Below are 60,371 nucleotides of genomic sequence, written 5' to 3'. Positions count from 1 at the left end.
GAACCATGAGATGGAAAAAGAAATATTCAGATTAAAAGGAACAATAGATGAATCAATAGTGATATTTTTGGAAAAAGATGGCGATGTATGTTGGGAAAATTATATTGGAAGAGAAACGAAGAAAATGGAGAAATCGTCATACCCAACATTAAAGAAAAATGAATATTTGGACATGGTTAAAATGTTTAAAGAAAACCAGGATGTATACAAAGATACCAAAAGATACAGTCAAATTGAAGTTAGGAATGACGATAGTAGTTGGAGAAAAGTATATAAGGAGATAGAAAAACACCAAAGAGCTTAAAATTATATTTCCAAAATGGTATTAGGAGATTGTTATATGAATTGGTTTCTTACCTATCGAGTAAAGGTCGATAAGATATAGAAAGTGACCATAAAAGAAGAAGAGAATGAAACAATTATCCATTTAAGGATTGAAGAAGAAGAAGACTTCATACTAGTAGATGTACACATTATAATAAGACTAAAAGAGAAAAAGGTGAAATTAATTATGGAAGATGGAAACAATATGATAATAGAAGAAAGACCAATAGAAAAAGGATTAGGATGGGTACGATCTAAATTGATTATAGGGAATGAAAAATATATAAGAAGGATAGAAATACCAAGGATCAAAAATAAATCAAGAGATAAAAATTAAAAATATATGGAACAGTTATCACGACGCTTTATTTTTACAACACCTTAATTTTTACAACACTTCAACCCTTTATAACATTTCAACCTTTTACAACACTTTAGCTTTTAGAATTACAACATAGACATGAAAGAGGAAGAATATAATAGGATAGCGAGGAATATCAACGACGAACGGGAATATGAAATTATAGGAGGATTAATTTACAAAATAAAAGATGAGAAAAGACTAAGAGTGATAAGAAAATACGAATTTGAAGGATTAATGTACATAGCTCATGATCATGAATTATCAGGACACTTTGGAATAGATGCAACGTACGTATAATAGGATCAAGGATGGGTATTATTGGAAAGGGATGAAAAAAGATGTGGAAGCTTATGTCAAATCATGTAATAATTGTCAGAGAAGAGGAAAACCAATAGGAAAACATGAACTGAATGTAATCAAAGTTATAGAACCATTTTATCAAATTGGGATTGATGTAGTGGGACCATTACCAGTAACAAAGAGAAATAATAGATATATGGTTACAGCGATGGATTATTTTACAAAATGGCCTGAAGCAAAGGCATTGGAAACAGCAGATGCTAAGGAAATTGCAAGATTTATTTATGAAGATATAATATGTAGGCATGGATGTCCAAAGAAGATATTGAGTGATAGAGGGAGTCATTTCAATAATAAATTAGTGAAATCATTAATGGAGGAATTTCAGATAAAACATAACTTTTCGACGCCTTATCATCCAAAAACTAATGGGTTAATTGAAAGATTTAATAAGACATTATGTGAATCATTAGCAAAGCTAAGTAATATCGAAGATTGGGATTTGAAAGTACCAGGAGTATTGTTCGCGTATCGAACTAAAAGGAATGATTCAACGAAAATGGAACTAGGATATTTAATATATGGGAGACAAATGAAGACATTATTAGATTTAGAAGATAAGGAAATTACCATGGCAGAGAGAGTTAATGGGTTGATCGAAGGATTACCAAACATTAGGAATCAAGCTAAAGAAAATGTCAGGAAATCTCAGGAAAAACAAAAATCGTACCATGATAAAAAGAATAGAATAAAGCAGAAATTACAAATCGGAGATAAAGTACTATATTATGACGCAGCAAAAGAAAAACAATGGTCTGGAAAGTTAGAAGAAAAATGGAAAGGACCTTATTATGTACATGAGATAATTTCTAAAGGATCATACAGAATTAAAACTATGGAAGGGAAGATATTGAAAACACCAGTAAATGGTGAATTACTGAAAGAATATATTGATAGGACAAATTTTGAAGTAATAGTTCGAATTTGATGGGACTCAAATTTTAGGTGGGGGGCAAACTGTAGCCATAGATACTAAAGTAATCGCATAATATGGAGGAATAATATGGAATAAAAGATCAAACGATAGAAAGTCACATGATTGGATAAAATTAACCGGAAAGGATAAACTTTTAGGAGAAGGAATGATCTACATGATGTAATGTTTATTAAATAATTAACGGAGAACCAATAGATCAAGTGGGGAGTTGATCGATGTGGCTTAGCAACCAGTTTATCAAGTTCAACAATAGGAACAATTAGGAGGAGTAATCATAAGCCACAAATGATAAATCATATAAAAAGGAAGGATAGCGAATTAAAGGAACAAAAAAAAATAGGAACATGTAAAATATTGATGAACTGCAGCCACAGTAGAAGAATAGCTGACGAGATGCAGTAGAAAAGATAGCACAGCCACAAAAGATGGATCTTTATGATATAATATTTGAAAGATTATTTTATTTTAAAGAAAAGATAGCACAGCCACAAAAGATGGATCTTTACGATATAATATTTGAAAGATTATTTTATTTTAAAGAAAAGATAGCACAGCCACAAAAGATGGATCTTTACGATATAATATTTGAAAGATTATTTTATTTTAAAGAAAAGATAGCACAGCCACAAAAGATGGATCTTTACGATATAATATTTGAAAGATTATTTTATTTTAAAGAAAAGATAGCACAGCCACAAAAGATGGATCTTTACGATATAATATTTGAAAGATTATTTTATTTTAAAGAAAGATAGCACAGCCACAAAAGATGGATTATATCTTTACGACATAATATGCGAAAGATTATTTTAAAGAAAAGATAGCATATTAAAATAGTATAACATATTAGAAAAGATAACATATAAAATAGCATATAAGATAGCGCATAAAAGATAACATATAAAATATTAGAAAGAAATAAGAAGTAGGAAAAGAAAGAATAAGAAAGTTGGTTTAAATAGGAGCGGAATGGGAAGTGAATTCCACAGTCGTCAGATACGATGTAAAACTTTAAGTAAATTAGTTAATTGTGAATTTTATGAAGAATAAATAAAATACCCTTTATATGAAAATTAATTGTTTCGATTGTTTTTGTTACTATTTTCTTATGATGAAAAAGTAATTTTGTTTAATTAATTGTTAGTAAAGCGTAATGTTATTTTAAAGGTAATAGGTTCGCCCTAAACTTTACTGTAATGTTCGCTTAATTAATTTTAATTGGACAAATTCATGGTGAATTTAATGTCATAACGAGAATTATGAAATGAATAAAATATAAACTTTTGTAAAGAGAACTATCGTATTTTGAAAGAAGATAATGGATGAAATATCGTGGCGAGAGCTATCGCAATTTGAAAGTTAAGTAGTAATAAAACTAAACCAAGCAAGAATATTAATGTTTCGTGGAGAACGAATTTACATTAAAGCAGGGAAGCTTGTTTACCGCCGGGTGGCAGATGGGGGTGACAACGTGCTAGATGCTATTGACACCCTTATGCCTTGTTTTTTTACCAGTACTATCAACGGATGCCAGAATTTCGAAATCTGGCTCGAAATTGTAGTAAGTAATGAAACAATCTCATATAATGAGGCGGATAACAGATACAAGCAATTTAAAATGTCTTCAGCATACGATTGGGTTCAAAGTATCAAACAAGCATGTGAGAACAATGGCGTTAAAATTCAACAGCCAAATGAGATAGATTTTAGTTTTGATTATTAGACTGTTTCATAAATCCGTATCCCCCCTCACAACTTCATTATTAAGACATCAAACGTTGTATTTCTTTTAAAAAAACATATTTTGGGTTGAATATGGCATATTTTTATATTACAGTGATAATAAGTGAATATTATTATTCAGATTTTTGAATATTTTGTTATATATCAATTCTATTAACTCTATATTATGTTATTTTATTGCTGATTCTTCCCATAATACACTAGAAAGTATTTTTGGTTTATTTTTAATACAGTAAATAGGAAATAATGTTTTTATATTTAATGTAAAATTTAATGTAAATAATAATGTAATATATTTTAGAGTAGAATAGTAAATAATATTTTTATTGCTAGTTGCGACATTTTATTGTAAAAATGCAAATCCAATTTTAGTTTTTCTTAAGTATTAATAAATAAATAAAAAATTTTAGTATTACAGAAAAATAAAATGAAAAACAAATGAATCGAATTTCTACTTTAATCAAATTAATTAGTTTTCGGAATCTTCAAAACGAGCCACCTTATTCTTTCACTTCCAAATGCTTTTCAATATAGAGCGCTCAATTACAGTATTAGAATCTTATTTATGTAATAAAAATTTTTTATGAAGGGAAATTTATATTTTTTACACATTCTCATAATATTAAAAAATAAAAAAAAACCCAAAAGATTCATACTCATACTTACGAAACTTTAGATTTTTCCATTCTTTAGAAGCCTTTCTGAGACACCGAACTAAGATTGCTTGTCTAAACCTTTTCAAAATTCTACAATTAGTTTCGTCAAAATTTCACTATAGATTTATTATAGTTTCAGCAAAGTTTCAGCAGTTTTGGCATTTATAATAAGTTTCGGTAGTTTCGCTTTTCTTCAAAGTTTTGCCAGTTTTTTAATATAACTTTAATATAGTTTCAGCAGAATTTCACTTTTCGGCGAAACGCCATCTTGCCTAAACCCCTAGGTTTCGGCAAGCAACCTTACACCGAACCTATAAAAAAAGAAAGGAACGGTTAGTAAACCGTTCCATAATAATAAAAAAAAATAAATAAAAACCAAGATTCTTATGAATCTTGGTTCTCCATTCGTTAGAAGTAAAGCTCCGAACGGGTCGGTTCGGTGCAGTTTTTTTCCGGTTCGGGTTGGAACCGAAACCGAATGAAAACCGAACCGGAACTGTCCAGTTCAGTTTGGTTCTATCCGATTTTAAAAAAAATGCGAAAATCGAAATAACTCAGCAACTAGTGATCGTATAAAGACGTACAATAGCTCATTAGAATCGTCTCATAGAGACGCGTCGAATGGTTGTAAGATCATCGCTATAGCGTCGATATATCACGAGATAATCAACGCTAAACATTTTTTATAAAACTAGCGATAGAATCGTATATATTGATCCTAGAGACATGATCTTGGCATAATTCGATAGGTCTTAATGAGACGAATCTAATGAGCCTTTTATCATTTTTTTATGATCACTACATAACGAGTTATCTTAATTTTCGCATTTTTTTAAATTTTCGAACGTCAAAAAATAAAAATTCCGATCTAAGATATAACCCATCATCTACTGATTGTATTAGAACGATCTTTAGCTTATTAGAACCGTCTCATCGAGATGAGTTGAATGACGGTAAGATCATGTCTCTAGCATCGATAGATACCTTTCTAATGCTGATTTTCTAAAATTGCTTAGCATGATTTATCTCATGATATACCGATGCTAGAGACATGATCTTACCGTCATTCAACTCATCTCGATGAGACGGTTCTAATGAGCTAAAGATCGTTCTAATACAATCAGTAGATGATGGGTTATATCTTAGATCGGAATTTTTATTTTTTGACGTTCGAAAATTTAAAAAAAATGCGAAAATTAAGATAACTCGTTATGTAGTGATCATAAAAAAATGAAAAAAGGCTCATTAGATTCGTCTCATTAAGACCTATCGAATTATGCCAAGATCATGTCTCTAGGATCAATAGATACGATTCTATCGCTAGTTTTATAAAAAATGTTTAGCGTTGATGATCTCGTGATATATCGACGCTAGAGAGATGAGCTTACCACCATTCGACGCGTCTCGATGAGACGATTCTAATGAGCTATTGTACGTCTTTATACGATCACTAGTTGCCGAGTTATTTTGATTTTCGTATTTTTTCTTAAAATAAAATAGAACCGAACCGAACTGAACGGTTCTAGTTCTAAAACCGAACCGAGAACCGAACTGAATTTTTGGTCAGTTTCGGATCGGTTCCCAGTTCAAACCGGAACTGTTCGGAGCTCTAGTTAGAAGTCCATAGTTCATTTCTCATTTTAATCAAATTTTTTATGCGAATAAAATATTTATCCATTGAATAACTTGAATAACTTGATTTCTCAATTTAGGATCATTCTTTGGTAATTTTTCTTCAGAATTATAATTTTCACAAAGATAAATCGCAATTGCGGTCACCACTCTATAAAAAATTTTTAGTGAAAATGATACATTTACGGAAAAAAATATGGAAATAAACAAATTCATTCATTATGTACCTTGGAATTTGAAACACAGAACAACAACATTTTTTACAGGATACTCCATAAAATAAATTTTTTTCGCACTTTGTGTATCAAAGATCGTTTGTAATAAAGAAAAGTTCATTAATATAAATTTGTAAATTTATTAATAACTTTAATGACTTTTAACTTATTAGTTCAAATCATTGACGTCCTTAATAAAGTTTTTATTCCATTTTTTTTTGTTCAAGTAATAACAGTCAGTAGTCATTTCATTTCTCTTATAATTACTAATAAATAGTAATTTTTTGTATTTATATTAACATAAATTTTCTTAAGTTATATATTATAAAAATTTTATATATTTTTGTTCTTTAGAAACTATTTTACTTATTTAAGATCCGATTCGCATATGATCTACAGAAAATTACTATATATATCCAGGGAAAACAATAGTTAAATTAATAAGGTTTGCATATCGACATATATTATAAAAATGGCAAATAATAATATTGTAGCACCAATGAACATGTGATAAGGCTTAAATGCCAAGAATAATATCAAAAAAAATATTTTATATATACCAGCTCGTAAAAAACACTAAAATCTGAAGCCAACCATGTCTCAAACGTATGTTACCCTAGTAGAAACTGGTTCGCTTGTAGAAAATCTTCACTATGGACCTTATTCACGCTACTGGTGGGAAATTCTAAGTATTCCTGACTCAAATATTCAACTCAGATTTCCAATTAGAGCAGGCCAAAAAACTGATGCTGGTTTGAATAGACGTGACTTTTATATAACAGTACAGATTTCCGGTTCTAATCAAATGTTACCCGAGTATTTTTGTCAAAGTGGTGAGTTTTGGGTCATAGAAACAAGTGCAACTAAGGCAGTTTCTGAAGTTTATCAAAATATTTTTCAAAAAAAAACTCGATATTCTGGTTCTATTGTTATGGGATGGGATAAAAAAAATATAATAGATGTTTTTTCATCTAATATTGATTTTTGTCCATTTTCATGTAAACTTGGTGATTATGAAATTTTTATTTATGGATTGGGTTTATCTACACGTTCAGATTGGAATCAAGCGGGTAATGGTTACAAGTCATCAATTATTCACACATATAAGAAACGTGCAGCTATATTTGTATCTGAAATTGAAGATGATAAATGTTACATTTATATTTATCAAGATTTTAAAATTCAAAAAACATTTGTAGGAACTACCCCAGATGACGTCTGGAAAAATTCAAATTATATTCAAAAATTTTCAGGAAAAGAATTATTTGGGTTGGAAGATCAAATTACATTACAAAAACTAAATAAGCTACGTATTCCACAATGCGCTTCTCATGAATGGAGTAATTTCAAACTAATGAAAAAATTATATGAATATCATCTTCAGCGTCAAACTTTTGCTAAAATTGAATGGTATAAATTATTTGTTAGATGGAATCAAAATGAGTGTAATGTAATAGAATTAAATTCAGAATTAAAATTATTATACCCACCAGAACATCAATTTTCTGATCGTGAACTGGGTGCATGGTTATCAATGCTTCGTGCTGCAAGATGCTCTGATATTACTCCTTGGTCTCATGGTAAATCTAAGGTATGATTGATTTGTATGTTGAAAAATTATAAACACAAATAAGAAATAACTTCTAATTCTATAGTATCAATTTTGGACTAAATCGAAAAATCCAATACAAGAAAAACAGATATTTACTACTCTTTACAAGATGGGATTTCTTTCCAGTAATCCTTCAAATTCTACAGAAACTTTTTGGTCTTGTTTTCAACAAGCATTGAACGATAATAAAAAAACCAGAGATGGAAAACGGCGTATTTTATCAATTATTGCCAATGATTTTACCTATGAAGAATTAGAACATAATTTAGGGGTAAAAATATATTTTGTAAATAGCATAATATTGTCAGTAATTTTGATGAATGCAATAAATAATTATCTAATATTACAGGTAGCATCTTATACCGTTCTTGAATCAAGAAGACATGCTGTATTGAATGGTTTTGGTGCTCCACCTATTGAAAAGCCAAAATTTCATCGTTTAAAGTTTAAAATAGAGCAAGTTGATCAGTTTGATCATTTTTTCACGAGAAAGGATATTGTCAACATGAGCTCTTACCGAACTCATTCAAAATCAGGATTACCTATAATGTATCTACAGGATCATAAGCAGGCACTTTGGGAAAAATTTTCTGAAGAATATCCAAATGGAATGCGTCGTACAGCATTTATAACACGTTTACAAGGTAGTAGATTTGTTTATCAAGATAATTTGGGCGGTCTTTGCTCAGAATGCAATGAATGTGGATATGAGAGCTTTGCATCTATTAATACCATCATTGATACCCATGTAGAAGATGAATTTTCGAAGGTATTATATTCAAGAATTTTTTGTATTCATAAATTTAATATTTGAAACTAATCATATTCTATAATACAGGAAGAGTTAACTCAAAAATTAAATTCTTTGAGAAGATATATGAGGCGTGAATATATAAAAGATTTGAAAATTACCTCTTCTGGAACTCCAGCACATAAATCTTGCATATGTCATTGTCTTAGCCATTCCTTCGGAATTTGTAATCTTCAGCGTTTTGAAATATGTAACGGTTGTGTAGAATTGTTCCATTTTTTTGATCTGATAAAAAATCATGTAGATGGAGAATTACATGAATTATTAGATGATTATTTGAAGAAACTAATTTCATGGTTAGGACATCACGCACGAAAGTTTTATCTAAATACTCACGTTCAGGTTAATCTTGATGAGTTAGATGAAGATGGGGCAGTTATTATAGTGGACTATAAAATGAGGATACTTCCACATACTGCAAGGGAAACCAAATCTCAATTCTTTGGTAAAAGAGGTTGGACTCTACATTCATCACTAGTATACACGAAAGATATTACAAATAACAAGCTTGATATACAAGTATATGACCATTGGAGTGATGATACTGGCCAAGATGCCTGGTTTACAGCATCTTCTCTTCATACCGTGTTTGAAAATCTTGATCCAAAGCCAAAATGGATAACAGTAATGTCGGATAATGGGCCTCACTATCATTGTACAGAATTGATGATGATAATAGGTCAATGGAAAGATTGGTATGATATTGTTTCTCGAAAATGGATCTTTTTGGAAGCTGGTGAGGCTAAAACGCTAATAGATTCCCATCACGCTCAAGTAGTTATTATACTGCTTGCTTCATTTTATTATAAATTCTATTATTATTTTGTTTACTTTTGATTTATTCCTATTAGATATCACAAGCAATAAAGCGTCATGTCAAACTGGGTTGTACAATTGAGTCTGGTGATGATATAGAGACAGCAATTCATGAAATTGCAGGAACAAAAGTTGCCAACTTGCTGCCAAATCGTGATCAAGGTATTTCAATAATTGAAGAAATTATAAACAATATTTTTGTTTGTCAGTATTAATATTTATACTTTGTGTAGGAAAAGAAAAAATTGGAACAATAGCTGGAATTAAAAGTCTACATGAATGGACGTGGCCAGTTCAAGGAGAGGATACAGGATTCGTATGTGCCAGGATTTTGCCTGGAATTGGAGAATGGAAGAAATGGTCTCCAGTTCAAATAAAAAAAATTCAAAAGCAGAGAAAAAATGAAAAGCCCAATCCAGAATATTCTATTCATACAGAATCATCTAAAAAATGGACGCTACCTATTGTTGCCAGTAAAGGTATGATGGTTTTTTGCATTTATTTCAAATTCCCCATGAAACTAATATTATTTCGTGATCCAGATGATTCTGTCACCAATGGTGAATTGTTAGAATTGGTATGAACAATTTAAAATTGAAAAAATTTTTTTTTTTTTCATAAAAATAAAAAACTACTCAATATATAGGATCTTTTGAATTCAAGTTTGAATAGCATGGATATTACAAATGTAGTAGGAAGTTCAAGAAAGCAAATGTAAGACATTTTATTATAATAAAAGCTCATAAATCAATTATACTAACAGTTGGTTTTGTTTGACAACAATAGTCACGATATATTTGTATCTGGGTGGGCCCTAAAATCTAACAAGAATCACAAGCGGGAACCATGGAAGCGAATATCTAAAAGTGCGAAACATTTATTAGAAAATATGTTTCATACTGGAACAGCAAATCCAAATAACAAATTTTCAGCTCAACAAATGTATGAAGAACTTGTGCGACGTGTTCAACTAGGAGAACTAGACGAAAATGACGTACCTAAAATCTCTACTATTCAGAATTGGATTACTGGTTTCTCCCGGAAATGGAAAGAAATCATGGCAATACGTGAATTAGAGGCAAGAGAAAATGAATAACTGTATAAAACAAACAGTTCTAAACGTATAAAGATGTGTAAAAATATAATTCTAATTGTTTTTATTTGTAAATAATAATAGTGCGTGTTTTGAACATCGCAAATACATATATATATATTTCTGTCAAATCTGACGCTGCCTCAAAGTAAAGTTTTTAAAAAATAAATAAAACTCTCGATTTTTTTTGATCAATATTATCCTTAGCATTTAAGGTTTCATCATGTGAATTTTGGTGCTACATCGTGATCATCTGCAGTTTTTATAATCTGTAATATTGTGCTAATTTTGCCATTTTTATAATAATCGTTCCCCGAATTTATATAGTAATTTTCTGTAGTTCATACGCGAATCGGATCTTAAATACCTTTTTTTTAAATATAATACTTTTATAAAAAATTTATGTTGAGCTAACTTTTATAGTTTTGACCTCCAGATGCAACTTATTGGTAAAAGGTAAGTATTGCTTTTAAATATATAAATACATGTATTTTTCTATGAGGAATCAGTTTACTTAATAAATAAAAAGCAAGTTTCTTAATAAAATTTATGGTAAATCTAAATTTACAATTTTAGCAAATATTAGCCAATATTAAACTTACAAAATATATATAAATAATTACTAATTTTTTTTGTATAAATACAATTTTAATTGCAAATTACATGTTATAATAAAATAATATTTTAAATATCTATAATATTTAACAAATTTTATAATTTGACTAATTTTTAAAAGTTGTTAATAGTAAAAGTATTTCAATAACTATTCAATTTTAATATAATTTGATATATAATTACTTTTAAAGGATATAAAATAGCCTGTAAAATTTTAGTATATATTATTATGTAAAATATTTCAAAATATCAATTAGTATTTTACATATCAACTAAATGATCTGCATTTTGTGTAACAGTATATTTATTCAATAATTCTATAAATAACATATTCTCAAATTTTACATACTGTTTTATAATCAATTAAAATGATTATACTTTAAATTTTATTAAAATTAAATAATTATTGAAATATTTTTACTATAAACAACTTTTAAAAATTAGTCAAATTATAAAATTTGTTAAATATTGTAAATATTTAAAATATTATTTTATTAAAACATGTAATTTGCAATTAAAATTGTATTTATACAAAAAAATTAGCAAATATTTATATAAATTTTATAAGGTTAATATTGGCTAATTTTTACTAAAATTGTAAATTTAAATTTACCATAAATTTTATTAAGAAAATTACTTTTTATTTATTAAGTAAACTGATTCCTCATAAAAAATTACATATATTTATATATTTAAAAGTAATATTTACCTTTTACCAATAAGTTGCATCTGAAGGTTGAAACTATAAAAGTTAGCTTAATATAAATTTTTTATATAGGTATTGTATTAAAAAAAAAAGTGTTTAAATAAGTAAAAAAGTTCCTAAAGAATAAAAATATATAAAGTTTTTATAATATATAACTTAATTGCCGATCTGCCTAAAATCGGCACTGCGTTACTAATAAAATTCGGGGTTAAATTTGCCGATTTTGTGCTAGAACACAAACTTCAAAAAAGGATATCTCATAGATGACATATTGACTATAAAAAAAAAATCATATGATATACTGAAAAAATACTTGAAAAAAATGAATTTGCAAAAAAAAGTTATACATTCATATGCAAAATAATGAGTTTACTATGCGCGCGCGTCAGATTTACACCTTAAAATATACGAAATTTCAATATTTCATTTTACTATATTGCATTATTTACAATAAAAACCTATAATTTTTAGCTTCTAAAGTTGTTTTTAAAAGCTTTTTTAAAATATTTTTATTATTAAAAACAAGTGAAAGTTGAAGAAAACCAGTTACAGAAATATAATTATAAAATTTTTTGGCAAATATGACTTGTCATAAAATGAAAGAAAATATTGTTTTTATGATATTTCTGTTTGTAAAATGGGTGAAACTTATTTTGCGCGCGAGATGCAAAAAATGCTTTTTTTTATTATCGCTATTATCCCCGAATTTTATTAGTAACGCAGTGCCGTTTTTAGGCAGATCGGCAATTAAGAAAATTTATGTTAATATAAATATAAAAATTACTATTTATTAGTAATTATAAGACACCCCTAAAAAACATGATATGACCGCTGACTGATAATGTTTTGCCTCCAAGATTAATTATACCGAATTTGCTACAATTTACAAAAGTTAAAAAAAAAATATGGAAGTGGTAATCGTTATTGATTTTTTTTAAAAAAAGATCACATAATTAAGGATGGGTCCGCAAATGATTTTCAAATTCCGCAATATTGCGGATTTTGAAGTTGAATTGCGGTTAGTAGCCCGTAATTCTGCAATTCAGTTTTGGTGTTTTCTTACATACAAAAAACACCAGAACTAATAGTTTTTTATACAAAAATGCTGGAACTATTGCTTCCGGCATATTTTTTAATTTTTTTTAATAAAAACGCCGGAACTATGGGTTCCAGCGTTTTCTTTTAATTATTTTATATAAAAACGCCGGAACTATAGGTTCCAGCGTTTTCTTTTAATTTATTTATATAAAATGCCGGAACTATGGGTTCCGACGTTTTCTTTTGATTTTTTTTATGTAAAAACGCCAGAACTATAGGTTCCGGCATTTTCTTTTAAATTTTTTTTATGTAAAAACGCCGGAACTATAGGTTCCGGCGTTTTCTTTTGATTTTTTTTTGTAAAAACGCCGGAACTATAGGTTCCGGCGTTTTCTTTAATTTTTTTATGTAAAAACGCCGGAACTAAGGTTCCGGCGTTTTCTTTAAATTTTTTTTTTAATAAAAACGCCAGAACTAAGGTTCCGGCGTTTTCTTTTAATTATTTTATATAAAAATGCCGGAACTATAGGTTCCGGCGTTTTCTTTTAATTTATTTATATAAAAACGCCAGAACTATGGGTTCCGGCGTTTTCTTTTAATTTTTTTATGTAAAAACGCCAGAACTATGGGTTCCGGCGTTTTCTTTTGAATTTTTTTATGTAAAAACGCCGGAACTATAGGTTCCGGCGTTTTCTTTTGAATTTTTTTACATAAAAACACCGGAACTATAGGTTCCGGCGTTTTCTTTTAATTTTTTTATGAAAAACGCCGGAACTACGGCCCTTCCGGCGTTTTCTTTTAGTTTTTTTTTAATAAAAACGCTGGAACTAAGGTTCCGGCGTTTTCTTTTAGTTTTTTTTAATAAAAACGCCAGAACTAAGGTTCCGGCGTTTTCTTTTAATTTTTTTTAATAAAAACGCCGGAACTATAGGTTCCGGCGTTTTCTTTTAATTTTTTTTAATAAAAACGCTGGGAACTAAGGTTCCGGCGTTTTCTTTAATTTTATTATGTAAAAACGCCGGAACTATGGGTTCCAGCGTTTTCTTTAAATTTTTTTTAATAAAAACGCCAGAACTATAGGTTCCGGCGTTTTCTTTAAACTTTTTTTAATTAAAACGCTGGAACTATAAGTTCCGGCAGTTTCTTTTAATTTTTTTATGTAAAAACGCCGGAACTATAGGTTCCGGCGGTTTTCTTTTAAATTTTTTTTAATTAAAACGCCGGAACTATAGGTTCCAGCGTTTTTTTTAATTTTTTTTTATGTAAAATAATTTCTTTTATTATTAATAATAAATAGAAATATTTTTTTTAGTAGTAATTATATTTTATTAAAAAAAAGAAAGTTTTTTTTGCAGACATTCCGCAAATCCGCAAATATTCTGCAAATCCTCAAAGTACCGCAATTCAATTGCGGAATATTTGAGGTACTTTGCGATATTTGCGGATTTGCGGAATATTTGCGGGATTGCGGATAATTGCGGATTTGCGGATTTGCGGATTTTTAGATTTAAAAATCCGCAATGTTCCGCAATACCGTAAATCGCAATTATTCCGCAATTACATATTTGCGGCACCATCCTTACACATAATGCTTATACGATAATTATTTTTATAATACTATTCGTGACTGATCTGTGTTCTGAGAAAAAATTGGACGGACAAAAAAAAATATCATAAAATAATATTATAAAGATATTGTAAAAAATATATATATATTTATACAAATATTTTATAAATAACGTATTTACAAAAGTATTGTATTAGTATTATATTAGTATTGTATTAGTATTGCAATTCGCATAAAATAATAATTTTTTTTCATTATTTTTTTTATCATGTTGTTTTTATGTTGTTTAAGCATTTTATTTTGACACCGTTTTTTAAATTATCTTTATTTTTATTGTTTTAATATTGTTATTATATCATACTATTATATAACTATATTGTAAAAATATTTTAAAAAAATTAGAGGTTTCAGCAAAGTAACTTTAGCTAGATATGTAACGAATAAAATCTTTTATAAAGCTTTTTGATTTCCACAGGTGCGAATTATTTTCACAAAAAGGAGAGGACGAGTTTATCAAAGCCTGGAAGAACTTTGAGAAACCAAAAAAATGGTCTCGTTTGCCAAATCCAATTAGCCCTATAAAAAGTATTATACTTAAAATATATTTAAAATATATTTAAAATATACTTAATTTAAAAATTGCAAAATACTTAAAATATATTTTTAATATATCTAAAATATACTTAAAATTATCTTAAAACATATGTCTAATATATTTAATTTTTGCCCATATACTTAAAATATATTTAAATTATATTTAAATTAAAATTTAAGTATATTATAAAACTATTATAAGTATATTTTTTATGTATTTAAAATATACTTAAAATATATTATAAAATATATTATAAGTATATTTTAAGTATGTAAAAAATATATCTATAATATACTTAAATTTTGATTTAAAGTATATTTTAAGTATTTTGGCAAAAATTAAATATATTAGAAATATATTTTAAGATAATTTTAAATACATTTTAAGTATATTATAAGTATTTCGCAATTTTTAAATTAAATATATTTTAAGTATAATTTAAATATATTTTAAAAAGTTTTTAATTATATTTTAAATATAAATACTTTTTATAGGGTAGTCACAATGCTAGTTTCATGATGTCTGACTATCTTAGGCTCGCTATGATAATGCCTTTTATACTTAATAGTTTTTTAGAATCATCAAGCTTAAAGAAAAATGAATCCAGAAGCATTCTGCGACGAATTTAAAAATCACGCATTAACATAGCGAAAAATGTAATAATTGCTTGTTGGGTATATGTAGCAAAAACAATGAGGATAGTTTTTGAAAGCAAGTTTACATTAGATTTGTATGACGAATTACAAAAATGCCTTGAAGAAGAAATGAAAATTCTTCCAAAGGTACAATTATTCATAATTCTTATATAATTTTTTATTTTTTATTTATTAATATATAAAATATTATTTAATAATGTGGCTTTAAGTTTTCCCTGAATTTGCTAACTTACCAAATCTGCATATTAATATCCACTTGCTGGTGCATGCAAGGACTTATGGTACTCTTATAAACTAAAGATGCTGCCCAAAACTTAGTAGTTTCCGAAACTGTCAAAACCGAAACTTGGTAAAACTATTTCTGAAATTTTCTTATTTTTCAAAACTGGTAAAACTGGTAAAACTAATTTGAAACTGGTAAAACTAATCTGAAACTGGTAAAACTAATCTGAAACTGGTAAAATTAATCCAAAATTTATAATGCCAAAATTATTACTGAAAGTTCAAAATTTGGCCGAAATTATTGATATAATCCTGGCCATTTTTAGAACGTAATTCTGGCCAAGAAAATGATCAACATTAAAATTTCCTTTTTTGGAATTTTGTGTAACTATTGTATAACTAATTTTCCCAATTTTACTGGGAAACATAATTTCCTTTTTAGGAAATTGGTATAATGTCACGTGATAAAATGTCATAATTTCGGCCAAATTTTAATTTTGGCCAAAATTAGTGAGTTTCGGGCTAGTTATGGGAGTTTTGGAATAGTTTCGGATTTAGTTTCGGTCTCAGTTCCAGTTTCGGAAACTGAAAAATAGTTTCGGGCAGCATCTTTATTATAAACACTCAAGTTGGTATCAAAGAAATGGTGTATCGGATCTTTAAAGCAATGGTACCACGAACAAATTGCAAGAATGTCGAGCTAGACTTGTTAAAGCGGTATACTACGCTCTTTGCAATTCGTCATTTAGTAGATGGAGGCGCAGATCAAAGATTATCACAATCTTGTAGAGGTTTCGCTACTATGTCCTCAAATTTTAAAAATTTATTGACTAATTGATATATTACTAAAGACAAGGTATCAAATGAACAAGAACTGGAAGGAAATGAAGAAGGGTTGTATTACAATTTTATAATAATAATATTTCCGCAATTATTAACGTATTTTTATTTTATATAGCGATTTCATCTCCAGTGGATTTTATTACAAATATTATCTTAAAGAGAAGCTTATCCCGTCAGGATCGCAAAAATATCATGAAAAATTTGCCAAATTTCAAATTTGAGCTGCTTCTTTCATTTATAGACATTGGATAAAAGTCAGCTCTTATATATTCTCAAATGAGCTGGTATGAATTGGCGACATACACTATAGAAGAAAGCGATGGCGTCTTTTTCAAAGTACATCTTCATATTGGTGACATCGTAACAATACACAAGGAAGACAGCGGTGAATGTTATGCGATTATAAAAGGGATCTTCAAATACAAAGGTAATGATGATAAATATTATGCCTTTATTACTATTGATTGGTTTGACAATATTAACAAAATTCACAACGTATTGAAATGTCCTCTTTTTCGCATTTAGATAAGCCAAGACATTCGCTGGAGAAGAATCTTCCCGATATCAATAATTGACCACGTACAGAAAGTTCACTTTGTCTATGATACAAAAATTGATTTGTGGATAAAAAATAATTCTTATTTTACAGCTATATAGCTTTATTATGCAGTACAATATCTCATGATTCTTTTTGGTATATTTATTTATGATAACGTGATTTATTAAATAAATAAAGATAACGATATCATTACGATATCGTTTGATATCGTATTCATGAATTTATTAGGCACGTGACTTTGCAATTTTTATCCAATCAAATCATTGTTTGTTAAACATGTTAAACATTCACACGATTATGTTTACGTCTACATCTCTCTATTCAATTTTTTTTTAATACCGAAAAACATTTTGACAGTTTTTATTATCAACAGTATATTTTATTCAAAAAAATATATTCATATTAACAATTACAGTCAGACCACTGTATATGCGTGTCTATTTTTATTCCAGCGTATGACAGGTACATATTCTGCTCTCGCTAGGTTATAAACTATCTTTGATATTTATATAACGCGTCAAAAATAATTACGCGTTCAGTTTTAATAGTTTTTACCTTTTTATAATAATTTTTTTTCATATTAATACCCAAAGAAAAAGAATAAAGGGAAAGAAAAAAAAAGAAAAAAACCATTGTGAAAAAATGAAAAAGAGAAAACAAAGGAACGAAAAGAAAGAGAGATTATCCTGAAATTTTTTCACAAAAGGTACTACTGTACTTGGGGGATCATTCGAAGGTTTTTTTTGGCCGCTGATGAAATGCACCATTTTTAAGACCTCTGTATGGTAGGCCGTATCATGGAGGCAGGGTATGCACATAGCGAAAGTGCCGTGCTCCTATGTAATACTTGGGATCTTGTGGTATCAGAAGGTAGTGGTGATGTATCATTGGTCATAGGCAGTTGGGTGCTAATAGCTGACGACCTAAGGAACACTCTAATGAGGTAGGTTCCGCCGGATGAGCTCAACCCACTTATTGCATTTTTTGATTCTTAAGGTTGAAAATCTTGGTGACCCAAGTATTCTAAGACCAATTTTTATTTAAAAAAAAACTTCATTTGATTTCTATAAATGCAGTACTTTAATTTATGCATCTTTTTTAGGATTAACAACCAGCATTTGCAATGACTTTAATAAATCTTAAGAACTATCATTAAATTAGGTTGGTTTGTATCTTCAACTCCTGTATTTTCTCATGAACAACTATATGTTGCATGTTCAAGAATAACATCAAGAAAAAATTGAAATAATTAAATTTTTACTTTATTTCAAGTTTAGGTTTTAACCATTAACTGCTAATGTAGTTAACAGGTGAATCCTAGTAGTATTTAATATTTGTGACAAAATTTGATAATGTTGTGCATAACTACTTCATTATGTTATAACGATATCATCACGTTGGTTTATGTTAACCATCCGGGAAGAGAGAGATGTGTCTAATTTACCAGGTACGATCGTATCTTTAATTTCGCAAAAACTTGCACCATAATCCGTGTACTTATTAATTTAACAATTGTCACAAAGTTTCGATACAATATTAGTGTCATAATAGTTAACCATCTGGAGAGAAAATTTACCAGGTACTTATTTTTAATTTCACAAAAACTTGCGTTGTATGTAATACAGACTCTTGTCAATTCAGTATTTGGTATAATATTAGTGTCTTATATTAACCGTCAGAGAGAGAAGTAATTTACCAGGTGCGTCGTAATCAGGAAACTTACATCAATTTAACATTTATAATATTATTGTCATACCGATATTGTCGCATTGTTTTATGTTACTAGAGAGGGATACACCTACATAATTTACCAAGTACGATTAAACTTCGCAATACTTATCAATTCAACAATTGTGAATCAATAATGACAGAACGTGACTACTTCAAGCTGTAATAGTAACAATAATATTGATACATTGTTTTTATTTTTCATTTTGACCATCATAATTGCATATTAATAATATATACGGCATTATCAATTAATAAAAATTATTGAATGTACTATGGTGGCTGTCACCTATAAACCACACTAATATTAAGTGACTTCAAATTTTTATAAATTGTAAATTGAATAGTAAAAAGAAAAAACTAAACCGATAAAATGATATAGCAACATGTACTGAACATTTCTATCGGATTATTTTATAGAATTTAATAAGAATTTTAATTAATATTATGGGTTAAAGTTGGATAATTTTAATAAGTAGCAATAATAAAAATATAAAATTTCGGACTAGTTTTCATGTAATTTTTATGGATTTTACAAAAATTCCATGGAAATCCATAAGAATTCCATGTAATATGGCAAAAAAAAAAATTTTGCTGCTCACGCGGCAATTAATATTTTGACAAAGTACTTTAAAACATAAGTTACACAATATAAATAAATAAATTTCAAAATTTCAGACTATTGTTGTTTATAGGTGACAGCCACCATAGTACCTACGGTTCACAATTTTTTCATGACCCAAAATTCTTGTCAAATATCATCTTGATACTGTGTAAATGTCGTCCTGATATCTTAATAATATTTTTAAATGAAATAATATTTTTAAATGATATCGTAACAGTACGGTTTGATAATTATATCGATACATTTTTAACATCATCGTAATATCTTCATGATAATATCACGATTTTTAAATGATATCGTAACAGTACGGTTTGATAACATCACGATTTTTAAATGATATCGTAACAGTACAGTTTGATAACATTACGATTTTTAAATGATATCGTAACAGTACAGTTTGATAACATCATGATTTTTAAATAATATCGTAACAGTACGGTTTGATAATTATATCGATACATTTTCAATATCATCGTAACATCTTCACAACGACATCACGATTTTTTTGAAGATATTGTGACGATATAGTTATGATAGTCTTAACGATACCTTTTCAACATCTTTGTGATATCAAATTACGAAATCAATATGATATCATTCTGATATCAAAATGTTACCGATTTTAATATCACGAAGATGTTGGAAAGGTATCATTAATACTATCATAACTATATTGTCATGATATCTTCAAAAAAAAATCATGATGTCATCGTAAAGATGTTGAAAATGTATTATTAAAATATTGTGGCAAATTTGAAGATTTCAGCAAAAGGGATTAGAAGCGATCCACAAACATGGCATCTTCCACAATGACATTTAGGAGGAAAACATCTTAATTAATGATGACAGTGACGTCTATCTGATTGATTTTGGTATGGCAAGTCGGGAGGACACAAAAAAGAAGAGAAAGCTTTTCAAGGAGGAACAGCTCAAATACTCTAACTTGCTAAATAGATATAATACGTAAGATTTATTATTTCGCAAATTCCTATTTCTTGCAATCTTGCGAAGCGCCTGCGAAGCGTCATAATGGCTAATAGCTAATTTCTTATAATTAATAATCATATATTTTACAGACATTTCGTAAAAAAGGAGGGGCGAATTTTCAAGTCATGTAAATGTCAAGTAGTTAGTTAGACTGTAGGATTAGCCATAGCATAGACGTCATGTATTACAGGCGGAATTCCAAACTAGTGCTCCTAACAGATCAGATCAGATCAGATTTTATTTAGATTCAATCTGATCTGAAATTAATTAAATCTGATCTGATCTGATTTGATCTGAATCAGATCAGTTTAAATTTAATCTGAATCAGATCAGATTTAATCAGATTCAAATCTGATCTGATCTGATTTGAATCTGATTTGAATCTGAATAAATGGTATAAATTCTAAAGCTATAATTTGTAAATATGTAATTCGGCCAGAATTATGCACTTAACTCCGGCAGGAATTATGGGATTTCCTAAAAAGGAAATTTGGGTTACACAAAATTCCAATTTGGTTTCTATAAAAATCGATTTTTGTGAAATGGCTATCGCAGGACCCCGGACAATTATATTTGATCTGGTATGTATGTAATGGGGTAAATTTTAAAAAATTTTTTTGAAAGGTGGTATGTAAAAAACGGGTTTTTTAAAAAAATGTGGGGGGTAAAATGGGGTAACTAAAAAAATAGTGGTATGATTTTTTATGGGTAAAATTTTGTGATTTTTTAGGTGGTATATTATAAAAAGGGGTAAATTCCGTGATACCATTATTATATATGGTAAATCATTTACTGCAATAGTCCTAAATTTACAATTTACCGTTACTACAATATGTAAAAAAATTCAATTATTGTCACATTGATAAAGTTAATAAAGTGGAGAAAAAAAAATTAAAGATTTGACCTCTTGACGTGATAACATATTTGTTTTACATAAAAAAATTATTTTGTTAATAAAAATGAAACATACAGAAGCGACACTCTCAAAACATCCAAAAGTTAGAAAAATTATTGATCCAAAAACTGTAATATGTATATGTGGTAAAAAAGTTCGCCTTGATAGAAACTATGATCCAGATCTTCTTGACCGTCATGTTAAAAAGAAAATATGTAAAAGTAATGATGGAAACGCTCAAATTACACAATTTTTTTCAACCCAAGATTCAGAAACTTCAAATACTAAAAGAAAACTTTGTGTCGGATTAAATGATGAAAAAGTTAAATTATATTTACGTCGCATCGGTTTTGTAACCACATTTGGTGGTGCTCCTCCTCCAGAAATTGTAGCACGAGAATTGTTTGGTGATAAAATCAAATCATCGTTTCACTGGAACGATTTGAATAAAAAAGAAAATGATCAACTTTTAGATACTTTACGATCACAAGCAAAGTGGATAAATGATAGCACAACTTTTTGTGTTAGAAGTACTGAATGTTCAACATATGTTGATGGAATTGGCGAAGTTTGTAAGCAATGTCTTAATTTGAAAAAATTAAAGGTTTTTCTGGTAATTAAATTTTTTATTTTTATAAATTATTCTTTATAATATATATTTATTTATAAATGGTAAATTATATTAAATAGAACGCAATTGATAAACCAATTCCTAAAGAAAAAAACCAAAAATACACTCCTTTAATTCTTTATAAAAATTCTCCATTTTATCAATATTGTAAAAATGCAAATGTCATGGAATTGTTAGGATACTTTAATGATCCAGAAGATTGTACTCCAAAATTTTGGAATCAATTAGCAAGAATGGGACGAGCTGGTGCCTTTAAAGATAAACAAATTTTTTCTGGATTATGTGAAATTTTTGTGGAAATGACAAATCGTATTAATGAAGGAAAAGGGCTCCAAAATATTAGATATCCCGAACAATTTTCTAATTTTTTAACTATTTTAGCAAGTAGCAGTCCACAAACATATGCTATTTTTCAAAAAAATCTTGCAGGAAGAACAATTAGAAATATCCGGTAAATAATTTTTATCGTATATCAATACTTTTTATACTGTATATTTTAATTTTAATTTTAATTCTATTTAATTAATTTTTAGTGTACAACGTGCTCAATCAGATTTAGCAATTGATGATCCATCGATATGCTTTGAAAATATGGCTAAATTTAGAAAGTTTTTAAATAGCATTAATTATGATGGGCCAATCGCTGCATCAACAGATAACACAAAACTTGAAGAAAAATTACGTTATTCTGCAAGTTTGGGTGCAATTCTTGGGTCTACATTTCCGTTATAAGAAACTTTAATATCTTCTTATGGTGAAATTGATACTATTGTAAAAAAGATTCAAACAAATAATGCAATAGCTAAATATGTTCGTGTATATATTTTACAAGTGCCAGTTCCTAAAGTACCACCATTTGTACTCGGAATTATTCCAAATAATAGTGAAAATGTATCTGATGTATATGAAATTCATAATCAAGTTTTAGAACTTGCTGCACATTTTAAAATTCATATATTATCAATTGGAGCCGATGGCGCATCGATAGAAATTAAAGCTCAAAAGAATATTATGCAAACTAATACCCAAACGAAACTTGAATTTAATGATGAATTATATAGTATGTATATAATTAATTTACTTCAGCATTAAATCTTTTAGTCTTTATTATTAATGACTTTTTTATTTAGATATCAAATTACATTGTCCTGTAATTCCAAACATTGGTCCTATTGTTTGTATTTCAGATCCAAAGCATGCGAAAAAAAATGGACGAAATAGTATTTTTAGTGGCGCTCGAATGCTGACTTTTGGAGATAGTTTCCTAGGTTTTGGTCATGTATTAGGATTGTCTAAATCACCGAATTCTGCTCTGTATCATGCAGATGTTTTAAATGTTGATAAACAAGATGATGGAGCCGCGTATCGGCTTTTTTCTTACGAATTTTTATATGAAGTAACTCAAACTTTAAATTCTGATTCTAAAAACAAAGGATTATTAGTTTATTTGTTTATTATTGGTAAATTAAAATTTGATTTATTGTGTTTAATTTATTATTATAAAGTTAATTTACTAATATATTATTTTATTACTTTTAAAAGGAGAATTAATTGATTCATATCTCAATCGAGATATTTCTAACCATGAAAGAATCAAAATGGTTATGATGAGCAGTTTTTTTTTAAGAATATGGAAACAATTTATTCAAAATGCATCAGATAAATATGAAGAGATTTTTGCAAATGATCGTAATTTTTTAGCTCATCAAACTTATGAAATATTGTCTTTTCTTGTTGATTCAATGGTATTATAATTTCAATTTTTTTATAATTAATTTTATCAAATTAGATAAATAGTAATAGTGCTGGTTTTATTATTACAGATTTTACTTATCATAGCACATCAGGAATACTATAATTCAATGCCATTATTACCTTGGATGCATGGAAGTGAGGCATGCGAGCATTTTTTTGGAATGGCGCGGCAACACTTACCCGATTTTACATATGCAGATTTAATTTATCTAATTCCTAAAATTCGCCATGTTACAAATGCCTATTATAATTCTACAATTGTCAATCCAAATTCAGAATATAAAACTTCTCGAGTTGGTTGGTTTATTTAATAATTTTCAGCATTTTATTATTATAATCAATCTCTAATTTAATTTATAAAAAAATTTAATAGGTTATATTTGTGATTATTTTGAAGGAAATGTTGACAATTTAAATTCAAGTTTAAAAATTTGGCCTACAGATGACGAAATTAGAGTTCTTATTAATGATGCATATAGAGAAGCAAATGCTTTGGCGAAATGTGTTTCTATGGTAGTTACATTATTACCATCATCTCCAATTGATCTCCTAACAAGTGAAATAACGCCAATTGAAGAAAATTTAACAAAAGAATTTCGAGATGGAGAAGAAATTTTAGCAGAAGTTGCTGAAATGATGGAAAATGTTGCAAGCTTAAATTTACGAAATGATACAGATGAGGATTTGATAGATGCTCGTGAACAGATAACAAATTTATCTAATAATACATATTTACAACAAATTTATGATGACAACAATCCTGATATATTAGATAATAATGGCAATGTAATTTTTGATCTACTACATCAACGCCGAAAATATCACAAAGCTTATACTTCAAAAAAAATGATCCGGTCACAGTTTCAGGAAAGAGACTATAATTCGTCAGAAATTAATCCATCTATTGCTAGCAAAATAGTTGCGCAAGTTACTAATAATAATAATAATACAAGATTACCAAAAGCACGATTAGAACGATGGGATATTAGAAAAAGATTTGAAAATGTCAATGAAATGTTAAAAAATTCGCGAGAATTACAATTGCCAAATTACAGTAAGTATTAACTGATTTATTAATTTTTACTAATAATTATTAAATATTTAATTAAATATTTTATAGTTTTAGATTATGTTCCTTCGATCTGTACGGCAAATATTTCTTCAATTTATCCTGTACAAAAGGGAGGATTTGCATTAACATTAATTAATAAGGAAATATGTCTTGTACAAATACTTGCAATTTATTATCGTACATCAACTGGAAATAATCATTCATATACTGAAGAACCTATAAATGAAGTTAATCTAATTACATATGTATCCACTAAAGTATTCAGAAATTTACAGAATAATTTGTTTTATTCAAAGTGTGAAGAAGGATACGAATATTTTTGTCATTTAACATCTAAACGAATACTTTATTATTTGGGATATCAAGTAGAAAAATCATGTACAGATATGTATTCATTACAATCTAACGCATACCAGATTTATCAAACACTTTCTAATGATAGTATTTTATCTTGTATTTTACGTTGTCTTAATCAAAAAGGAAAAAATAAATAAAATAATTTTTACTAATCTGGTACTAATCTGGTATGTAAAATTTGGGTAAATTTCGAATTTTTTAAATGTAGTATATATAAAAGTGGGTATAAAATCCAAAAATTTTTGGGGTAAATTTTTCCAAATTTTATCATTTTTTTTCCCCCCACATCTCATATAATTGTCCGGGGTCCTGCTATCGCCAAAAAAAGGAAATGATCAACATATCCGTTTTGGCTGGAGTGTAAAATTATGAATTAATTCCAGCCGGCATTATGAATTCAGCTGAAATTATTAGTAAAATCAAATCTAAGATCTGAATCAAATCTGTCAGATTCAATCTGATCAGATTCAGATTTTAAATAAGCCTAATCTGAATCTGATCTGATCTGATCTGATTTGATCTGAAGCTAATCTGATTTGTTCAGATCAAATTTTTTTTGATCTACATCCGAACTGCAGATTAAATTTATCTGATCTGATTTGAATCTGACAGATCAGATTCAGATCAAATCTGATCAGATCAGATTTTTTTCAGAGCACTATCCCAAACATTTGTATTTATTTTTCGCATGTAATAATAAAATTTTTCTTGGCAAATTTCAGCGAATTCAGTTCGCCCAAAAACACATATTTTTTTATTTTGAATGCTTATATACAGTGTATCAGTTATACATATAGATCATGTCATCCGAGCTTGAATCATTGAAACAGCGTATCACTGAACTTGAGACTAATAATGCCAAGCTTGAAGCTGAGAAAGCTGAGATTGAGATCAAAAATGCTGAACTTCTAAAGCAGGTTATAAAGAAAGATGCTAAGCATGATGCTGAAAATGTAAAACTTGGGGCTACAATCGAGAAGTTGAAATATGAGAATGCTGAACTTAAAGATCGTATCACAAAAGTGAAACAGAACCAGTTACAAAATGACTCAGCCAAAGGCACTCAGGATAAAAGAAATATTACCCCTAACAATAACTTATCTAACTTCAATTTGGGTGCGGTCCATCATGAAAAATTGTTAAAGGAGAAAGAGATGGATAATTTCTTGCTTGAGGTTCATAAGATAATTGTTAGTAATGAAATAAAGTAACACAATAAGGAAAAGAAACTTAGCAAAGCAGAGCAAGCATCTCTTAACCAAGATCAAGAATCTGACACTGGGTGCTCCACTTCTGAAAAGATACTGGAGGTATCAAATCCCGTGACTGAAATTTTCTGGCCAAAATAGCCATAGAAAGAAAGATGTAGAAAACATCGTACAAATGATAGCTGATGGTATTAAGAAAGATACCCAATTGAGTAATAAAGCCACTCCTTGTGATGTGATTTAAATTGAGAGTCTTAACCAAAATTCATCTACAGATTCGTTGCTTTCTCTAGCTCAATTATTTGATAAAGCGGATGATGCTAAATATGGCGCAATTCGTACTAATCAGAAAGAGATTTTGCGCTGATATTATTATAAAAAGGAATTTTTAACCCAGGTTAGTGTGATTGTACAAGATGGAAAAGGCAAAATAGGCGAAAAAAAGGCAAAGGGATAATCTATGATAAAATGTTAGAACACCTATTCATGTTGCAAAAGCAACGATCTGAAGAGACAGGATTGCGTCTTCCAGAAATCTCCCGTAAAAACTTACAAAGGAAAACTCAGAAAGCTGTAAAGATATATATGATATTTGAAAGGTAGGCGTAAAGAATATTAAGTATATTACGACATATAGTGTGAACTCTATCTCTGAGTTGACTAATGATAAAGTTCAAGATATCATAGATAATTTTTCCGAGCATTATGATAATGATAACACTGATGTGTCAAGTCACATGACTGAGATTTTAGCCGGGGGCCCTGGCCAAAATTCAGTTGAGGTAAGCGAATTAATCGCACCTATTCCTGTTACACATGGCTCTAATTCTTTAGGTAATTCATCATTTACACTTCAAATCACTCCATCTGAGGCAGAGAATAATGTCGATTATGATGATGTGTATTTTAATGATTCCATGCCTTCGTCAATAGAGAAAGAAACGAATAAAGTTAAGATAAATGATGATAGTGACTGTGTCATGACAATGATTCTGAAGAAGAGATGCCAGACGATTCGGATGATGATGGATATAATAGTTACGGTGGATATAATGAATATGGTGAATGTGATAGAGGTTATTATTATCATAACAGAAGATACGAAAGAAAAAGCTCACCAATGATGAGTTCTATTATCTCTCCAGTAACCGTCTAGAAGAATTATTGGGCGAATTAATTACTCGCATTGACTGAATTATGCGAATTCGTATATTTCTTTTTTTTCGAATTATGTGAATGACTTAATTAGATATAATGCACAGTAAAACGTCATCCGCAATAATTACGTCACTGGCTCATGTGAATCTGCAGAATATGCTAGACGCAGTAATACGTCACTGACATCCGCAATCGTCATTTTTGCTAAAGGTGCTAAGATAGAGGATCTATTAATAAACCAATATTTTTGTTGCTATGATGAACTTTCCCCAAAGTTTTGGTATGTTCTATATCGCTTATTACGCAGTTCTGAATTACTAATAAAAAAACCGCATCCCTGATTTACATTTTGCAGATTATAAGACAGGGCATCATTAAAAAGAAAATCAAAATGGAAATAGAGCGATGATTTACAGATTTAAACAGTATATTTTTATTATCCTACTGACATTAGCACATTCAAATTACGTGTATGGCTAATAACAAATTAATCCGTTTTTGAATAGGAATTAGTGGTACATATTCCAACATGTGTGACTCATTATCTACTGTTTTTACAGATCTCGATCTATGATGAACAAATATTTCGATTTTTATTCTTTTTTTCGTGATTACAATTGAAATAAGAGTGGGACTGTGAACTCAAACAAAGATGCACCACATGCGATCTTCTGTTTCGCAAGAGATCTTAAAATAAATGGAAAATTTGCCATAAGGCGCTTTGCATGAGACAGCATTGCTCCATTAGTATCACATTAAGTTGTCATAAAACCATAAATTCTTCAGATTTACTTTTAAGCAGTATTATTAAATGCGCCTCAAATTATGAAAAAAAAATTATTATGACAAATACATATAATGAAGCAACGTAATTTTTTATTTGATCTATTTAGCGAAGCGCCTTTGGCAAATCAGGTTAAATTCTCATTTTCACACGTTGTAGGCATACAGTATAAAATAGAGCTTTTTTTCAGCGTATTTACGTAAGAGAATTGCATATTAAAAAATAAATCGTTAATATCTAAAAAAATTTGATCCACCAATAAAATCTCTTAATAAAATTACTACATATCAATTTACCTAATCATGTCCAATCTGTCATTACTCAACTCTTCAGAAGTCATGCCTTATTTGACTTAACCGCTATTTTTTTGTTATTTCGGCGATATTCATAGAGATCATTACCATGTGGATGTTTCTCAAACAAAAAATTTCTGATGAAATCTTTGCACGTGATGCAGAAGTTAAAACGTTTATTAATGTGGAGATGTGAAAATCACCAAAATTAAGAATGAAATTAATACTAAAATCGTGGATGATCTCTTCTTACGTGATGGAAGTATTACTGCAGAAATTGAAAAGAAATGAATAAAACCTTGGCGTGGAAGTTAGCACCAAAATCGCCAATAAAATTTCCGCACGCCTTTCCAAAATTAATTCTGAACTTAATAGTAAACTTACCGCGGAAGCCGAAAAAAACAAGGCACGTGATGATGACTTCACTAAGGAGGCGCAGAAAATTTTTTAAACATAACTATGAAAGTTAATGATATCGAAGAAGCCTGCTGTAATGAATTTGGCAGAATTAATGTTGTTATCAAAAATCTCCAAAACGAAATAAATCAACATTACACAGTAGTTCAAAGATCCAATTTTGACCAACAAAGTGTGTCCAATGAATTTGAAGCTAATTTGACCAATAGATCTGAAACTAATTTGGGAGGCTCTTCAAATATTTTGTCTTCAAGCTCATCCGATTCTTCTGGTAAGATAAAAACAAAATAATTATTGATAATCAATGCTTTATATATTAGGGGGTTTGACTAACATTTTTTTGGTTGCAGGCTCAAGCCAAAGATTCGTGAATATCATTTCTGTAATCCGGGAACAGTTTACGGGAGTCTTTGATAGGGTTAAGGGTGTGAATAATTATTCTTTAGATCAGATGTGTGCTGTTGTATTGTTTGATATTCTTAGACTTAGGATGTGAGTAATTGGGAAAGATACAATAAAGGGTTTTATTGTGGGGAAAATATAAAAAGTGAAAACTTAGAAAAGATAGGTGCTTAGATAGATAATACTCATTTACATCGTTACTGAGTAGCGGGAAAAGAACTGTCACTATATGGGTTAGAGCTCAGCAAATTCCTCCCTTGAAACAACCTGCTACTCCATTATCATTTTTTACATTTTTTACTTCTCCGGCCGGACCTTTTCTCTTTGCAAAATATAATAAAGATTTACATTTGATCCAAAATGATCGTCTCATTTGCGCAGTAACATTTTTGGACTTTTCCAGTGTAATCTAAAAAAAATGTCACGAAAAATCACATGACTTTTTTGTTACAACTATCACACTCCACTGCATTTCTATTTTCTATAAGTATCTGAGGGACTTTGTTTTTTTCGAGTAGGTAAAAACTTATTCGTCACATCTTATTCATCATAAGTGCATCACACTTAATTTCAGTCAAGTTGCGTAATGCTGGCCATTTCGTAACATTTTTTCAGATTACGCTAGAGAAGTCCATTTTTGTGGCTTTGCTATCACCTGTTGATAGATGTACTATATAATTACTATACTCATTAAAATTTTTTCTCCCTGCTTTTTTTTTCAATGCGTCTTCCAACTTTTCTTTCACGATGGGGTGTTTACTTAAATCGTAAGTACCTTGCTATGTCATTTTCTGACATATGTTACTTATATTATTTATTCATTTGTAAAAGGTTCGTCAAGATATTACAAACAGCAAAGTTATCAAAGTTATCCAAACAGTCAAAGTCATCTGAATCATCAAAGTTATCCAAACAGTCAAAGTCATCTGAACCATCAAAGTTATCCATGCCCTCCTCGTTCAATCCTTTAGACACAAGAACATTGAGAGAAATTTTAGGTACGTGTCATAGAGAATCTTAGAATAGATCAGTTACTGATTCTTATATACTCATATGCTTTGTTCTTATTCATATAAATTATGTTAGATCATACACCGCCGCAGAATTTGCAAGACGAAGTGGCAAAATATGTCCTTCGCAAAAATTGGAATATTTATGTGAGTTTACGAGACAAGTGAATGAAGTAGTAGCTAATTCCAAGCCTTATTTCACGATGCACACTGATGAGCCAAATTATGTCGATACAGATGTTTTTCTTAGACATCATAAGGAAATGATGGAAAGTTTAGGTCAAAAACAACATCTTATTAATGCGCATTCGCTTGAATCCGCTCTTTATAGACTGAAGTGAATATTTCATTACTCTTCTAATTCTCCAAATGTTCTTTTTAAAATGGCTGCTGGTTTTGTAGAGAGCATTATTAAAAATCACCCATTTATAGATGGAAATAAGAGAGCCGCTCATCTTGCTGTTGGTATGTTTTTATCACTCAATGATTATTTTCTAAATATGGATGAAGCTTCAGTTATTGAAATTACACAAGGCGTAGCAACAGGCGACGTTAATATAGATAAGCTGGAACTTTGTTCTTTACTACAGTCAGAACTTGATATACCAATTCAGGATAAACTGATTTTGACTCATACTGACTTTTTTTTTCAAACCAAATTCACATATAATTAATTTTACTACTAGTATATACTGAATTTATTATAAATTTCATAATATAACTATACTGATGTTAATCTGTAAACCAGTTATATATGATAAATTTATAACGAATTTTTTTCTATATATCAATCATCATTATAAAAAAAGATTTTTTTATTCTATATACTCACCAAAGAGAGTAAAATAACATATGTAAGTTAAGTTAAATATCCCATAATTACAAGACAATTTTTTTACCCCTTTTATTAACTCTTCTATTATTGTTATGTCTACAAATAAGCACGTAATTTTATTTGTAGCTTAAAAGCAAGAGCTTTGCCAAAAGAAAATTGATAATCTGTCTATTTCAAATATTGAACTTACTCGTCAATATAATGTTAAACCTAATACGGTTAGTGATATTTTAAAAAGGAAATCTGAATACCTATTTATTTCAAGTTCAGAACTAAAAAGGAAAAGATTTAAACAACCAATGTATAAAGAAATAGATGACGCTGTTGGAATTTGGATGTCTCAGTTTTTAGCTGCAAACCAAATATTAAGAGGTGATATTTTACAAAAAAAAGCTAAGCAGTTTGCAGATAGATTTGAGTTTGCTGAATTTATAGCTTTTGCAGGTTAACTGTCAAATTTTTAAAAAAAAAATAACGTTTAATCATATATTAAGTCGGGAGAAGCAGCTAGTGATCCTTTATTAGAAGAAATTGATAAATATAGACGAAAATTACAGAAAAATTATCTAAATATGCATTGGAAGATATATACAACTGTGATAAACCAGGTATTATAAATTTGTCATTATTTATGATTATTTGTAATTTATTTATATTTATCTGTGATTGTTTATTTTATCAGCATTATTTTGGCAATTAGAACCATCAAAAACTCTTGCACAAGGACCTGTAACAGAAACTAAAAAATCAAAAAATTGAGTAACTATTTTGCTAACATGCAATGCTATGAGTGAAGATAAACTTAAACCGATATTCATTCACAAATACAAAAATTCTTATCCATTGCATGGTATATCAGTTGAAGATTTTGTACAATATTATTAGAATAAAACTGCATGGATGCAACAATCAATTTGGCTTGATTATTTGAAAAAATTAAATAAGTTAATATGTCTTCGTCATAAAAAATCCTGTTATTGGTTGATAATGCTCCAATACATGGTAAACAATATGAATTGCCTTCTTTTAGTAATATTGAAATTTATTATTTACTACTTAATACAACTCTATATTTACAACCTTTGGACTAACTTTGCTATCAGTAGTGATTTTTTTGGTAGTATTTTATAATACTTTTTAAATAATATTAATAGGAATTTTTGACATGTCATGTAAATATCATATTTAATAACATATATATTAATAAGTCTATTAACAAGTATGATATTTAATATTAATATTGTAACTAATATAAAAGGATAATTGTTATATATTACAAAATTATTATTTTTTTACATTTCATTATAATATGGTATTTTAATAAATTATAATAGCAATTATATTGTCAATTATTATAAAATATACATTACAGGATTATTATATGGTAATCAAAAAAATAGGCACTGATAGCTAAGAAGATATTATTAATTCTTTTAAAGTAAGTATGATAAGTTTATATTTGAAATGATTGTTTTAACATCTTTTATTAACTTTTATTAAAATTAAGGCCAAGTATAGAAAATTGTTAGTGAAAAATAGAGTTGAAGAATATAATATTTCACAAGAGTTAAATACACCTATTGCTTCTGTTAATATTTGTAATACTATTAATTTTGTTGTTGAGGCGTGAAATTAAGTTGACCTTCTCAACATTAAAAATTGCTGGTTAAAAACTGGTATTATTTCACCAGATGATGAATAAAATGTAAATATAGAGCTTAATTTTAATAGGAAAAATGATGAAAATAACTTAAATGATGCTATACAGAAACTGCCATATAATAATACTCTATCTGGGTTGGAATATATTAATGTTGATAAATTAGATGAGAATGAAATTTTGTTGGAGGATAATGAGATTGTTGAAACTGTGCGATTAAGACATTATGCAGAAACAGTACAAGATAATAATGAAAATGAATTTATTTTTAATATTTCCTTAAGTGATGTATTAAGCAGCATTGAAAAATTAATTACTTTTCATAATTTTCTATCAGAAAATTATGAGATTACTAGTGATGAATTAAAAATTTTGAAGGGTATTAGAAGAAAAGGTTTGAGATTTAAATCAGAATCTATGCTACAATTAAATTTGAATGAATATATACTAAATATCTAAAAATTTATTATTAGATAATTTCACTATCCATTCTGAAACAGTTTGGAAAGTATAACCTTCAAAAAGCTTTAGATTTGAAAAACCAAAAACAAAGATAGTTGGGATATTTGGTTTGTAATGTTTTTATAATTATAAAATTTAAAAGCACATTACAAATTTTGTAATGAGCTTATTTAAACTTATACAGGAAACCATGAGAGATTGTATTTTGAAAAAAGGGGTGACTTTTGATGTAAGCTATAGAAAACAAAAAGCCCAAATAACAAATGGAATTGTTCATGCTGTAAGTATTAAAAAAAAATATTTTTTTTTTTGTTCACTAACTATTATTAATAGCTTTATTATCGGCAGTTTTAAAAAAAGGCACCAGACTTTCCGCCTACAAGAGCTGATTGGGCAATTAAAGAACTGTTAATCAATAATTTTCAACGTTCTCATAAGTTAATATTTATAAAATTTTATAATAATTTGTATTATTACATGATATGATTTGTAAAAATTATTATTTATTTATAAATTTAAGGTTACTTTAAAAAGAAGCGAGATCATAAAAATGCTAAAGTGGTTGTAAGTAATTCTTTGCTAAAGTTTTTGCATTATATAATATTATTTAATTTTTATATTTTATCCAACATTAGGATGGAAATAGAAATTCAAATGAAGAAAATAACGAGAATCATGATTCTGAAATTGGAGAAACTAATAATTCTGAAGACAGAGGCAAACATGATTCTATTAGGTTTGTAATAAATTATATAAACTAATTCTATTATTTTTTTTTTTATTTAACAGTGTATAATAAAATTTATAAATTTTAAAATAGTGAACCAGTTCAGAATTCAACTAGAAGATCAGAAAAAGCTAAATAAACTACCACTGTACAAAAAAAAGTAATTAAACAAAAAAGGACGGTAAGTTATTTGTATTAATTTAGGATTATATTAATATTAATTTATTAATTTATTATTTTATTTCTTTCCTTTAAAATAAAAGATCTTAAATATTATTCAAATCTTCCTGAAGTATAACAACACCTTTGTTGAGTTCTGGATTAGTATATACTTAAAGAACAGGTCTAATTAGATAAAATAGCTTTTATTTTCATATCTAAAATACTTTTGAATAAAGCTAATATTGTTTTTACTCTATAAAAATTAAATATTTATTTTATTCTTAATTTATATGAATTTAGCATTTATCTTTGCCATGGGTACCCTTAACGTACAGTGGGGGTGCAATATTAATGTATATCATACACATTAAGGAATCCTTTTTGCCATAAAATAAATACATATTAAATTATTCTATTTTTACTGATTAAATTACCATGAAATGCCTATTTATTTCATTAAAAATTATTTTAAATAAAATTAATTTTTATTTTTAATTTATACGAATTCAATATTTATAATATTCTATCTTTACTGTAAATGCCTATTAATTACCGTTGAAATGCCTATAAAATTATATTCATTTCATTAAAAAATTATTTTAAATATACTTATTTTATTTTTAATTTATACGAATTCAATATTTATAATATTCTATCTTTACTATAAATGCCTATTAATTACCGTTGAAATGCCTATGAAATTATATTCATTTCATTAAAAAATTATTTTAAATATACTTAATTTTATTTTTAATTTATATGAATTTAATATTTATAATATTCTATTTTATTATAATATGTTTATTAAATTATATTTATTTTATTAAAAAATTATTTACTTTATATTTTATTATACCTCTTATTTTATATTTTATAATTACTAATTTTATTTTTAAATATAATAATAAATTTAATGCAAAAATATATACTTATTTCATACTTAAATAGGCGAAAATTCAAAATATTTTAAAAATCTAATATGCATTTTTTAAAAATATATTAAAAGTATTTTACAAATCATTATTAATTTATTCTAAATATACTATTAAATTAATCTTATAATATATGGAAATTTTAGTATAAAATAAGTGTAAAATAAGTGTAAAATAAGTGTAAAATAAGTATACGTATTTCTACTAGAGATATTGAATAAATTCATTAGCAGTAAAAGGATTTTCAAGATAAAGTTGATCAATTAAATCTTGAACTTCTTCTAGTTCTCTCATATGCATTAGATGAACTTGTGTTTCAGCATGAAATTCTAAATCAATTTCAACTTTATCATCTTTAGGTAAAATACCCTCTTTAACCAGCAATTTTCAATTGTAGATTGCGTAATGGCATCCCATACATGTGCAACATATTTGATGCACTTTTTAATATTAATTTCAACAGGTTCAATGCCATATTTATTATAATTATCGAAAGTTTTAACTCTATTATATAATAACAACTTTTGGTATTGTGCCTAAAATAAAAAAAAATAATAAAGTAATAATCAATAAAATTTAAGTATCACTGATGCAGAATAGAGATTAAATTTGCTCACTTTAAAACTATTAATAATTCCTTAATCACATGGTTGGAGGTGTGCAGTAGTGTTTAGAGGAAGGAATTCAATTGTAATATTTATAAGACTTGTATTTTCATATAAAAAATGAGTTGATACATTATCAACAAGAAGAATAATATTTCAGTTTTGTGCTCTCATTTGAGCATCAAGCTTTTTGAGGTATTCATTTCAGATTGATACTTGCATCCAGCTCTTTGAGTTCCAGTAATAATTTACTGGAAGAGTCTTCTTATTAATATTTTTAAGAACTCAGAAATTTTCATATTTATATATGAATAATGGGAGCATTTTTTCAGTTCCAGTTGCATTACAAGTAAACAAAACAGTTATACGATTTTTTGATTGTTTTGTTCCAGCAACAGGAACATTAGATATAGTGTGATTGGGTTGCATTTTCCAAAAAAAGACCTGTTTCATCACAATTAAAAATATCCTTAGGGTCATAATTTTTAAGAATTTGGTGCAAGTTTTCAAGCATAGCGGACATGCTCATATCACCTTGCCGATCATTTGCTGATCACTAATTCCGGATTTTAAAAACTTATTGCAAAATCACAAATATTTTTCAAATAATGTGGCAAAAAAATAATGGAATCTAAGTAAAAACACTAAATTATTATATGATTTTAATTATATAATTATTAGCACAATTTTTAATAATATTATAAATATATTATTTGTTTATGATAATTCACTAATTATTGCCGATCATCAGACAAAAATTAAAGTGCGAAGATGAATATGCGAGTGCGAAACTTAAGAATTTGCACAAATATTCTTTATATTATGTAGAATCTATAAAAAAAATAATGCAGTGATCTGATTCATAATGCAGGTTTTTTATTAGTAACATAATTACAGTAGTGAATAATTTCGTAAAATGAATAAATATATGCCAAATAATAATAAAAGCTAAAAAGTTTCTAATGAAATTTAATACACAATAAATTAAAACTAAATTTAAGTTATTTGTGAAATTTAAGCATATATTATTATGTAAATTTTTTTAGCAACGGTATTTATATTATGTGATAATTGAATAAATGATCGGCAAATGATCGACAACAGTATTGTGATAAAATAGGGATGTCCGCTATGCTAAGTTTTCACGTATTATATCAAGATCTTGGAGTGGTGCACTTGCTGCTTCTTCATGTACATTATATTGTTTAAGGTTATGCCGTTTTTTAAAATTGTCAACCCACCCTTTTAATCCTTTAAATTTTTCTTCATTGCACAAAAAAGCAAACTCTAAGGCTTTAGTTGAAAGAATATCATCACTAATAATAAGGCCAGCTTGGAGTGCATTTTCTACTTAAAGAGTTAAAGCCTCTTCAATATTAATAAATGAAAGTTTTCTTTCATGTCGCAGACCAGCTTGATATGAACTAAGATTCACTGCAAGCCAATGGTCTTTTTCCTTTAAAATATTACTAATCATCTCTTCACTAATCTCATATTCTTTGGCTAGTTCTTTTTATTTTAAGAAAGGCGTGAATATTTTTTTTAAACAAACTTCTTTTTTTTGTGCAGCAGTAAGAGACTTACGTTTGTTAATAATTAAAGATTCATTAGAAAGTTATTTTTTGAATAGGTTAATAGGTTTAATTTTTGGCATTTTTTAAAAAAATATAGAAAATAAAAACGCAAAACATGAATTTTAATCATTATTTATTATTATTTTTATATAAAATTACAGAATGTGCAGTATTACTATATTTGAAACATGATTCAATGTAAAATAAATGCTAAATTGTCCTTTATAGAAAATTTGCAAAAAATAGCCCTCCATAAAAAAAATTGCAAAAATCTTCGTAATATTTAAAAAAAAATCGGTATAAAAAAATTCGTTACAAAGCGACTTATTTTATATATGAAGTTTACATAATTTACTTCATTATACGTTATATAGTATTTAATTAGTAAAATTCGGTATAACAAGATTCTTTTAATATGTAAAATTCTGGACCATAGTGAAGATCCGTTGTACTAAAAAATTCATTACATTAAAATTCGTTATAAAGTGAGCTGACTGTAATTAGCATATAAAGTAAAATTAAAATTTTTTTGAGTTTTGTATCTTTCTATTGCAAAGATCCCATGTGATATCATCGCTACCCCTTATCACATGATTAATTAAATTTTATTAACTAATCATTATTTGTTTAGATAAACTTTTTTTTGTAAAACGTGTTTCAATTTTCAAGCTTTTTATTTATAAATTCAATATCTGATATTAAGACTTATAATATAAAACTAATAGCATATAATTATAGTACAGTCAACTCTCTTTATAGTCACACATTTGGAATAGTCCATATTTAGTGATTATAAAAAAATGTGATTATATAAAAAATTTTTTATATAATATATCAATGAAAGTTGAAGTTTACAATATCACTATTATTGGTGGTAAATATCTTGCTTCTTGTTATCTATTGGTAATAAGCCCTATAGTGAAAAATTTTTGTTCTCATACATATATAACTTCTGAAAATATACCGTATATCACAGGCCATAGTACCCCCCTTATGCATAGTACTCCCCTTGAAAAATTTCATAGAATTGTATAGTATCTGGGGGATATTTTACAATTATCTCGTGATCTAGTGATCAGATTTGAGCCATCTTTTTTTTGGTTGATAGCTCTCATTGAGCTCTTCAAAATAAAAAAACGATCGTTCAAATTGGACCAGTAGATCGTGAGATATTCGCAAAAAACGGAATTTTTAGGCTTTGTTTAGTATCTGGGGGTACAGGGTCAAACCCCGATTTTTGCAAGATACCCGGGATACTGTGGCCCGCTATATACGGTATATCTTAAAAATTTTTGCAGAAAAATTAGCTGAATTTTCACATACTTCTATATGCTTTATATCTTGCTAGAAAAAGTAAGGAGATACAAGTTAACGATTAATTGTCATATGATGCTAAAAGCTCTATGAAAATATATGCAAATAAAACTTTTGTACCTTTTCATATAGAGATAGTTCAATTTGATTAATGATTTTTTAAAAGTAAATGATCGACAAATTATAATAAATAATAGAAGCTAAATTTTTCAAATTGAAATATTTTTTTATCCATTAACCCTAGAAATATAAAATTGCCACCATTTGATACGTCTTAATAAGAAGAATCTGATAGAAATAAAATTGTCCTTCTATAAATATTACAGTATGTGACAGGATAACTTATAAAATCTAAAAATTTATAAATTAATATAACTTTTTGTTTATCAATTTTAGAGTTATAATTTTATTACCATTAAATGCGCTTTAATAAGAGAAATCTAACAAATATAATTTCATCTTTCTATGATCACTAAATCTTAAGATATTATTTTAATAATTCAAAAATTTTTTAAATTAATTTTAACCCCTACAGTTTAAGGGATATTATTTTTTTGATTAATCAATCTCTTTGTGTTTATAACTCTTGAAAAAATATAGAAATAAGAAAAATAACAATGTGTTAATGTCTTTGCAGATTAAAAAAGAACATTTTTGTCACACATAATCATATATATTTTGACCAAATCAAGAAAGTAATACAAAAAAAGTCAAGAACATAATTTTTGCCTTTGTGACCTTTCTTTCTACTTTATCTAAAAATATAAAATAAATAAGCAATAAACTTTAAAAAATTATATTTAATCAACATATGCTGTTGATTAATAGCATGAATATGTTGATTGATAGCATGACGCATTATCATTTGAATAGCCCAATCACCAATTGATAATGGAAAATCTGGATTATTTGATTTGTACTAAAATAATTTGTTATTACTTAATTATTGTTATGTCAATTATAATAACATTAAAGTGATTAAACTGATATACCTTTTTAACCAAATAGCATTTTTTAGTTATACTTATCTTGCGATATTCTGAAATATTTCCATTCTATTTTTCTGTTACAAATTCACACATAGCACTTTAAAATAATAATGATAATATTATAACAATGCATCATAAAATATTTGGATATAATTAAATAATATCTTAAATTTACTTTACAGTCAACTCTTGTTATAACGAACCCTAGGTTCCAGACCTCAACTTCGCTATAGGGCTATAGTGAAGATTTTAAGAGATTTAATTAGTTAATTCGTTATAACAAGGAGAAATTTATTATAGTTGTCTAAAAAATTCACTATATCAAGGGTTCGCTATATCAAGGTTTGACTGTATTACATCTGTTTTGAACATTAAACGATTTTAAACATTATACTAATTATGAACTTTACACTAATTACAACTGGTTGAAAAATTATGGCAAAAAGTTACAACTTTACGGCAAAACATTATAACCTTATAACTCTATTACAACTAATACGGCAGGCAACACTAGTCTCAAGACTTTACATGGTGAATCAATATCTTGCCAGCAAAAAAGGAAAGTGAAAGAAGTTATTAGAGATGTAAGTGCTTAATAATTAAATTTATATTTGCAGAAAGCAAATTAATTAATATTTTTTGTAGTTCAAAGAGGCAAACCTAACATTTCCAGTTTCTGAGGCTGATTTCATCCTTAGAGAATGGGTTGCTTTATATTGTAACAGTACTTAATTTGCTAAATTAAGCATAAATTTTTATTTTTATTTTTATTTTTAAAAGAATTTTACAGTTGACCAAGAAAAAAAAAAGAAAATTATTGAAACAAAGAAACATGGCCTTCCACTGCCATCACCTAAAAAGAAAAATGTCTGACCTCCCAAGAAGTATATATAAATAGTAGTATGAGTAATGAAATAACTGACAATTTACAAGATTCTGGAAGTACTTCAGGTAATTTTTTTCCATAATATCTATAACATCTCATAATTTTAAGTTGACAGTAGAAATAACTTCACCATCTATTATTTATGCTCCACTTACAACCAAAACAGTGACTTCACAAGCTAATGCTCCTATTGTAACTGAAACAGCAGGTTTACCACTCTCTAACATTGAATTAAATACTCCAGTTACAAACAATATAGTAAATTTATCATCTACTACTTCCGAAGTTAATACTCCAGCTGCAACTGAAATTGCTGTAGAAACTCCTGGTATTTTGGCAAAATATATTATTTTCTCAATAAATTTTATTATACTTATACATTATTTGATTAATTTACAGGTAAAAAAAGGAAAGGTAAAAGGGAATAAAAGAAACTTCCCAATAGAAACCAATAGAAACTTCACGTAGAACAAGATCCAGCAAGAAATCTAAACAGTTGGAGTTATATAGTGTACCTGTTGCTTAATTAAAATTTATCAGTAATTGTATACTAAAGTTACAGTGTTTAATTATTTAGTATATTTTCAGCATTTTATCCGAATTTTATCCATTTAAATATTATGATAAATTTTCAGTTTTCCATCCGAATTTTATCCATTTTATTATTCAATAAATTTTAATTGCTTTATCCATTTTATCATAATAAATTTTAAGTATTTTATCCATTTTATTAATTTAAACATTCAGTAATCTTTTAGTGACTTATCCAAAAACTTATCCATTTTATTAATTGATGAATTCTCAATTATTTATCAGTTTGTTATCAGTTTGTTGATTGAACGATTTAAACATATATATCATTTTATTTATTAAAGTGATGTTTCCATATTAATTCCGTGAATATGAGCCCTTTACGGAAAAAACATGGAAACTCCTATTTATCAACGCAAACGGAGTAAAACGGAACTAAAAACGGAAAAATTTTTTTACAGGGTGATACTTCTTTTCAGGTATCAGGCAATATTTTTTTTGGAAATTTTTATTATGTATAATTTTTTTTTATTATGATTTTTTGTACAAGTAGATTCCTTTACCGTTAATTGACGAGAAAATGATCAATATGAAAAATGAATTAATTTATACAATGACCTATCTCTTCTACAAAGAATTTGTAATAATAAATTAATAAAATATATTTGTAATAGGAATATATTGTATAGTACATTCAAGATGTTTTGATTTGTACTATTATACTGTAACACGATGCACAAACTATTTTTTCTGTCGCGTTTTACAGTTCAACAATTGTAGAATTTCGATTTATTCAGAATCATTTCTTTCGTTATTTAAAGATGAAAAACATTAAACATAATAATAAGGAAATATAATTAGAAAAGGGCTTGAAAATTAAAATTTAATGCATAATAGGGAAAGGTATTTTATATATAATATTTTAATATATAAATATTTGTTAAGCAAATTTGATTCGATATTCTTTATTTAATGTAAAATGTTTCTAATAATCTGTTGATTGTTATAATCAGTATACTGTATATATTTCAAAACAAGTATAGAGTTCGAAAGTCAAATTCCGAGACTAATAATCAAACGATTTGCGAAACGCATTTAAAAAGAAGTGGCATAATAGGAAATAAAATAAAAGAAAAAAAATACAAAAAAAAGTAGTTATAATTAAGGAGATAATCTGGTATATTTCTTGCTATTATTTGTGATAATATTGTATTATTCATCTCGTCAATTTCATCTTGCATTAGGCGCTTCATACCAAAATCTATTAAAGTAGCCACTATCCGTAGTCGTTACGCAAACTTGCTATTATAATGGTATTAGATTAAAAAGAAAAACTCGACATGATCATCTCCCGTTTTAGAAGGATCAAAGCTCATCAATTTTTTTTCATTGTAGTTGAACATAAAGACGGCAGGGTACTTTGAAGCTAAATTTGAAATAATGAATGTAATAAGCAACATAAAAATTTTTATATTTATAAAAATTTTGACAATATTGTGTCTGTTCACATGAGAGAAATTTAAATAAACAGTTTATTGTACTAGTATTAGTATATACAGAATGATTATTTATTTATTTCGTTGTAATGAATATTTAAAAAATATTGTTTGATCATCTTTAGGAGGGGCTAGATAATCTTGGTTCATTTAATTAACCTCAATGAGGTAGTTATAATAAGTTGAAATTGACTACAAAAAAAATATGCACATGATACATAAACTCTATTTTTTAATAGCAAAATAAGAAATTTAAATGAAATACCAAATTTGAATACCGTTATACGTTAAAAATCGTGATCACGTGAATTTTCTCCGATAGGTTAACACACAATATTATAATTGTAAATTTGTATACGTAATAAAAAGTAAAAAAAAATGCATAATGATTACTGTGAATACAATGTAACACGACTTGTAAATTTCACCATTTTATACAATGTAATTCTTATTAGAGTTAAAAAAGTATCCATCCATTGGACTCTTTCTTATCCACTACTTCCAAATACAATAATAATCTTTTTAGACTTTAATAATATGAGACCTACGATGATATTATTTTATATTTGTTTCATTACAATTGTCTTGTCCCGATTGGCCTTGGCTGAACAGTTTACTCTTCAAATTGAAACTGATCTTAAAATAATTCAAAGCACTAGTTTTAAAAATGGATCTATCTTATTAAGTTTAACCAAACTTGAAACTGAAAATTGTAAGGTGCAAAATTTATCTTTTATTATAATTCCTACTAATGATCGGTCACCAATAAATACTGTAACCCATTATATTCCTGCGGAAAATTTTTGTTTTAATTCAACTATTGGAATGAATACTATTCCTCCGATGGAAAGTTCATGTAATGTCAATCCTTATGGATTTGGATGTAATGTTAATTGTGACAAAAATCCAAAACACTTGGAATGTGAAGTAATTCCAATATGCGACGGAACTGACGGAGCGGGTAAAAAACCTGTTGTTCCTGGGTGTAATGGTGCGGCATTGGACTGCGCGAAATATCCAACAGCTCCCAATTGTTTACCGAATTGTACTGAAACATCTGGAACACCTGGATGTCCGTTGGATTGTGTGAAATATCCAGGCGCTTTAGCATGTGTACCAAATTGTTCTAATAAACCGTATTTACCTGGATGTAATGATTGTATTTATAATCCAAATGCTTCAGGGTGTAATGTATGCGGCGAACCAAATTCACAAAAGATATGGAGATGTCAATTTGGATATTGCGATAGTAATCCTAATGCACCAGAATGCAGATTAATTAAGGATAAAATAAATTTTCATACCAATTCGAATAATATTATTATTACATCATATTATTGTAACCTTTTATTAAATGGTGACACTTGTTTTAGTTTAATCGGAGTGGAAACAAATAAAAAGATGAAATTTCTCAACAATTTGAGTAAACGGTACGTAAAAATAAATATATATGTATATATCAACGCTTTATTTTGGATTACTTCTTGATTTTGAAATTTGTATTTTTTAGTACATTCGAGGAATCATGCGAAAATGGTAAAATTGTTAAAAATATTTATAGTAAAGGACTTATATATGTATGTTATAAATCTAAGAATGAAAAAATTTTTTGGAGAACTTATAAATTTGATAGTAGTTTGTAAGTTAAAATTATATATACAGTTTTTTTTTTATTTTTGTTCATAAAATTTTAACAACTTATTTATTAGAGAAAAAATAGGAGAAGGACAAATATACCCCCCGGTTTCTATATACACATTTAACTCGTATCTTACAAACGTATTCGCAATAGAAGATGGTGGATATTGTATAATAACAAGTGATATAAATATAAATAATGGAACAACAATATTTGCTAGATTTATACAAAAAGATTCTACAGGTGAAATGAAAGGTCCTTTTAGGATTTATTGGAATAACACAGTAACTAGATTACGTATATACGTATGTAATATAGCATATCAATCATCAGGTTATAGTTGTATTATTCAAACAACTAATGGAAATCAAGTAATATATAATGAAATTGATTTCTTTTTAAGTTATGACGAGGTTATCGTAAAAGTAATTGTTTTAAATTTAAATCTATCGAATAATGACGTTATTACTGACGTTTTGCCGTTAAATTTTGGTGGGTATTTTATTACAACAATGAATAGAATTAATGGAAATGGAAGTGCCTTTACTATTGATAATGAAGGAGTAATTCATGGAGATTGGGATTGGCATCAGGCTCCTTGGGAATTCTTTTACACTAGTCATGTACTTCCCAATAACACTATTGTTGCTATTCCAAAAGCTGCTTCAATTTTTGATGAGATTAACAGACAAAAAATTCCCATTATATCAACTGATCAATTTACAAATTTTTCTACAGGTAAAATTTAGACAACTGAAATAAATAAATGTATATATTTTTTAACTTTTTTTCTTTAGTTGTAGGAGGAGATGGAACGGTGCCAGGAGGACCAGGAGGATATGGATGTTCGAAAATATTATCCACAACTCCATTAAAAAATTCTATAATTACAACAAATCAAGAATTTACCATTACATATAATACACCTGTAATTAGATCAACAGGAAGTTTTAGTGTTTTCCAAGTTAATGGAGATGATATTATTTTAAAACAAACTATTCCCGCAACAAATAAACAATTTGTTGAATTTGAAAACGAAAATACTGTTAAATTGACGATCTTACCCTCTGCCCTAAATAAATTTAGTGCTCGTTATTACATTACTGTTGATCATGATTTTGTAAAAGAACAAAGTGGTCAAAATGTTATTGGTATTAGAGAAAACATTTGGAATTTTACTACAGGTAATCAGCATTCATACTCGATATATAATTGCGTGTCATAATACTAATAATAAAAAAAAAAAAATTTTTTTTAGATTTATCTTCTTCAACTGATGTTGAAACAGGGGGTAAATTTGACTTTACATTACAAAATAAAGTATTTTTTTCATTTTCAATATATTAAACATTTTACTTTTTTACTTTTTTTCAATAGGAACAGTAAGTACAATTATCCGATTAACACTTGAAGGATCGTTAGGTTATATAAGATATCAGGACACAACAAAAAATAGTGTAAATGTATTGGGAACTATATTAAGTAGAGCAATATCATGTGATGGACTATGTTTAAACATCACCAAATATTATCAACATGATGCAACTTCATGTAAAGGATCATGCTCATTTATCACTTATTATACTTATGATAAACATATGTATTTAAAAAAAGATGAAAATTCATATTTATTTAATAATGCGCATGAAGTATATCGATATCAGATTATATTCAGAGTTGATATTTCCAAAAATGGACAATCTAGTTCAGAACAACTTGCAAAAGATTTAAATGAAACAATTACATATCAAGACATGAATTCATTATCAGAATTGAATTGGTTTCTCGATGCATCATATGGAGCTCCTATAACCGAAAAACTTTGGAAAAAATATTGGGGCCTTCTTCCCGCGGCTTGTATTTTATTTGTTATTGGGTTGTTGCTTATTATCAAAAGAGACTTTAGGGACTTTTTCCCAATTTTCTTATCTGGATTGATTCTAATTGACTTAGCGTTAGATATTGCATTTATAATCTTTCATAAAGGAGATTTTGTATGGATTTTACCTGCAACGTAAGAAAACATTTAAGTTGTTAAAATACTTGAATTATTATTGCATCAACTTAAAAACAACTTTTTTTTTAACATGATGATTTTTCTTTTTTTTTATAGTATGATCTTTTTAATACTTCCACTACTTATCCATTTAATATTTATAATTATTATGGTTAGAGTAAACAGAAAAGTAAAAAAAGAAGAAAAAGTAAACATGAAAATTTTTATTCTTTTTGGAATACTAGTTGATATGAATGCGTTACGAGACAAATCGCCAGATTTAATTAAAAAAAAAAAAAAATCGGTTCTGATTGCGAATATTGCTATAATATTATTTGGAGAAATACCTCAACTTATTATTTATGCTACATATATTATATTTCATATCAAACCAGCTATAATACCAATTATCGTACTATCATCATGTTTAATCGTTTTAATATTCAAATTAATTTTTAATAAGATTTTAATTTATATTTTCCAAATAATTGTATCTTTAGCCAACAGGATCAATTAAATAAAGAGAAAAGAAACAACCTTTTAAATTTATTTACGAAATAAAAGTAATTTGTTTTCTTTTAAGAATATTTTTATAGTTTAAAATTACATGTTAAATAATTACGTGATCTTTCTATTTTCGCTAAACTAATGTTCTTTTGCTTCCAAACCCTTTTTTCGTCGCACGCGCTAACCCCAAAATGACCGTTGTAATAACGTAAGTACGTAAAGCACGATCTGTAACACTTCTGTAACATTAATGTAATATTAGGGTGTACCATATGTAAAGTACCATATAAAAAATTACTATCAGAGATTTTTTTGACGATCATTATAATTCATAAACTTTATAAGAAACTTCATATTAAAATAGACAAAATTTCACACTTCCATAATTCTAACTCATTCCCACTATTTACGTTTCAAATTCTGCAAGAATATCCAAAATAGCTGTCTTTTTCGTGTAATATCTTTATTTTTTTCAAAGAAGGCCATCCGCGTTTAGAACCAGCTTTCTTAGTTAATCCTTAATAATAAAACATTTTTTCTTTACTTGTTTTTTAAAAAAATCGAGGTATTTCGTTATTCTTTAAGCTATCGTGTATTTTTTTAGTCTTTTAGTATTGCATAAAAACTAATAATACATGATTTATCGAGTTTCCAAGATTTCTGATTTTTTCACGGGAAAAATGCCTTCCAAATATGAATCAAGAAATTACAACAATCAAACTAAGGTTTTTTTGTTGGCTCAAATTTATTTGAAAATATTGACAAGTCTAGTATTAAAAAGGTCCATTGCACGACTTAGATTACAAATGTAATTTTAGGACAATTTGATGCAGCAGATCTATTATTTGACTAGTATTTTTCTAAAAAAAAATAATTTCGTTGTATTTTATTTATAAACTATGTATGATATTTGTATTTATAATAATAATGAAATAATAATTTTAAATCATAATAATAATTAATAATAATAATGGCATTTAATAATAATGCCATTTTAAAATATCCGACAAAAATTCCGTTTGACCCATTAACCGGCAGAATTGTCAGAAAAATCTCTGATAATAATTTTTTATATGATACTTTACATATGTTTTGATTTAATTATTTGATGGTACACCCTAATGTAATGTTAATTCTCGATGCATGTCGGATCATCATTGATAATCTACAGTTATTATTTTTGGTAACTACAATTTGATGCAGTGATTTTTATTGTGGTTGATTTTTATCTTCTAATTATGCTTGAACTCGGGCGCATTCCCTATATAGTAATGGAACTCAGAGCATGTGAACATATCTTAAAATGTCAATTTTAAATGAAGTTAAAACGAGTTTTGATACGCTTATCATTAAATGTAGTTGACGTTTTAGTAATATTAAATAAAAAGGCGCTTTTAAAAAAAAAAGTCTTTTAAATTTCGTTGAATAAAAAATTTCGTCTATACGACATGTCTCATTCATCAATAAAAGTTGATGATAATATTGATAATATAGACTATTTTGTTATTTATAGTAGCGAAGATAAATCAATTCTTGGATGGTTAGTTAATGAGAATGATAACAGACAATCCAAATACAGTGCGCATTACGTTAACCAGAAAAATGTTGAATTACTTAAACTATATAAAAATTATTTATTATGCTATTACGAGAAAAACGATGAGTATTGTAAGTTTAAATAAGATTTTATTGATTTAAATAATAAAATATTAACTAATTAATAACTTATATTATAGGTCTCATTGATTTAAGCATTGATTTAAATAATGTCAAATATCTGTTTCGACTAAGGAATCTAGAGCATGAAAATATATTTTCTATTAAAAAGAATTCGATTGGATTTCTTTCTAATGGTTCTAGTGGCCCTATTCATTTGGTTGTAGTATCATTAAATGAAGAAGCAAAAAAAGCAAAAAATCACAAAATTTATTTGTATTCTTTTGAAGATAAGCCAGAAACAGCAAATGGTATTTGGAAGTGTTTTCAACAATATGATATAGAAAATGTAAATGAAGATGATTTCGTTCATTGTTTTGTATATCAAACAAAGTTATTTCTTTTTAATGGATTCCAATTAATGACTCAATATGATTTATTGAAGATGATGACATGTACGAAATGTACATGTGAAAATCAATACTTCTTATTTGATGATAAGTTGCGTAATTACTATGCAGATAAAGATAAACGTAGTGTTAATATAGTAATAAATAAAAGTCAAACATTAATTGCATTAAATATTTGTGGTAAAGTTAATATATTTTCAATGAAAAACGAGGAAAATGCAATGGAAAATGGGATGGAAAATGGAATGTGGATTTCTAAATATGTAGAAAATAAAAAAGATTATATTCCAATGGAATTTGTAACTTTAAAAGATGATTCTGAAGGATTAATTATTTATAATATTGATGATAAAGATAAAAAATACATACTTTTAGATCCCTTTCAAACTTCTGATGATGATGCAATTGATATTACCCAATATATAAACAACGGTAATGGTATTAATAATATTAACATTAACAACAACCAAAATTTTGATATAAAATTTAATAAAAAGTTGGAAAAGAATAATTGGATCACAGATAAGTTGAAAGATCAGACAATATTAAACAAAGAGTTAAACAAGACATATCATAGTAATATTTATACTTTACCTATTTTCAACGACATAAAAGATATGCTTAAAAATGAAATAAAAGAAGATAACCTAGAGGGTAAACTTCTAAAGTTTGTAATTGAAAATAATTCTAAAGATTATATAATTAAAGGATCTAAAAAATCACAGAATGACGAAAGTAACGAAAATGACGAAAATGACGGAAGGAAAACAGTACTAAAATATAGTTGCAATGATGTAATTTCGTACAAACAATTAAATAATCAGGATCTGGCTTTAATTACTAAGAGTGAAATCTTAATTTACACAATTTACGAAAATGAAGATTTAGGACTTCGATACTGTCGATGTAATAAAGGTATTAAAGATATTGAGGAATGTTCATCATTACCGCCGCCAGATTTTAGTCACTTATTTAAGAATATTGTGAAATACCAGAAGTACAAGAATGTAGAATGTGAAAAATATGAAAGATACTTTCTTAGTATTATAAATAATCCGGTGGAATTTTCAAGATTTTATTTAGAAATGTTATCAAAGATTATTGATGAAAAAATTGATGAAAGTTTTATTGAATTTGCCGTTAAATCAATTTTTGATAAAGTTATTAAATTAATTGAAGATGATTCAGAAAATCCCAATTACATGTTTCCTTTTATTAATTTAAATTTATTTGATTTAAGTAATCATTTTTATTCTAATTTAATAATGAAGTATATTTCATGTAAATCTCTCATACTAGATCCCACTTGTTTATCTATTATAAATTCAACTTCACCTTATAAGGCATATTCAAGAGAGGTTTATATTAAAAAATCGTCTTTTATTACAAGTTTGGTGAAAGATATAATTAAACCAATTAAACAAGAAAAAACTCCAGCAATTAGGCTTATCATTCCTTTTTCCGAATTTTGTGATGATAAAGATAAAAAAAGCTTTTGGAACAAATTTTTAAATGAAGATAGATCTTTTCTATTTAGTAATATAGATACCGATAATTTTTACAGATGGTGGAATTTTGCAGCCATTATAGATTTTAAATGGAGGAATTTTGGGAAAAAATATTATTTAATAATTTGGGTTTTTTATGCTATGTTTTTTCTTTTTTTTGCATTGGCTTCTACATTAAAATACGATTACAGTAATAATGCATTAGACAACGAAGATATTTTTTTTATAATTTCAATTATACTTGGTCTTATACATTTAATTTTTGAAATTCGACAATGTTTACCAGATCCAAGAAATTATTTTTATGACCCATGGAATTATTTGGGTAAGATGCACATGCTTTAATATTTATTTACTTGGATTTCTTTTTTTCTAATTCTTTTTATTATTAATAGATATAGGAGCATATTCTCTACCTATTATCACATCTATATATTGGATTATTATTAAATATGGGGATATACTATATCGTATAGATCTTGCTACAACCACTAATTATGAAACGACCAAAGGACTTAGAGCAATTTCTAATTTATTATTAAGTTTTAAATTTTTGATATTTTTTCGAGTATTTCAATTATGTGGAACTTATTTTGCCATAATTATCGGAGTTCCTAAAAAAGCTTTTCCATTCTTAATAGTCTTATTTTTTCTTTTATTTGGATTTGCCCATGCATTTTTTATTTTACAAGCAGACGATAATGCAATTCCATCTATTCCATCTAGTATTTTTGATCCTAGTGATTATAAACCTAATAATATAGATAGTCCATGGAATAAAACCACCGTATATCATGTTTTTTTAAATGGTACTATATATCAGAATGTTACATTTATTGAAGACCCTAATTCAAAAAAAAATCTGTTTGATGGTTTTATTAGGTCACTTTTATCGGTGTATTTACTGCTTATAGGTATGTAAATAATTTATTATTCAATTATCATTCCAATTATTTTTTAATTTTTTTTTTTTTAAACAATAGGCAATCCTGAAGCTTTTTCGGCAGACACTTATTATGATTCTACTCTAGTAACAATTTTATTAGTTTTATTTACATTTCTTATAATTTATCTTATGAACTTATTTATTGGATTGCTTAATCTAGCAATTAATGAATACAATAAATATGAAGAATTTTTTCTTCTAAAAGCAATGGTATTTTATTTTATTATAAATTATTGTATCTATATTATTTGATTTATTATATTTTATATAATTCTAATCATAAACTTTATCAATTATTTTTAAAAGATTATTAGGGAAATTGAATTATATTATTTGCCAGCTTGTCTAAAAAAAAAATGGAATCCATATTGGATGTAAGTATAAAATTTGTTAATGTTAAACTTTTATTTTTGATTTTTATATATTTTCTAATTATATTTATTTATTAATCATTTTAGTTATTATGATATTCCTGTTAAAGATATTCGTGAATTAATTCATGCAATTGATAATAAAAAAACTTATTTCATTTATCATCCTATATATATCAGTAAAAGATTAAGAAATTTATTAGATATTCCAGAACCAAAAGATCTAAATGAAGAAGTTAAAGTACTTCAACAACAAATAATTGAGTTAAAAAAACAAAATCAAAAACTTAAAGATTTAAAAGAATAAAAAAATACAAAATAAAAAATTGATAATGAAATAAAAGATTCTTAATAAAATAGAATAATGTAGTTTACATAAAATAAATGATTTTTTTCTTTTATTTTTATTTTATTTATATTGTTATAATTTATTTAAAATTAATAATCAAATCAATTAGAATTAAATTAAAGTTATTCATTAATTTTTTATAATATTAGAAAATAAATTTATCAATCATATAAGTATTGAATAAGCAATTCATTACTAATAATAAGCAGTTTTAGCTTGCATTTAAAAAAAAAGAATTAATAATAAGGATTTCTTGAATTTTTCTTTTATACATAATATTAATATCAGATAGAATCTGAAACTATAATATTTCAAAGATTTTTTTTTATATTCATCATATTTACTTAATTTCACAGCCAATTTTTTCTGATGTAAATACTATAAATTCTTTTATTTATACATAAAAAATTGGTAAATAAGATGTATTTCAAAACTTTATTAATAAAATAATGTATTATAACTATTTATATTTAATAAGAATGAAAATATATTTTTATTTGGTTTCTTTTTATATATATAAGAAATTTATATTAAAAAATAAACTTTTTTGAAATCCTTTTAAAAGTTTAGATAAATAAATAGTTTTAATAGCAAAATATATATAAATTTGCAAGAGAAAAAGATTTTTTAAGAATTTAATAGTAGTTATTTAGATAGTTTTTGTATAAACATAAAAAAATTGATTTTTTAATAAAAAATTTTTACTTCAATAAAATTTTAATAAGAATCCTTTAACTAATAATAAATAATTTATTTTTAGATGTAACTTTTCAAAAGAAACAACTTTTATTAAGTTAATAAGATCAATTACTCAATAAGATTTTTTGTTATTATTAAATTTATCAAATTTTTCTTATTTTTTAATATGAAATAATAATAAAATTTTATTTATTATAGGAAAAAAAAAGAAAAAATATTTATTTTTGAATAATATATTTGTTTTAAATTAAAAAAAAATAATAAAATTTTCATTATTTTTAGTAAATTTCCTTTTATCCAATTATATTTTAATATTAAATTTCTATTTATTTTATTAACAAAATTTTTTTTTTAAAATTGTTTTTTAAATTAGAAAATAGTTTGTTTTATAATTAAAATTATTGAAATAATAAAGAATTTATAATACAAATATAATAAAAAAAAGAGAATTTTTCTTATAAATTCTAAGTTTATTTAAAAATTTATTTAAATTAATATTTTTTTAAGTTTTTTTTTTTGATAAAAATTATATAAAATACTTTCTGTCTTAATTTGAAATTTTAAATTATTTAATATTTGACAAATTTCAAGTTTTTCTTATTATTCCTTATTTTTAACAAATAAAATGGTACAAAACTCAAAAAAAAAATTTAATTTTACTTTATATGCTAATTATGTTTTTTTTATTGAAATAAATGCAAATTTAATATTAATTCAATTTTTGATGTTTTTTTGAGTTTCGTACCTTTCTATTGCAAAGACCCCATATATTAATTATATAACTATTGTAATATTTTTTCATTTTATTATTAATCATTTCTATTATATAATTATTGTATTATTATTATATTATATTATTGCAATTATTTATAATTTTTTTTTTTTACTTTTGCATCACATTTGTGATTTTATTAAAATAAAATTAAATAGAAAATATGAAAAGTAAATAATTATATATACTACTCTAATATAATTAAATTACAACCCACTTATCATATTAAATTGTACTCTATATATACACTATCAAGTAATTTATTTGACTCAATAAGTTATTTATAATTATTATATTTAATATTTAATATAATTAATTATTACTTTAAATCTATATTTAATTATATTTTGATAATCATGTATTCTTCCAAAGAAATTTTCCTAATTCTTCAGAATTCTACACAATCCGAAGAAAAAATTTTTACCCCTGAGAATCACCATTTTTGGATTAAGTTCGTGATGCATATGTAGAAAACTAAGTAACCTGCATTATAATAAATCTATCAGATTTCAGTATATAGTATAAAAAATAAAACAACGATAAATCTAACATTAAAGATTTATCTGATTTTCTTTTAAAGTTCTATTTTACAAAATTCCTAATAGCTAATAACTGAAAAATGTCCCTTTTTTAGCATTTATAACACGTTAAAATGACAAATTTTCAACCCATTTCTTACAAAAATTCTCACAATTCCGTCATAATAACGAAATGACAATATTCTATAACATGTTAACAAATTTGTATCGTGTAGGGCGAACTGAAAGAGTTTCGAATTTTGGAAATTCTAGTTCCGAATTTCACAGTTTTTTCTTGTAGTTCCTTTTTATGCAGGATATAAAATAATAAATTTAATAACTAACAAAAGGTTTAATGCAAAAAATTTATTCAATTTTGAAAAATGATAGTGTTTATTAGTTATTAGTAAGTCATGGATTCAATCCAAAAATGGTGATTCTCAGGGGTAAAATATTTTTTCTTCAGATTGTGTAGAATTCCGAAGAATTAGGAAAATTTCTTCAGAAGAATACATGATTATTATATTTTGAATATTATTTAATTTTTAATTTCATTTTAAACTCTACTATAATATAATAAATATTTATAAAATTAAATATAACATATAAAATTAATAATACTTTTTATAGTTCTAATTATATAAAAATAAAATAATAGAAGTATTATTTTATTATTTAATTATATATCAATATTATTAATAAGCAATTGCTATTTATTTTATATGGTTAAAAGATTTTTTACTTCAAAAAATATATTATTTGTAATAATTATAGCTGGTAATTTAGTTTATATAAATGTTCAATTGGATTATTGGATATATTAAAAATGTTAGAATTATAAATATGATTACTAAAAATAAAATAATAATAATTATAATATAGTAATAAGAATGTAAAAAGTTAGTTTGGTTATTTAATGTATCTAGAGATATAATTTTACAATTTTTATTATATTTTTGTATTTGCCATATTATGAGAACCCTGAGTTATATATATAAAGATAAGGTGCAGCCAAAAAAAAATTACTATTAGCTCTACATATTTTTTTAGAACTAGAATTATGATAATGCCAGTCAACTTCTAAAAAGAAATAAATTCTGGCTGGAATTATCTATAAAAAAAAAGATCTATATAATTATTTTGGTCAATACCTTTTTATGTAGTGTATAGCTCAAGATCACAAAAATTACCTTTTTGACCTGTGTAATTATATCATCACCCCCTCTGCATAATATAAATAAATATTTTACAGCAAGAAGGTCTGTAGGATACTAGGTGAAGCAGGGTAAAAAGGTAATTTTTGCCTTGAAGTCTTATGTTACGTCATTTAAAATTGATTAATAGGGATATATATTTTAATAATTTACCCCAGTAAAATTCTACCTCCACGTGACCAGTGATGTTTAATGGGTGTGAAAATAATTTTTTTCACCACTAAAAATTTTCTGTTCCCAGAATACTTATGAAAAAAATGAAAACGGTGGGGTGTGACGCGGGGTGACATTTTATGCAGGTCGGACGACGCTGGGAAGAATATTTTAATATCAGTTATCACGTGATTAATTCCTAAGTGATCAGCGCGTGATCAAGTAACCTACCGTTATATTATAGCAAAGAAAACCGATCGAAAAACTGGTCAGCTTTTTTTCTATAGTAGTTTATCTGTCATCTTTGTTCGCTCTCTTTTTTTTTAAAAAAATACTTCCATTATTCAACTTTATATATGTATATATGTTGTTAAAAAAATAAATTTTCATTTTTGAAAAATTTGATTTATATTTTGTAAGTTGTATTTCATTTATTAATTTGTAAACTACTAATCAATATCGTAAACTTCATTATGGAAAACAAATAAATTTGAGCATTTGTTAAATTTTTTTTTCTCAGCTCCATTAATTAAATATATTCAAATTATCGAATAATGGGAGTATTTAAAACAGCTACAAGAACAGCAGTGACAGAATGGATTGGTAAGATTTTAATGTATATATTAATATTTAAATTTAGTCAATCCAATTTAAATTATCTTGTTTACTGTAGAACGCATGACATCGGAAAAATATAAGGAAGACGATTTTGCTGATATATTTGAATTATGTGAAGTTATTAATATACAGGCAACAGGGTACGATTGATTATCATTTACTCTATTTTTTATGTATAAAGTTTTTTTTTAAATCAATGAATGATTTAGACCAAAAGAAGCTAGTAAAGCATTAAAACATGCTTTGAAATATGGAAATATTCATTCACAAATTCGAGCAATAACGGTAAGAGTATATTTAATTAATACGTTTAAAATTTTTATGTTTAATATGAATTCTTTTATAGATTTTAAAATCCTTAACGGAAAATTGTGGTGATAAATTCGTTGGTTCGTTATATGATTTTTAAAGAAAATTCGTTGATCAAATATTACTATTAAATTTAATAATTAAAATTTTAATTTTAATTTAGCTCAAATTGCTACTTATAAATTTACTGAAAGGCTTAGAAATATGGCAATATCTCCGGTACTTATTCTATATTCCTTCCTTATTCTCCAATGAATTAATTTATTACATATTATTATAATATACTTTTATATTTATATAGTATACTGATCCTAGAGTCCATAAAAGATTATTATTGTTGTTTGCAGAATGGTCAACAGAATTCAAGAATAAACCAGGATATGAAACATTAGCAAACTTACATAACGGAACAACACATAGAACTAGCATTAGTAATGTTGGGCTTGCAGCTAGTACAAAAGGGCCAGGATCAAAATCAACATCTTCGTCAAATTCATCATCATCTTCCAGTGTTACTAATAAAGAAAAAGACAAAGAAAAAAGTAAAAGTGGAACATCTGGTGTACGATCTAAAAAGGGACAACAATCTGAAACGCGACCTGTGACTTATTCTCCAGAAAAAGTGAATATTACTTTGTTTTATATCTATTTATGTATGTTATATAATTAATTTTTTAAAAATAAATTCTTTTTTTTTTTAGATTAACGAAACTATAGGGTTGGCAACACAAAATGCTACAAATCTTGTTAACGCGCTTACTTTATTAAGTCCTGGTTCTGATTTAACAAAAGATACAGAGTTACAAGTAAGTTGATTATGATAACATTCCTTCTCTTTTTTTATTAAATTAATATATAAATTACAATGTTATCATCTTTTAGGAATTAGTCCATAAATGCAAATCATCATCTGAAATATTAATGAAAATGATTCCTACGGCAGTAACAGATAAAAGTCGAATTGGTAACATTTATACTTAAGATTTTTTTAAAATATCTATATATAGAATTGTAAATATAATGCATTTTAACAATTTTTTTGGTTATAGGACCACTTTTACAATCAAATGATCAAGTTACAGATGCTTTAGCTTTATATTCAGAATTTAATAGTAGCGATAATGAAGTAAATAATGTTACTTCTGGTATTAAAAACATTAAATTACAAAAGCAAAAAGAAATCGATGATGATATATCTGGGCTTGGTTTAAATAAAAAGAAAAATCAAGCTGAAGAGGCTGCAAAGGTATTTTAAATTTAGTTAAGGAAATATATACTATCATTAATTTAGTTGTGGATGAAAGTTTAATTAATAAAATATTTTCCCTCCAATATAGATTCATAAAGATTTCGGAGATCTAATTGATTTTGATGCCTTTTCTTCAAAGTAATTAGAAATAATTTCTATTTATGTTTGACTGAACACAAATTTTTACATTTTATTTATATTTCTTATTTTTGACTTTAGAACAAATTCAAATACATCCGATAATTATGATAGTAATTCAACATATACGGACCCTTTTGCAGACCCTTTTGCGGATCCGGTAACAACTGAACCCACTGAACCTGTTGTTAATAAACCAAAAAGAAGATTAGAATGGTGATTATTAAGACTTATTATATAGCATTAATAAATATTATTATTAATATTAAAATTTAAATTAATTGAATTTTTTTTTATTATAGGACTGAAGTTTAACATGAGAAAATTATCATGAAGAGTTTCTTTTTCTCCTCAATTTCATTATCATTATATATATACATAATTTTTCTTGTATATTATTTTTAACATATTAGTTTAGTTTATTTTTGTGCTTATTTTAAGCTTTATTGAACTTTATGTACAGTACTTTGAAAGAATAAATTTATATTGATTTATGCAGATTGGAATTAATAAACATTTCTAAAGTATTGATTAAAAGAAGTGTAAAAGTAAGAGTTAGGCCAGAATATTTGATCAAAAAGATACTAGATAAGATACTAGATATTTAAATAATTAAATTTAACAAATTGACAATCAATCAAATATCAATGACCTTCCATATAATAGAATGCCAATTTATACTAATTGCAATTAATCAAAATGCAATAATAAAAAAAAAATAAGCTATAATTAGAAATCTTTCAATTTATTAATTATTCAAATTGTATATTAATAAATATTTTATTTATTAAAAATTATGGGCATTACTAATTTCATTAATGGTGATTATTACCACTTAATTTCAACAATTTGGCTAGAATTTAAAGTGCTGATTTATAATTTTGGCCAGAGTTAGAAAATACTAATTGCAAAATTTTAACTTAAATAATAAATATATTAATAATTATTTGATGTTAATCTGTTAATCATAATAAAATTTTGAAATTTTTGTCAAAAAAAAAAACTTTTAGTAAAGTAAAAAAATAAAAAAATAAAAATTTTGCATTTTATTAAAAATTATTTGAAAACCAGCTTTTTTAATTTTAAACAAAACTCTTCTTCTTGTAAATTTATATATAAAATAATTATTTAATATATACAATCAATTATTTAATTTAATATTAATTTTATAAGATTTAAAAAATCAAACTGATAAAAATCATCAGTAGTGATATTCATTATTAGTAATATTTTGATATTTTTGAAAAATACTAATACAAAATAAAAAAAATTTACTATTAGTAATACACTTTTTTTTAAATTAAAATTGAAAGTTGATCATAAATAGTTTTTATATTCTTATATATTAAAATAAATAAGAAGAAAAATTATAAATATAAAAAAATTTTTTATTGCAAAATAACTTATTTTTAATATATGAAAGCTACAATTAATTAGCAAAAAAATTTGACTGGATTTTATAGAGAATTTGTTAAATTTCATATAGCCTAAAATTTGTTAATTATTACAGTCAAATCTTGATATAGCAAACCCTTGATAATTGATATAGTGAATTTTTCAGACAATTATAATAAATTTCCTCTTGCTATAACGAATTAACCAATCAAATCTCTTGAAATCTTCACTATAGCCTTATAGCGAAGTTGAGGTCTAGAACCTAAGGTTCATTATAACAAAAGTTAACTGTATTAATTTAAGAATTATTAGTAAAATTGTTGATTTTTGGATTATATGAAACTTTATTCTCAATATGATTAAGCTCAATAATGAAGAATTAAATTGTGAGCAGGTATATTGTTACTAAATAACTGAGTTGCTAATGTTAAATAATACCTTGTTATTATTAAAGAAAAATTCTCATAGATTATTGAATAGTTTTATTGACTGAAGAATAATGATACTAATTCTAGAATAAAGAGTAGTAGTCAGATAGAGGAAGATGAAACTGAAAAAGACAGAAAAATTATAGATACAAACCTTTAAAATGTAAAAAATCTGAATAAAGTTATTACTAAAGATCAGTCGCCTAAACAAAGGCATTTGAGTAGTGTAAAAAAGGAACAGGATGCTTAAGGAAAGCCCAAAACTAGAGGCTTTTATAAATGTTATATTTACAATGGAATAGACATAATGCCGCTTTTCATAAAAATGTGAGTAATAAACAATAAGCCTAAGAAATAAGAGAAATGATTTTAGTTATAAATTTATGTTATGTGATATGTTTGGCATTTTTTTTTCAATTTAAAATAATGTAGCCGTACATGTAGGTAATTTTTTTACAAATGTAACGTGATTACTTATAAATCAATAAAAATTGTTAAATATTCATAAAATATGAACTGTTTTAAAAGAATAACTTTATTTTTTTTTAAAAAATACAGTTAATTCTCTTTATAATCATATATTTAGAACAGTCCATATTTGGTGATTATAAAGAGATGTGACTATATAAAAAATTTC

At 26.4% G+C, this 60,371-nt stretch overlaps 14 protein-coding genes across 14 annotated transcripts; all 14 read left to right on the top strand.

Moving 5' to 3' along the window:
- Positions 1-2,410: 2,410 nt before the first annotated feature.
- On the top strand, positions 2,411-2,740 carry OCT59_019337 (uncharacterized protein; the record flags this gene model as incomplete). The annotated part of the gene is made up of 1 exon (XM_066135966.1): positions 2,411-2,740. One exon carries the CDS (start codon positions 2,411-2,413, stop codon positions 2,738-2,740), a length of 330 nt encoding a protein of 109 aa, XP_066005206.1.
- A 641-nt stretch (positions 2,741-3,381) lies between these two features.
- Positions 3,382-3,708, top strand: OCT59_019336 (uncharacterized protein; the record flags this gene model as incomplete). Its single annotated transcript, XM_066135965.1, has 1 exon — positions 3,382-3,708. The coding sequence occupies one exon, from the start codon at positions 3,382-3,384 to the stop codon at positions 3,706-3,708; it is 327 nt and encodes a 108-aa protein (XP_066005205.1).
- A 3,118-nt stretch (positions 3,709-6,826) lies between these two features.
- OCT59_019335 (uncharacterized protein) lies at positions 6,827-10,566 on the top strand (the record flags this gene model as incomplete). The annotated part of the gene is made up of 9 exons (XM_066135964.1): positions 6,827-7,822; positions 7,887-8,114; positions 8,193-8,612; positions 8,682-9,428; positions 9,506-9,632; positions 9,704-9,949; positions 10,013-10,047; positions 10,117-10,184; positions 10,257-10,566. 9 exons carry the CDS (start codon positions 6,827-6,829, stop codon positions 10,564-10,566), a joined length of 3,177 nt encoding a protein of 1,058 aa, XP_066005204.1.
- Positions 10,567-21,663: 11,097 nt separating this feature from the next.
- Positions 21,664-23,322, top strand: OCT59_019334 (uncharacterized protein; the record flags this gene model as incomplete). Its single annotated transcript, XM_066135963.1, has 3 exons — positions 21,664-22,212; positions 22,290-22,476; positions 23,063-23,322. 3 exons carry the CDS (start codon positions 21,664-21,666, stop codon positions 23,320-23,322), a joined length of 996 nt encoding a protein of 331 aa, XP_066005203.1.
- A 1,173-nt stretch (positions 23,323-24,495) lies between these two features.
- Positions 24,496-25,551, top strand: OCT59_019333 (uncharacterized protein; the record flags this gene model as incomplete). The annotated part of the gene is made up of 2 exons (XM_066135962.1): positions 24,496-25,039; positions 25,106-25,551. The coding sequence occupies 2 exons, from the start codon at positions 24,496-24,498 to the stop codon at positions 25,549-25,551; spliced, it is 990 nt and encodes a 329-aa protein (XP_066005202.1).
- Positions 25,552-27,090: 1,539 nt separating this feature from the next.
- OCT59_019332 (uncharacterized protein) lies at positions 27,091-27,746 on the top strand (the record flags this gene model as incomplete). Its single annotated transcript, XM_066135961.1, has 2 exons — positions 27,091-27,163; positions 27,226-27,746. 2 exons carry the CDS (start codon positions 27,091-27,093, stop codon positions 27,744-27,746), a joined length of 594 nt encoding a protein of 197 aa, XP_066005201.1.
- Positions 27,747-29,316: 1,570 nt separating this feature from the next.
- OCT59_019331 (uncharacterized protein) lies at positions 29,317-29,770 on the top strand (the record flags this gene model as incomplete). Its single annotated transcript, XM_066135959.1, has 2 exons — positions 29,317-29,545; positions 29,625-29,770. 2 exons carry the CDS (start codon positions 29,317-29,319, stop codon positions 29,768-29,770), a joined length of 375 nt encoding a protein of 124 aa, XP_066005200.1.
- A 653-nt stretch (positions 29,771-30,423) lies between these two features.
- Positions 30,424-31,027, top strand: OCT59_019330 (uncharacterized protein; the record flags this gene model as incomplete). Its single annotated transcript, XM_066135958.1, has 3 exons — positions 30,424-30,443; positions 30,508-30,678; positions 30,763-31,027. 3 exons carry the CDS (start codon positions 30,424-30,426, stop codon positions 31,025-31,027), a joined length of 456 nt encoding a protein of 151 aa, XP_066005199.1.
- A 42-nt stretch (positions 31,028-31,069) lies between these two features.
- OCT59_019329 (uncharacterized protein) lies at positions 31,070-31,970 on the top strand (the record flags this gene model as incomplete). Its single annotated transcript, XM_066135957.1, has 2 exons — positions 31,070-31,237; positions 31,656-31,970. The coding sequence occupies 2 exons, from the start codon at positions 31,070-31,072 to the stop codon at positions 31,968-31,970; spliced, it is 483 nt and encodes a 160-aa protein (XP_066005198.1).
- Positions 31,971-32,830: 860 nt separating this feature from the next.
- OCT59_019328 (uncharacterized protein) lies at positions 32,831-34,509 on the top strand (the record flags this gene model as incomplete). Its single annotated transcript, XM_066135956.1, has 8 exons — positions 32,831-32,833; positions 33,029-33,147; positions 33,253-33,575; positions 33,655-33,689; positions 33,786-33,923; positions 34,178-34,207; positions 34,279-34,379; positions 34,464-34,509. The coding sequence occupies 8 exons, from the start codon at positions 32,831-32,833 to the stop codon at positions 34,507-34,509; spliced, it is 795 nt and encodes a 264-aa protein (XP_066005197.1).
- Positions 34,510-40,848: 6,339 nt separating this feature from the next.
- Positions 40,849-41,260, top strand: OCT59_019327 (uncharacterized protein; the record flags this gene model as incomplete). The annotated part of the gene is made up of 3 exons (XM_066135955.1): positions 40,849-40,897; positions 40,948-41,160; positions 41,232-41,260. 3 exons carry the CDS (start codon positions 40,849-40,851, stop codon positions 41,258-41,260), a joined length of 291 nt encoding a protein of 96 aa, XP_066005196.1.
- Positions 41,261-43,396: 2,136 nt separating this feature from the next.
- Positions 43,397-46,516, top strand: OCT59_019326 (uncharacterized protein; the record flags this gene model as incomplete). The annotated part of the gene is made up of 6 exons (XM_066135954.1): positions 43,397-44,289; positions 44,370-44,498; positions 44,569-45,236; positions 45,296-45,682; positions 45,757-45,789; positions 45,876-46,516. 6 exons carry the CDS (start codon positions 43,397-43,399, stop codon positions 46,514-46,516), a joined length of 2,751 nt encoding a protein of 916 aa, XP_066005195.1.
- A 1,933-nt stretch (positions 46,517-48,449) lies between these two features.
- OCT59_019325 (uncharacterized protein) lies at positions 48,450-52,199 on the top strand (the record flags this gene model as incomplete). Its single annotated transcript, XM_066135953.1, has 7 exons — positions 48,450-48,669; positions 48,738-50,900; positions 50,971-51,117; positions 51,271-51,489; positions 51,559-51,731; positions 51,828-51,895; positions 51,980-52,199. 7 exons carry the CDS (start codon positions 48,450-48,452, stop codon positions 52,197-52,199), a joined length of 3,210 nt encoding a protein of 1,069 aa, XP_066005194.1.
- Positions 52,200-55,873: 3,674 nt separating this feature from the next.
- On the top strand, positions 55,874-58,415 carry OCT59_019324 (uncharacterized protein). Its single transcript, XM_025312595.2, has 13 exons — positions 55,874-56,012; positions 56,118-56,200; positions 56,271-56,355; positions 56,425-56,500; positions 56,562-56,604; positions 56,688-56,743; positions 56,826-57,146; positions 57,226-57,330; positions 57,407-57,488; positions 57,574-57,770; positions 57,862-57,911; positions 57,993-58,127; positions 58,214-58,415. Exons 2-13 carry the CDS (start codon positions 56,152-56,154, stop codon positions 58,224-58,226), a joined length of 1,212 nt encoding a protein of 403 aa, XP_025189165.1. The 5' UTR covers positions 55,874-56,012; positions 56,118-56,151; the 3' UTR covers positions 58,227-58,415.
- Positions 58,416-60,371: the final 1,956 nt, after the last annotated feature.

Source organism: Rhizophagus irregularis, chromosome 28 (genome assembly GCF_026210795.1).
Source record: "Rhizophagus irregularis chromosome 28, complete sequence".
NCBI classification, from domain to species: domain Eukaryota; kingdom Fungi; phylum Glomeromycota; class Glomeromycetes; order Glomerales; family Glomeraceae; genus Rhizophagus; species Rhizophagus irregularis.
The sequence above is the reverse complement of the archived record's forward strand: the minus strand, read 5'-3'. Positions and strand labels throughout refer to the sequence as shown.

Bases quoted from the DNA above. Each gene is read 5' to 3' on its own strand.
- OCT59_019324 (XM_025312595.2), top strand. From the start codon at position 56,152: ATGGGAGTATTTAAAACAGCTACAAGAACAGCAGTGACAGAATGGATT. The intron at 56,605-56,687 runs GTTCGTTATATG...ATTTTAATTTAG, and splicing joins TTGTGGTGATAAATTCGTTG to CTCAAATTGCTACTTATAAA. The intron at 57,489-57,573 runs GTAACATTTATA...TTTTGGTTATAG, and splicing joins AACAGATAAAAGTCGAATTG to GACCACTTTTACAATCAAAT.